The following is a 72,089-nucleotide window of genomic DNA, read 5'->3' as shown; positions in this document are numbered from 1 at the left end:
AGTAGGAAAAACTTTAAAGGCACACACTGCTGGAGTTTAGGTTTTGTCTTCGTCCCCTACTTTTAAGGTTGTCAACAACACTGAGATAAATTGAAAAGTCCCCTGTGTTATTTATTTAATGTACGCAAAAGTTAACAGGCAGCCAAAAGCAAAATTAGTGCAAGTCGGTCCCTCGTGAACGAGGAGAAGTACTTCAATAACTTCTTTCTCTTCCCCAGGTTACAATGGAAATGAGTGCATTGAGAACCCAACGAATTGAGATCCTCCAAGGACTGCAAGGTAGGGGTCTCCATAGCCATTAATAATAATAATAATAATAATAATAGATTTTACTGCCAGAAATTATACTGTTAAACTGCTGTCTAGACAGCAGTTTAACATTAGTTTTTAAATTCAAAGTTTACTCCTTTTACAAACAAATAGTGGGAAACTAGTTGATTCTTTTGTTTAGCATGTAGAAAACCTTGAATGTAAAGTGCACTGAAATTTACTGACCCTTCACAGTAATTTGTTTTCCAGTCTGTATGTACGGAGTTGGTGGAGGTCTGTTGACATTGACGGCCTGTTTGTGTTACAGAGTCATATGATGGTCCACGCCCTGAGCTGATGGCTAAGTTTGAAGCAACAGCACTGCCCTCCCCTTTCCAAGATACCTCTCTTCACTTGACCGGTCAGCCCTCCCCCACCATCCTCTTCCCATTCCCCCAGAGCTCCCCGCTTGCCTCCCTGTGCCCACCTGCAGCCCCAGCACTCCCCAGCAGCACACCGTCCACTCGCATCAAGCAGGATCCCGACGCTCTGGGCAGTCAGGCAGGAACCCCCCTCACCACAGCTTCATCAGACCTTCAGCCCAGGAACAGCAGCCTGTACACCACAGCACTGGAGTCCCCGCTCACCTCCACGCCAGTGCAAGGTGTGTACTGCACACCTGGGCTACATAAGCATTCTTTGGTAGCAGCATTGTGTAGTTGTTCCTGTACAAGTTAATGGAATGAATATGTAGGGTTTGGGGTTGACACACCTCAATGGTAAGCAAGACTGGGATGAACGTGGGTTTTTAATGTGTAAATATATTTTTTAAAATTTTAATTAATTTTGCATTGACAAGAAAACAAAAGTGTAATGTGTACCATGTTACAGTAAAATATGTCTCCGGAGTAAACTCGGTACCCCATCAAATTACCTATCTGTACATTAGAATGGGTATTTATTTCAGACAGGAATGGAAATAAGGCTCCATTTGCACATCTGTTTCACCCATTCCAGGTTTTAATAGTCAGAGTGTATAGGTAACAAGCCCAGGTGTGTCTTATTAAATTCATAGTAAAACCGAGAATGGCTCAAACTGCTATGTGCAAATGGAGCCTTACTTCCATTCCCGTCAGACCTCGTTTATGGTTTCCTTTCATGGTATCTTTTTTTGGTGCAGTCATTAATAAATGCTGTTAGTGTGTTATTGAACAAATACAAACATTGTAATTATCACCCAATCCATTTCAAGCAGTGTTTTTTCAAAGATTACATACAGCACTAATGGAAAGCACTCTCTACATTGCTTTCAGTGCGTGCTAAAGGTAGTCTTTGAGGTTGATGCAGTGCCATAAACCACATGATATGTAACTCAATATTGGAACAACAAAATCCAGAACCACTCGCAATGATTGCAAACATGATACTTAGCAAGGGGAAGTGGGAAAGAAAAAATTGTATTATGAAATTTGAAGCTACCGTTTAATAATAGTATTCGGTAGTGATGGAACTTAGTAAGGACTTTAGTTTGACAAAGGATTACAAAATCAACTGCACAACAGATTTTTTTTTTCCAGCTTCTTAAAAGCATGCTAAATGAAGATATAAAAAGGTTTGCTTGATTTTACAGTTCCTTTACTGCTGCAGATTATCATTCTCTTATTTTGTATTCCGTTTTATGAAGGCACAAAGCCCAGTTTATCAGTGTCTCCAGGGTTTGCTGGAGCAATGAGCCTGGCTGGACTAGAAGAGAGATTTGGGCAGGTCGGCAGTGACTCCCAGGAGAGTGTAAGCTTGTCTTCAGAGGCTTGCCGGACCAAACAAAGAGAGACCTGCTCCCACAGTCAGTCCCAGTCCTCCCACAGCATGAAGGTGCAGGACAACCCAGTAACCAGAAGCTCCTTCCTAGGCCAGGAGAGGCCCATTATCTGGGCCCAAAACCAGCTGCTGTCTTGCCAGACACTCCTGGAGGAAGAGGCCAAGCAGGAGGCTGAGGGACATGCGGAATCAACCGTGGCGGTGCCAGAGAACAAAGCTGGGAAGAGACTCAAGAAACTAAAGAAGAAGAAAGCTATACGGAAAGCCAACGATGGGCAAGAGAACAGCGACACAGAGCAGGACGTGGACTCGAGCAGGCCGGTCAGGAAGAGCAAGCCCAGGAAAGCTGCTAAAGGAGGGAAGGTGAGCACATCCACCCCCCAGAAGGGAGACAAGCCGGGCCAGGGCACTGACCCCTCCAATGCAGGTCTGGAGCAGGGCACTGGTGACAGCGACTCCGTCCTGGAGATGATCGAGCTCCCCAGCACACAGCTGGAGGTGGTGGCCATTGACTCCTCTGACTCCAGGGATGAGAAATGGGGCAGTCCCTCAAAGAGAGAGCTCCACACAGTCTCGGCATGCAACCACACAGAGGCCCAGAAGCTGGGCTGTGATGAAGTGAGCTCCACTAGCGAATTGGTGACCAGCAGCAAGAGCAGCACCAATGTGGTGTAAGTACTGTGTGTAAAAAGTTAGGACTGTCTCTCTTTTATTTATTTATTTATTTATTTATTTAGGTCAAAAAGGTGTCTACAGTAAATATGTCTGGTGGTGTGGGTATGTATATTGTGACGAATTCTCGCACTCTCACGGTTCGTTGCCCCTTTAAAATAGACCCAGGACACCAGAAATTGATTTTTAAAGTGCTTACGCGCACTTTTAATAAACACAAATGAAAATAAACTAAGCAAGCAAACACCTAGCTCCTTCTTGGAGCACTAACTATACAGTCAGGATTCCCTAACTACTATCCCGGACAGCTAAGCTGTTTACCGGTACCCAAACACAAAAACCCACACAGTTGAACACGGTACCTTACTACGTCTGCTCGGAACCAGAGCACACTTTCTGTTCCTTTCTCTCAGCAGCCTTGAACAAACTGACTGTCTCTCTTAAATACACTGCACCTGGCTCTAATTTACAATTACCACCAGGTGCAGGGGATTACTAAACCATAAAACAATGAAACAATTAGCCCAATAACACCCAAATGTGCATTCTCACATGTTTTAGCAGGGAAGGATTTTCACCCCCTCCCTGCTATCTCACAATATATATATATATATATATATATATATATATATATATATATATATATATATATATATATATATATAATTTTTTTTTTTTTTTTTTTCCCAGTAAGACCGAGTCTACTAAGGGATTGAAGAACTCTTCAGGTACTGTATCACATGCATAGGTTCTTCTGTCATTTAGGTTGTTAGGATTTTAACCAGTTTTATTGCTTGCAATTCTTAGTTTCTCTGATTTTTATTAAATATTTTATTGAAGTGCTTGTTTTGGATGAACTGTTTCAAGGGTCACACCGAAAATTGGTAAAAACAAATGTAAGTATCAAGATGGGACAGCAAACACTGAACTTTCATGGGCTATTCCACCTCTGCTATCACAAAAAACAATTTACCAGAAACCACAACAAGACAGAGTTGCTCTTATTACTGTTTGTATGAAAATTGTCCTCAATTTTGCCTGTAGCACAGAAGTGTCTAGCCTACCCCCGAGTGTATAATATGAGGAAGTCTCTACATTATAGACGACTCAGTGTCTCGGTATAGAAGAGCCCCTTTAAGAATTCCAGCATGTTTTCAGGGGCTGAGGGGCTTCAGTGGATTGTCACTGGAATTTGGAGCTTTGTGTTACCAGTGGGTCACATGTGTACCACAGACTTTACCTAAAATAGTACGTAGTGGGTTATGAGTACTGTTTATGGGCATCTGCAGCGCTCTTTTGTAACAGATCCCAAAGAGTTTTCTGTGATAGTTCTCTCTTCTCACTGTGGTATTAATTATCCTGCCAATGGGGTGTAATCGGTTGATCTAAACAGACCATTGTTTTTAATATTACTATTTAAGGCAAAAATACACTAAAGAGACTTGCACACACTGTTAGAGAGTTTGCTAAAATCTCCTTTATTAATGTATTCACAAATAGTGGTATGTAGATTTGCCACCGTTTAGATCAATTGAACAGACCCCATTGTTGTTGATTTGGTATACACAAGTGAACAGCTAACTTGCTAAAAGCAAAATCATGTATAAGGATAATTGCTTCACAAAAACTGGAATTTTTAATTGCTTTTAATGACAAAGACACACACACTTTTTATCTAGTATTCACAAACTACATGTTGATGAAGTCTGCAGTACAGCTGTAGGGATGTGCAGTATCCTGTGAGGTGAATGTTGAGATGTGTCTCTCCTTTCTTTAGAGGTCTCCTCGGAGCCTGGTGAGGAGGACGAGCCCACAGAGGGCTCCTTTGAAGGGCACCAGGCCGCTGTGAACTGTATGCAGATACACAACGGGCTGCTCTACACCTGCTCCGGGGACAAGACTGTGCGCGTTTTTGACCTAATAGTGAGTGTTAGTGGAGGATTAACCCCTGGCGGTCTATGTATTCAGTGCTTGTCAGACGCGTCAGGTCCAATTTATTTTCACACGGCTGAAAGAACACAGGACTAATGCCACATGTAATAGAGAAGGTACTGCTACTGCCTTTCAGTGTTCTTTCTTTAACTGCATATTATAGCTGCCATTCATCTCATGGGTGAGTAAACATCATTATCACAGAACCTCTTGATAGATGGCATTCTTCAGTTCGTTGGAAAGATGTTTTTCATGACAGTGCCGAGAATTAATTATTTAACTTGCTATGCATTCAGGTGTTAATAAGGTTAGCACACCCAAGCCATAAACCATTTCAGCTCACTCATCCACCTGGCTGTTGTATGACTATTGAAAGTTTGCATTAAATGGAAGTGGGGTTGTGGACTGGTTGTTGTAGTGAAACTGCTCCTCCAGCCTCCCCCTATGGAAACAAGCCGCATCTCCCCCTGAGCTCTCCTCCACACGTGCCAGCCTGAGCTTGTTTTCGTCCCCCTCTCTTAGACTCGGAAGTGTGTCGCCATATTTGAGGGCCACAGCACCAAAGTGAACTGCCTGCTGGTTAGCAAGAGTGCGGGGATCCCAGACAGGCTATACACAGGCTCCAGCGACCACACCATCCGCTGCTACTCCATCAAGGTAATGTTACGGGCCTCGTTAATGCACAGGGGCAGCAGGAATTCAGACGCTTACAGGCGGTTTCAATATCCAAGGTCTGTGCATAGAGAATACTGCATGGGGTAGTGTGTGATATGAAAATGTAATGCCTACCCGAGGGGTTAGGTGCAACATATATCCAAGTGAATTTATCCAAGCATCCCACCCAAGAGTGGGCATTACATTCTCATTTATCACACACTACCACATGCAGTATTTTTCATAATCTGTGATGAGCAATTTTTTCCCAGCTGAGAAGCTAGAGGTACGGTTGGAATTCCTTTCAGTTTGACATCTTGTGCTGGGGTCCCACTCTGTTACTGCTGTTAATGCTCAAGTGTTTCCCGTAACAACTGTCCGGTTATTATGGGAAATATAAACTGGATGAGCCCATTGAAAAAATTGCTCACCAGTTGTTATATTATCTAAGTGTACTTTCTCTTGACTCTGTAAGACAAACTTGTCTGACACAGCAAAAAGTGTACAAGAAATACACTCAACATTAGAGGTAGCCACTGAACACTTAAACATACATTTTAATTGTGTAAAAAAATAACATTTACCAGTGAAGTACATTGATTTAAAAAAAAAAGAAATAAAATTCATAGCCAAGAAACATATTTTGTTAACTGTAGCAATTTTAACTAGTCTAATAATATAACATGAAGAAATACACAGTACACCTGAAGGATATAATAAAATTATATTCTATAATGAGGTGAATGGTGTAGTTTAATGAAAGTTAACCTGTCTCCCTCCAGACCACAGAGTGTATTGAGCAGTTCTGCCAGCTGGACCGAGTCCTCTGCTTACACAGCCGCTGGAAGATCCTGTTCGTTGGGCTGGCCAATGGCAGTGTGGTCAGCTTCAGCTTGAAGGTGAGCACTGCCCTACTGCAAGCGGAGGGGTTCCACATTCATTCTGCCAGGTATTCACGTGATCAACACGTACATTCACAATAGTTTGTTCTTGAATTTCACTACTGATACTAGATTGTGCTCCAGGGTCTTTTCAGTTAATTTAAATAATGGTTGATCTTAATAGCTGTGCACTTTAAATGACTAAAATATACCCTCACAACTGCACTTCATTATTCTTGCAGACAGAAATGCCCTAAGAGATTCAGATGCACTGTTATATGTTTGATTTTCAGAACTGTAGTATGTTATCTCAGTGTCGGTATTGCGTGTTTATGCTAGCTGTGACTATTCACCCTTGAACTCCGGAGTAATGTAGGAGGGAACACTAAGGAGTTGTTGTATTGAAGTTTAAACTCAATATAATTGTGGAGCATTGCAGCCAGGTGAATATAGATACTATGGATATAGTTTGTCGAATATTGATACTAGGATATAGATAGTCAATGTAGTATTGATAACTGTTTTGCAATTTCCTTGTATTCTACAACTTGATAGATAAAAGCTTAGAATAACTAGTGAGCATTTTTTTTCTAATGGGCTCATCGACTTGGTATTACATTCTCATATTGCACACTATATAGTGTGTAGATGTTATCCATAACTATTAAACACTCCATAGTGCTGCATTTAGAAACACTGAAAGAATCTTCAATTCACTGACCAGTGTTTTGACTAGAAGACTTTGAAAGACTTCTTGTCAAAATGTTTGTTGTTAGATTTTAGTTTATTTTATTATTACTAAAGCCTCTAGTTGGCTCTATTGTGCTGAAAGCCTGGAATGCACTCCAGCAAATCCTTTCCTTGTGAACTGCATGATATTAAAACTCCTATCTCCTTTTATACCTCAGCTTGTTTCAGATCTTTGGGTTTGTGTTCAAAACATCCATAACTTAAAAACGTACAATCAGAAAACTAAGGTGTAAAACTAAATGTTTTAGCCTGCGCCTTCTTCAGTGTGCAAATAATGTTCTAAAACACTGAAATCCTCCCTTGCATGGCTTTACTTCTCTGTATTAAATCTATGAATGGTCTGCCCTGTGAGACGCTCCCTTTTCATCCCACGCTCTCTTGCTGTCCCCAGACAAACAAGCAGCTAGATGTGCTTGAATGCCACAATCCGCGGGCAGTGAGCTGCCTGGCCTCGGCTCAGGAGGGGGCGCGCAGGATCCTGCTAGTGGGCTCCTATGACTGCACCATCAGCGTGAGGGACGCCAAGAGTGGCTTGCTGCTGCGCACCCTGGAGGGGCACACCAAGACCGTGCTCTGCATGAAGGTCTGTCGGGACTTCCGAGCCCCTGGCCAAAAACTGCTTCCCAGATTAGGAAAAGGAGCTTGTTAATGCAGTTGAATAAAACTTCAACCTGTAATTTGCTTGTTGTCAAGGTGTCAACTTAATTCCCAAGTAGTATTTATTGCACCTCCAGTAGGCAATGCTGCCCCCCATGAATCAGCTGAAATTTTATACACATGCTTACAATGAGTTAAGTGTTTTATTCATCCCAAAAAATTGAACTTTTCCATTTATCCTTTATAATCACTACTATTCTAGTCACCAGGGGCTGGATATAAATGATATGGATTTTGTAATCCTCTTCCTTGTGATCAAGATTACATTGAAACATATTTCGTAATCATAATTATTTGTAGTCTGGGTAAATGTAATGCAGCAGTGATGTATTCTGAAAAACCAGATCAAAACAATCCAGATAAAATCACAACGTATAGGATGACAAAATCCAGATCACTTTTATCCAGATTCCAAGTTTTGACCAGCCCCTGGGCATGGCAGTTTACTCCAGCTTCTAATGAAACAGGATTAGCTGCACAATCGGCTTCATCCTCATTGATTTCCTGTTACTGTAGTAATTCAGTAATGTGGACTCAGACGCAGTACACTTTATCAATGCCACCTTCACGAATACCAGGGCAGTCATTGCACAAGTAAAGAACAACCTTTTGGCACACTGTTGATATAGATCTTCCTTTAAAACAAGTAACATCTTTCCACTGGATTACAGCTGCAAATGGACCGTGCTGACTGCTATATAGGTTTAACTATTAAACAGTTTTGTTTATTTTTTTCTGTAAGTGTTATTGTATATACTGTAATAAGTACATGTTGTCTTCCAGGTTGTGAATGACCTGGTGTTCAGTGGATCCAGTGACCAGTCTGTTCATGCGCACAACATCCATGTACGTGAACTTTTCATGCCGTTTCCATAGGTATACTTAGTAATGGTTATAGTGGCACTTTTGATTTTTATCAAAGTCGCTTGTCTTTTTATCAGCTCCTTATCTTAAGAATTCATTTTGAGCTCTTCCTATCCAGCTACAACCACATCCACCCGTATGCAAGAAAACTCCCTGCAACCACATGACCACTAACCGCAGAACCAATCCACCACACGACTCCAGTTCAGTGAAGAGTGTTCTCAAATCCAGTTGCAGTGATGTAGACATGTCCTGTCCTTGCCTTGTCTATACTGAAGCTAGTGCAGTGGTCAACAGCATGTACAGGTTAAGCCTCGTTCTCATTACTGTGTGTGTTGTTTTAAAATGTGTAAAGCACTTACATAATGCAATGTACTGTGTTTTCTTCTTTTATTAAATGTACAGTATAAGTAATCATTAAGAGGGTCTTTTAATCAGACACTACCTGAAAGTTTTAAATAGTTACTGGATTATAGCCAAATGCAATCTGTAGGAGGCTAGGAGAGTATAATAAAAGTTTGATGGAGATGGTGCATAATCAAGGTAATTATTGCGTTGTGTGTCAAATGGGCATGATTTATTTTTTCTCAATTTTTTGCTTATTTAATTTTGCATGCTTATTTTACAATTTATCAGGTTTTTTTAGTGCTTTGTATTTTAGAGGGTAGCTGGCAAAGACGAAACATCCATCATAAATTATTGTTGTACATTTAATAGATTTAGTTAAACTAAAGGAAGCTAAATGAGCTGAGAGGTGCGTCTAGCTTTCTTCATTTTGCTGCTTCCAGTTTTCTAATTCAAAGGCATTTCTCTTGAAATGCTTTGCAGAAATACATAGTTCATGGGCATCTCAAAACAGGACATTCCACTACATCTTATTACAGTAAACTACCGAATGACAAAAATTCTGAACGTATGGAAAACGACATTAAGCGTTGTATAATTTCTTCTATTTAAAACCTGATTTGATCGTTAGTGATTATGCACAGTTGACACTGTCTTGTATGGTAAGAGTGCCCTGTGTCTGGCTTCACACTTTCATTCCTACCCAAAGTGGTCCCCAGCAGACACTCTTCTACCCTAATGGTACATACAGCACGCTGCCTTCATATCACTGTAGTTGGGAATCCATGGTTACAAGACCCTGCTATTTGTGTTCTGTCTTATAATGAATACAATGTGCCACTGTAATGGTACTATGAGATGAATGGGAGCGAGATCAATGCTGTCTAATAACCCATTCTGTGGTATAAAGGGCTACCTTATAAAGGGGGAGCAGTAATGATTTGGACAGGTTTCCAAAGTCGAGCTGTATGTGGTGATGTTGTTTCCTGTATTGCTTGTCGTTGACAGACTGGAGAGTTGGTGCGCATCTACAAAGGGCACAGCCACGCCGTCACCGTGGTCAATATCCTGGGGAAGGTCATGGTGACAGCCTGCCTGGACAAACTGGTGCGGGTCTACGAACTACAGGTACAAACAAACAGATTCCACTGTCTGGAATGGAGCCCTGGGTCCATTCACATTGCTTTGCATACAGTGTTAACAGTTGATTTTACTTCTTTAAGGAGGATGTTGCCTTTTAAACCCTTGTCGTGATTTTCAAATATATGTTTTGCTTCCTAGACATGCAGATTTTGAGAATGTAATCTGTTACAAGGGCATAATTAGGTGCTACGGACAGTGTAGTAAACCTTGCCTACAGTGGTGCAATAATGATTTATTGCTTCATGTTATTTTTGTGTTTGCTCCTCAGTGAGTTAATCTACGATCCTCTTTTTTCTTTCAGTCTCATGACCGATTACAAGTTTACGGAGGGCACAAAGACATGGTCATGTGTATGACAATCCACAAAAGCATGGTGAGTGCTGTGCACTCCGCATTGCATAAAACTAAATGCAATTTGTTTCTCAAGAAACACTGCAGAATGAGATGTAATCCACTGTTTTCCTCACTTTGTGTTTATAGATTTACACCGGGTGCTATGATGGGAGTGTCCAAGCTGTGCGGTTAAATCTCATGCAGAACTACCGTTGCTGGGTAAGGTCTTAAGAGTTCTTAAAGCAATGCTTTTGCTCCCTCTGGACAGGCACACTATTTGTTTTTTGTGTCTGTTTATTACCCCATGATAAATTCCTTGTCAGCATTCATTACTGTTTCTGCACTTGCAATTTATTTGGCATGCTGAGTAAAGCCACAGACATGTTTCATCTTTGAGGCAGAATCTGAACAAACATGAGCAAAGTGGAATTTATGTAATTTATTTGATTAATATGAGTTTCAAATGATTTCAGAATAATTCTGTGGGTCTACAATTAATGTCAGACTAAAATAAAATGTTCATACTTGTCATGAACTTATGACATGAGGGTTGGTTTACCTCAGTAAGGGGAACTTATCTGACATCTTTAAAATAAAAGATGAGTTGACAAATATAACCCTAGCCAGTGTGTTAAGTGCAGCACAGAGACCAGGGCCACAGGACACAGTTGGAAATGAAAAGTAGGCAGAGGGAAGGAGACACTTTTACACAGTGCTGAGGCTGTGGAAGGGGTTACCACTCCGTGTTGCTGATGCACAATCATTGGGATCCTTTAAGAGCCGAATTGGGGACCAGTTAGCTGCTAAGGACCAGACGATCACTGATGGACTGAATGGCCTCCCCTCATTCATATATTTATTATGGTTTTATGCGGGTATCCAGATGTGTTTTTATTTTTTGCCATAGTTTAAGCCTTTGGCGTTTTACCATATGTGCATATTGTCCCAAATACCGGTGCAGATCCAAGTACCCCCTACACAACAATGAACCCCCTCTTTGTTTTCTCGGAGTGGCACGGCTGCTCCCTCATTTTCGGGGTAGCGGATCACCTGAAGCACCACCTCTTGACGGACCACACCAACGCCAACTTCCAGACACTGAAGTGCCGCTGGAGAAACTGCAACGCCTTCTTCACTGCCAGGAATGGGTCCAAGCAGGTGAGATACGGGGTCCAGAAAGAGGGCAGAGGATGGTCCAGAGAAAGAGAAGGGGAAGAGAGGAGAATCGGGGTGGAGAGAAAGAGAAGAGGGCAGGGAGAGAAGAGAACCAGGAGAGGAGTAGGGGGACTAGAGAGAGGGTTGCAGGGAGGACAGCCAGGGGGAGCAGGAAGACAGCCAGGTGGTCCAGAGAAGGGAGCAGTTAGGACAACCAGAGGGTCCAGAGAGGGGGAGTAGGGGGGGACAGCCAGAGGGTCCAGAGAAGGGGGGGGGGGATATCATCCCCCCTATCGGTCTCCAAGGGGGAGCCCCTCGTCCCCCCCTGTCGGGTCCCCAGGGGGGAGCCCCTCGGGACCCCCCTGTCGGTCTCCAGGTCTCTCCCCTCGTCCCCCCTGACGGTCCCCAGGTAAGAGGGGGGGGTGAGTGGGGATCAGGGAGATATTGGGAGGATCCTGTCCTTTTGCTGGTCCGTAGGTCATGCTTCCTTTTTACATAGGGAGGATCTTGGTTGCAGTGTGCTATACTTTTTGTGTTGCAGGGAATGAATATGCATGAACTCTTAGTAAGATTGCGCTGTGTTGCGGTTTTTAAAGAATGGCTGTTTTCCTGTGTCCTCAGGATACTCCCAAACACATGCAGAAACATGCTGAAGAAGACAGCAAGCTCGACCCATAAGGAAGGATTTCTCCTCCCATATTGGGAGGCATTGAAACATCCCAGGGGAAAAAAAACAAACCACAGCCCTCCTTCAATAGTGACGTGAGTGAGGATAAGGCAGAGATGACCAGCAAGCTGCCTTATTGCTCAAGGGAGAAGAGGAGGGGAGTACCTCATAGCCTGCGTCTGCATGGAGCACGGTCTGTCATTACTGTCCGCTCTCATAGAGACCACACCTCAGTGCTACATAAGGCTCTTTATTTCCCGTTTTAATCAGTGTTTTATTTAGAATATAAAACAAAAAAATAACAATAATAATTTAGTATCTCATTTTTTCCAGTTAATATCAGAGGGTTGGGGGGAAGGGAGAAAAAGCCAAGATATTTATTAAGGGGTAAGTGGATTATTTGAGTCGTCACAGTTCTGCTTATGACGGTACAAGCAGACGTTGGTGTACAATATAGCAGGAAAACTGAATCCATCTAATACTCATTTTTAAAGGTCATAAACCTGTATTTTAATATTTAGGCATTTTATTATGGTAAATATATAGGTGAAAATATGGGTGGGGGTGCGTGAATTAGTTCAGTTGAAATAGTTCATTTGAAAGTGAAGAGCACAAGTGAGTGTAGCCGTGTCAATCATTAAACAAGAGCTCCACTGGAACAGCAAATAGAAGCACTCAACAATGTACTGATGAGGACAATTACACCCTGCTGATTCAGGAGGATGGTGTTCTCTGCTAATCCATTTGTTTTTAATCTTTTGTATCATTTCTGTAACTGCTGACCATGCTGAAGGCCAAGCCTTTCACACATTAAGCTGTGTTCATTCATAGAACAGACAAAGGTGCAGAACAAACAACGGTATCTTGACTTTATGTGTGTAAGGGAAAGCTACAGTTACTGACACACTGAAAAAGAAGCATTTAACTCAGATTTATGGCAGTATGGCATGGTGGGATGGGGATACAGTCCTCAGAACTCATATAGTGATCTGGCAGTTTGGGCACTGTTTTATAGTTTAAAGAGTTTGCATCTGAAGGATTGTTGTGTTTGATGTGTAAGATGCTGGTTCTTGTTTAAGCTATCATCTTGGCACAAAGCTAAGTGCATCACAACAGCCTGTTGCACAGCCAAAGAGAGCAGCTTTGTTGCGGGTGGTAAATGGATCGTGAATACTGCATTGAGATTCTTATCTGCTCTTTGCAAATCGTGTCTGTTTACTTCTTCCAATGGTCTTTAGAAGGTTTTTCTAGATGTAGATGCTTCTGACAAGGATTTCTGAGGGATTTAAGAGCAGCATTAATCTAGATGAACCTAGGAGACACTAAAGAATCTCTTCCTCCCCTAGCTCTTCCAGTGTCAGTGAGATCATGCAAGCTTTTTACCACTCTGTCAATCTCAGGTGCACCAAGTTCAGTATATTTAACTTTTTTTTTGTGGTTTGTATACTTTTTTTTTCTTATTTAAAAATAAATAAATGCGTAATTTCATAAACTGGTTTTGAGTTTGCAAAAAACAAAATGGCAATGACAATTTCTCACAGTATATAAAATACAGAGTGTTTTTGTATTTTAAAGGAATGGGTTTATTGCAGTGATGGTACAGAGCAGGTGTGTGTTTTGTTTGTGTTCCACAATTGTACATGTGTTCTTGTTTGATTTGATTCTGGGGACATAGCTCCATTAGTACTGAAGTGCTAACTGTACTTGTGTTGGGTGTGAATCCATTATGTTGGCTTTCTTTAAATCCGTCATTTTAAGAGTGTGTTATTATTTTATTTGGTAGCTTTTTGAAGTAGTTTCTAGGTGTGGAAGAAATACTTTATAGCGCCAAATACAAAAACTAAATTCCAAAATCCAAACAGTCAGTCACATGTATACAGTGGTTCTCATTGAACATGAAAGATACTGACTGCCTGTTAAAAAAAAAAAAAAAAAAAAAAAAAAAAAACATTGGTCTTATTGTATAACTACATTTTATTTTAGTATTACTGGTTAACACAAAGAATGGAGGACATAAATATCTATATGAACCTTTTATCAACCATAGTTCATTTATCAAGATATTAAATGAGAAAGATGACACCTACTCTTGGTACAAAGATTGAACATTGAACAGTTCTATAAATTCTTCATTCTTCAGAACATCAATGTGCACACAAAACAATCCATTCTGAGCCAGAAGGTAACCATTGTGAACTCCGTCCATCCAGATTGTGAGTCTGTGGTTTGAAAAGAGTGGAAAAAAGTTTTACCAAAAAAAAGATAGCAGTAAGGCGTACAGGTGTTTGAGTTTTTTGTTCCAGTTTTGAGGGGTTTTGTACTTTTTTTTTCTTTTAAGTGATTTGTTAAGGACTGATATTTCTATACGGGATAGCTACTTGGTCAGGATCGGCAGGCTTGTTTTGTTTCAGAGTTTAAAGGTGCTACCATGATGAATGCCATACATTTGTAAGCTTTAGTGCTAGCCATGCCATACACATACACAATTTCCAGTAGTGGTGACCAAAAGAATTAGGTGGTCACTTTTAAATTGAGAAAAAAACACCTGTGAAATGTTTTCAATTGTCTGTTTGATTTTTGTCCGTATTGGTGATGCATAGGGACTTTCTTTTACAGCACAATCCTGTGTTTTTTTTTTTTTTTTTTTTTTTCTGTATGGAATTAAATCATTTGAAAACAGTACAATATATTCTCTTCTTGCCAGTCTGCTGTATTTTTAGAGGAATCGTTTAGTTTATCTCCTATTCAACAACATGCCTGTTTGAACTGTTGAACTGTTGAACTGACTCTACAATGATGTCTACCATCAAATCAAATGCCCATTAAACCCAAATAAACATCCCCACAAGACTAGAATTAGAACCCTCTCCAAAGATGAACCACGTTTTTAGTTTGAATGAGTTAGTGTTACTGTACAGCTGACTGGGCCACATTTAAGTTCCATATTTCCAATTACAGACTGGTGCAGCTAGCCTTTAGTTCTCAATTGAAGTTACAAAGCTGCAAACTTGTTGCTGAGATTTTGTAAAGAGAAATTGTATCGGCAATAAAACATTTAAAATTTTATTTGCTGTGTTGTGTTTTTCTTATGAAAAAGATGCCTTACTTTTTTATATTTGTAATTAAAGAACACTAACAACAAAGACCATTTAAAAATGAGAACAGTCTTATTAAGGTTTTAAAGGAGGCTGTGTGGTCCAGTGGTTAAAGAAAAGGTCTTGTAAACAGGAGGTCCCCAGTTGAAATCCCAGCTCACTCACTGACTCGCTCTGTGACCCAGAGCAAGTAGCTTAACCTCCTTGTGCTCCGGTGAGACGTTGTAAGTGGCTCTGCAGCTGATGCATAGCTCACACACCCTAGTCTCTGTAAGTCGCCTTGGATAAGGCACCTGCTAAATAAGCAAATAATAATAATACTAATACTAATTTACAATAGAAATGTGCAAATTAATGTCAAAGGACAAGGGCCTAAGATGGGAAATTTATCTACAAGGGACAGCCAAAAATGAACTATTTACTGTGGAAGCTGCTTCATATGCATTTGCACAAATGGCTTTTTCAACTTATTTTTTTCATGTGTATCATGTGTACTCCCATATTCAGTGCTGTAAGTGGTTTAGCATTATGAGATGTGAGCAATATTGAAAGAACAATACATGCAAAAAATATACAAGTAGGACGAAATCAAGTTTACCCTTTAAAATACCAAATAGATGTTAAATAATTTCATCAAATTACTAGTTTAATAATATAATGTTTAAAACTTCTGTATAAACAGTGATAGTGCAGCCGTGCTCCAGTAGTGTTTGAGTTAACCTGGCTGGCTTGTGTTGGTTAGAATCTAATATTTTTGGAGGTTGTTATAAAATAAATACATATAATTAATGGATTCCAGAACACCAGAGCAGAATAAATCCAATCAGTAAATGCACAAGTTTTATTTGATGAAAATGATTTAAAAAAAAAAAAAAAAATACAGTACACTCATTTTACCAATTTGTTTTTATGAAAAACCACAAATCATAATTCCAACCCAATATTTTTTTATTACACCAGGACACTTTCATTTGGGTGTTGGGTCTTGAGGTGTGATTGACAGTAATAATCCTGAAGTCAGGGGGCACCAGACCACCATATAAACAGAGTGCCTCCCATGTGAGTTCACTTTCATTAAATATGTTTGACAGTGTAAAGAGAACAGTACTTTCCAAGCAAGGATCTTCACGAAAAGCATGGGGATTGACAAGCTCAGAAAAAAGGGTAAGAAGAAACAAAAACTATATCTTTTTTTTAATGCAATGCTGTTTAGCTGCAAATTGGGGAGGGGCTGTACTTACAATCCTACTTCCCTGGGTGTACTTATTAAGTGATGTCATAACCAATAGGATCCATTCACAGAACAATCACTAATAAATCCAGTGCTATAAATGACCAAGACAAGCTTCAAACACAACTTGTATGTGAAAACCGTTGAAACATTGTTTGTGCAGAGCATCCTCCACATGGAAAAGAATGAGCGCAACAATCATCAAAATGGACATTTTTAACACCTGCCCTGGCACGCCTTTCTCAATAACATCTGGTTATCAACCCCAAATGGAGGAGACACCACCAGATTGGTACTTAAGCTGGAATGACCCTCCTGTGAAATTATTATATACATTCGAAACCCTGTTGGGCTTCCATACACATTTATACGGCTGCTTGTTATAAATTTATCTGACTTGCCTTCCAACATTGAGAGCTTGATCACTCCGTCACCATCCTTATCAAAGCCTGGAATGCTCCTGAAATAAGACGAGTCAGAAAAGCAACACAGAAAGGACAGCTGCTGGGGCAGACAGCTCACATTGATGCCAGCTAACTGGGTTAAAAGTCATAAGATTACAAGTTTCTCCGAGGCATTCAGCGATCGCACGTACCTTCCTAGGAGGGCCAATCACCCGAATGGAGCCTTGAGATTGTACCAGAGGTTCTCACGCAGGCTCCATTTGAGCCTATATACTCCATCAAGTTGAAGCACCTGTCCATGTAGATAGTCTTCTTCATGGCTATCATCTCCGCAAAGGGGATGAGTGAGCTGCAGGCGCTGTCTGTGCATAGCTCCTGTATGCATATTTGGGATGATGGTAGCAGAGTGTCACTGCATGCAAACCCTGATTTTCTTCCCAAGCTGGTTACAGCCTTCCACGTGAATCAGTCCATAGAATTGGAGTGCTTTCATCCTCCACTGTTTGCGATGGAAGAGGATAAGAAGTTGAACCTTCACTGCCCAGTTCGGGCATTGAGATGTTATGTGGATAGGACAAGAGCGCTGCGTCAATCTGACCAGCTCTTCGTCTGCCATTGAACACGGACCCTGGGACAGCCCCTCTTGAAGCAGCGGCTGTCGCATTGCATTGAAGACACGACTGCGTATGATAGTGCTGGCTTACCCCCACCTGGATGGATAGCCGCACATTCCATGAGAGGTGTGGTTACGTCATGGGCCCTCTTCCGAGGTGCCTCCATGGCTGAGATTTGTGATCTACCCTGCCAGGTTCTACCGCCTGAATGTGGTAGATCCCTCATTGCCCTCTGTGGGCACTAGGGTCCTCGAGGTTGCACGCTCACGCTGCTGACCTTGGTCAGCCAGGACTTAGCGTCCCTCATATGCTGCCGTTCTTTCTTCCCTTGCGACAGCTCTGGTACACGTTTCCCATAACAATGTTTGGTGGCCATCTTCAAATTGAAAGGGAACGTTAGTTTACCTACCGTAAACCTAGTTCCCTGAATGAGAAGATGGCTACCAACCATGAGTTCGCTTTGGTAGACATCGTGGTTTCATTGTGAAAGAGAATGAACCTCCCCTGCATGATGGTTAAGTACCCTCGGGAGGCAGGACCGAGGGGGTCACTGAGGGGAGAAGGCCTATCGGCAGCTTTGATAGAAAGAGCTCAGTGACACCTATCAATAGGCAGGAGTGTATCCCATAACAATGTTTGGTGGCCATCTTCTCTTTCAGGGAACCAGGTTTACGGTAGGTAAACTAACGTTTTCATTTAGGTTGCTAAAATCTAGTTTTCAGCATTGGAGGTGAAATAGTAGAAATGGACGACAAAAAAAAGCAAGTTATATTTCGGCTAATGATCGTTTCAAGATATTTCCCAAAGAAACTGTACATGCAGATTGAGGTAATTGTTTTGCATATCTTAACGTGTGGAGAAAATAAGATCGATTGCTATTTAGCTTCAGAATCACACATTAAACAAAAGCTACTACAGAGGCTGTAGTATACTACAATGTGTGTTTGTAACTGGTGAATAACGACTGGATTCTTGATCCTTAGGATTTGTCTGTGTCATCTTAGTCCCCTTCAACCTAACCTACCTATCTGTCAACTAAACCTATATTATAAATACAATATTCTGTGTTTGGAGAGAGTTTGGATGCTTTATATTGCTGTAGCAAGACGACCAATAAGAAATTCAATATTATCGTTTCTTTATAAATATATAGTATGTGCATGCAGGCTTTTTGTTAAGTATATTTCATATGCAGCGTTAGAATAAAAAAAAAAAAAGTTCTGTTTCTGTGTTTATTTGCTTCACAGCCATATTGTTTGTGGTCAATATGGTAGGGTGGCAAGAAGGAAGCCATTACTCAAGAAAGCCCACCTTGAATCCTGTTGAATGTATGCAAAAAAACACTCAGGAGATTCTGTAGCCATGTGGCAAAAAAACTTTTTGGTCTAAATGCAGAGTGTTATGTTTGGCGCAAACCCAACACAGCGCATCACCCAAAGAACACTATCCCTACATGGTGGCAGCATCGGCAACGAGGAAGCTGCGCAGCGACTTCTGGGATACCAGGTGGAGCGAAGCAGTAGGCAAGGGGAGTGGAGCAATCAGCAGGGGGAACCCAAGTGATGTCTGCCTCTTGCGCAGCTGGCCCGGTGTCCACGCTGCCAGGACAGGGGACCCCCCTCGGCAGTGCTTGAAGGGATGGTGGTTGTGGAGGCACGTCCTCCCCTTTGACTTCCGCCGGTAGCTCTGGAGACGGCAACGGCTCCTCCTCCCCCTCCTCCGGCTCAGGAGACAGCGGTGCTTCTCCTGTCAGGGCTGGAACCAACAGGGCTGCTCCTGCCTGCTCCCACTTTTGGAGCAGCAGCTCCAGCTTGGTCGTTCCTGCCTCCATTTCCTGTTTTGCTCTTTTTGAGCAGCGGTGTTTTTACTGATCTTATCGATCAATTCTCTTAAATCTATATCCATGTCTGGGTCTTTAGGGGCGCCCACACACGCTGCCACCAAATGTACACCAGGCTTCCTCTCCGCGGTTTGTTGCCCCTTTAAAAGCAGACCCAGACACACAGAAATTAAGTCTTAGCGCTTGCGCACACTTTTAATAATAATAATAATAATAATAATAATAATAATAAACACCTAGCTCCTATTCAGAGCACTAACTAAACACGATACCAGCCCTAGCCTTAGCTTTTTTTTTTTTTTTTTTTTTTTAAAAACGAAAAAGATGTGTGAATGTTGACCCGAGAAGTGCGACGTTGTCGGGACTTGTCTGACTGACCAGAGGAATTTGTGGAACGGGTGACCAAGATTACATGTTACTATCGGTCCACGTCCATAGCCAGGATTGACTGTAGTTTGTTAACTGACAATTAACACGTAACGTGTACAAAAAAAGAAATCGTTTTCTCCTTAAGGAATATTTAACCCTCTCCCTGCTCATATATATATATACTATATATATATATATATATATATATATATATATATATATATATATATATATATACACACACACACAACACACACACACAGAATAAACAAATAAACGCGCAACACTGACTGTACATGTAACGCCCGCGAAGAGACGAGAGCCTCAATCTAGCAAGTAAATTACAAACTAATCTACACACACACATAGTAAACACATTTTATTTTACGGTAGTACAATTCTGAAAGAAAATGCAAGATGAACTATATACAGAACAGCAGTCCTTCTGAAGTTCTTACAGGTTATTTTGTTGTTTTTACTTCAATTGTAATTCCCTTACAAATAAAAACAATGTGCTTACAATCTATGAGAAGATTTAGTTTTGGTTTCTCTTGGAGAAATGATAAACAAGCAAGTTACAGTGAGAAAAAAAAATACTGGGTATGATATATTGTAGTTTTTACAGAAATCAATATCCATTCTGAGGTCATTTTTGGTGTAGAAAAAACATCTATGTCCAGGGTTGCCAGATCTCTGTGAGAAAAAAAAAAATACTGGACTTGAAAAAGAAGCCCCAAAGATCCTCTGTGTATCATTTCCAGTAATATGAACATTACATTGTCTGTATCATGTTATTCACCTTATCTATGGCCTTAAAAAAGTACTGGGCTCCACGTGAAGTGCAGGATATGCCCTATAGCCTGGAGATCTCAGGTTCGAAACCATGTCACAGCCGACCGGGGGTTCCTAGGGGGCTACGCACAACTGGCTGAGAGCCGCCCGGGTAGGGAGGGCTTAGGTCCGCAGGAATCTACAGTTCACCGCACACCAGCGACTCCTGTAGTCGATAGGGAGTCTGGGATTCTGCAGCGGAGCTGCCAGATCTGTGTGGTCCTCCAGCACTAGAGGTCTGCTGGCTTTGCTGTGGATCCACAGTGTGAAAAATGATGGATTGGCAGGAGCACGTTTCGGAGGACGAGTGTTCCAGTCGCCATTTACAGAGTGGGGGGGGGGTGCGAGCGGTGAGCCGAGGATACAGATAATAATTGGGCAAACAAAATTAGGGAGAAAAACCACGGGGTAAAAAATTGTCAATGACTAAATAAAAAAAAAAATATTCCTGGGCAATATGTGATAACCTTCATAAAAATATTGGTATACTGAAAGTAAAATAGTATAGCATAATAATAGTAATAGTAAAACCATAATATTTTGACCCAGGCAAACCTGCAGTATACTACTTCTTTAATAAGGGAGATCAATGAAAAAAAAAAGAAAAAGATGCAGCATATTTAAATTATAGGCTACATTCTAATCTAGCTAGAAATTGCTTAACATTGTGTATCAATGACACAAGGTAATGATACAACGTACACAGTGCACTTATCAATTTTATATAATAATTAAAAAATATTATATATAGTTTTGTATTCTGTTACATTTTAGTGATGCCTTTCACTTGAGACACTGTGTTATGCGGGTCTACAGTACCTTGCTCTGAGCATGAAGCTCTTCATGCGACTCTGCATTGGCAAGCGAACCTTACTGAACAAAATGCTTCACTTTTCATTTCAGTAATTTTCAGATGTCATTTCAGAGAACAATGGAGCTGTCTTTGTTTTACAATGTGCTGATTAAACAGGACGAGCAAGCATACTAAGTTAGTCTTATACTTCAGAAGTTGCTGCAATCATTATTTTGTTTAGTCCAATTTAGCAGATGATCCACCTGTGGTGATTATCATCTGGCGCGCTGCATTCGGGATTAACAAGTGTACTAACTGTAGTCCAAGCAAGTAGACTAAACCTGCTTAATCCACTAGTTAGACACATCAAGTGGACTAACTGGTACGCTGCAATCGACCCCCTATGTCTTATAGAGAAAACAACGTTCAAATGAAGGAAGCTGGAATGTTGCCTACTTATTTAGAAAACATGCTTTTGAATTTTGTTGAACACTCATTCATGCTTGCGAGTACCGTAAAGACTGCAGGTAAATTGTTTGATTTAAGCCAATACTTTTGACTGCCACTCCACTCCATATAGTGCTGTGTAAAACTATATGAATGTGTATTACAAAAGAACGCTTTTAAAAAGTAAGGCTTAACTCTGCGCACATCACTCACCACAATCACTGATGAAGCGAATGCAGACGCTTTCCGAGGTACTACAACAATGGAAAACACCCAGCGATCATACAAGGTTCCGTTCCGTTCTTTCGGACTGAAACAAAACTATTCACTTTTCCAAGCACACTTTCTTGGTGCTGAAATAATAACTCACAAAATAAATCAAAAGTACAGCACGGTATCATAGTACATACCATTGTTATGTAACATAGACCGAGCCTGCAGATACTAAACTACCTGTATAATGCAGGAACGACTTACTTTAATAGACACATACAGCAGTATGATCTAACAACTGTTCAAACTGGGCATAGTAACAAATGACATTTAATAGAGATATTGTAAGGTCAGCAAGCAGGAAATAAAAATGTACATATAAAAGGATATATGGGAGATATTGAAATTGGAGATGGAATCTATAAAAAACCTAGGAGTTTTTGACTCAGAAATGTCTTAAAAGGCAATGGGGAAGCTATAAAGAAGGCTAATAAGATACTAACTTATATATTGTGAAAAGTCTTGAATATATTACAATGCATTCTAAAACCTCATCTTGAATATTGTGTATATATATTGCTATATATATATATATATATAATATTGTATAAGCTGGATATCCTTCAAGAAGCGGCTTGATGAGATTATACAAATTGATCAATAAGCTACTAACAACCAAACGAGCAAGATGGGCCTGGAATGGCCTCCTCTCGGTTTGTAAACTTTCCTTATGTTCTTATGAGATTCTTATGTTACTGTAAGCCAAACGAGCAAGATGTCCCTTACCGGTGGATGCAGACACATATATAATGCAGGATATACGTCTATATAATTGACATGACACCTACAGTATATCAACCATAGCTATCTATAATATATATCGTATATCTATATTATATAATGATATTATCTAAATATATATAATATTTTGGTCTAATAAGGTCCTGGATTATTATTCATTATTGTTGTTGATGTATATATTTTCTTATAAAATAGACGCTCTTATCCAGGATAACGGCTGATACTGAGAAAGAAAAAAAAAAGCGTATGGTAGTGTAACAGAAAACAAGAATGTCAAAAACTGTAAATGAATTAGAACAGGTAACACGTACTCATATTTGTGTGACACCTGTCACAATTATGGAGACAGAAGTAGAGAAATCATAACGTTAGTTTACCTACCGTAAACCTGGTTCCCTGAAAGAACATAAGAACATAAGAACATAAGAAAGTTTACAAACGAGAGGAGGCCATTCGGCCCATCTTGCTCGTTTGGTTGTTAGTAGCTTATTGATCCCAAAATCTCATCAAGCAGCTTCTTGAAGGATCCCAGGGTGTCAGCTTCAACAACATTACTGGGGAGTTGATTCCAGACCCTCACAATTCTCTGTGTAAAAAAGTGTCTCCTATTTTCTGTTCTGAATGCCCCTTTTTCTAAACTCCATTTGTGACCCCTGGTCCTTGTTTCTTTTTTCAGGCTGAAAAAGTCCCTTGGGTCGACACTGTCAATACCTTTTAGAATTTTGAATGCTTGAATTAGGTCTTAGAGAAGATGGTCACCAAAACATTGTTACGGGATATACACCTGCCTATTGGTAGGTGTCACTGAGCTCTTTCTATCAAAGCTGCTGATAGGCCCCCACCCTCGGTGACCCAAAGATGTCCACCAAAACATCATTATGGGAAACGAGTACAAGAGCCATCGCGAGGGAGAAAAGAACGGCAGCATATGAGGGACGCCTAGCCTCTGCTTGACCAAAGTCAGCAGTGCGAGCGTGCAACCTCAAGGACCCTAGTGCCCACAGAGTGCAATGAGGGATCTATCACATTCAAGCGATAGAACCTGGAAAAAGTTTGCGGGGTAGCCCAGCTAGCCGCATCACAACTCTCAGCCAGGGAGGCACCTCGAAAGAGGGCTCGTGATGTAGCCAATCGTGCTTGTGGAATGTGCGGCTACCCGCAAAGACGGGGGTAAGCCAGCACAATCATACGCAGTTGATACTGTGTCCGCAATCCAATGCGAAGTCCCTGCTTCGATAGGAGCTGTCCCAGGGTTCGTGTTCCATGGCCTATCAATGTCCGATCCGGGCAGAGAAGGTTCAACTTCCTATCCTCCTCCGAAGCAAACGGTGGAGGATGAAAGGACTCCAGTTCCACAGACTGATTCATGTGGAAGGCTGTAACCACCTTGGGGAGAAAAGCAGGGTCTGCATGCAGTGACACTCTGCTACCATCATCCCAAATAAGCTTGCAGTAGCTATGCACAGACAGCGCCTGCAGCTCACTAACCCGCTTTGTGGAGGTGATAGCCAAGAGGAAGGCTGTCTTCATGGACAGATGCTTCAACTCAATGGAGTACATAGGCTCAAACGGGGCCTGCGTGAGAGCCTCCAGTACAACCTCAAGGCTCCATTCGGGAAGAGTAGCCCTCCTAGGAGGGCACAACTGCCGAGGGCCTCGGAGAAACCGGAGACATTGAGTCAATGGAGGCATGGCAAGCAGAAATAGCCACTAGGTAAACCTTCAGTGTGGAAGGTGATCTACCAGCCTCAAGCAAATCTTGCAGAAACTGCAAGATGACAGGCAAGGGTCAGAAAATTGGATCTTGACCATTAGTACGGCACCAATCTTGAAAATATTTCCACTTATAGGCATAGAGTGACCTAGTGGAATGAGCCCTAGCATTCTGCAGAGTACCCACAACCGAGTCTGACAACCCTAAGGCTGACCAGCGGTCCCTTTCAGGGGCCAGACCCATAACTGGAGTCTGCCTGGTCCGGGTGCCAAAGTGCGCTGCTCGCCTGTCTGAGGAGATCTTGGCGAAGCGGGATTTCCCAGGTTGGGCCGTTCAATAGCTGGCACAGGGTTGAGAAACAGATTCTCCTGGGCCACCTTAGAGCACTAGGAGAACCAACGCCTTCTCTGACCAGACCTTTTCGAGAAAGGCCAGGAGTAATGGCAGAGGCGGGAGCACGTAAAGGAGCTCTCTGGGCCATATGTGGGCTAGGGCATCGACGCCGAGTGGACCACCATACAGCGAGGGAGGGCGTACCACAGGAGGCAGCGTGTCATCTCCGCCGAGGTGAAGAGATCGATCTGCACCTTACCAAACTGTTCCCAAATGCGCTCCACCACCTGAGGGTGGAGCCGCCACTCCGACGGATGCGGACCCTCCTTCGAGAGGAGGTCCGCTGCCCAATTCTCCATGCCTGGAACATGCATCGCCCGAAGGGACAGTAGGTTCCGTTGGGCCCAAATCAGGAGCCTGAAGGCTAGGCGATGCAACCTCGGGGACCGAAGGCCACCCTGGTGGTTGACATACGCCACCACTGATATGTTGTCCGTGCAGATCAGCACATGTCTGTTGCGCACCATGGGTAGGAAGTGCTGGAGGGCAAGGAACACCACCTGCAGCTCCAACATATTGATATGCAGAGACGTCCAATGGCCCGACCAGGGACCGCTGACTCCTCTGCCTTCGCAGACCCTGCCCCAACCCGAGTTGGAAGCATCCGTCGTCACCACCCTGCAGTTGTAGACCACCCCCATTCGGACTCCTTGGCGCAGACGAGAGGGAATCCTCCACAAGCTCAGGGTCGTCACACATGCGAGACACACTGTCAACTGACGGTGCCTGTCGCGTTTGGGAAGTAAGTGGAACACGTTGAGCCACACCTGTAGCAGGCGCATATGCAATAAACCCGGCTCGATGGCTGATACCGCTGCCGCCATCAGACCCAGTAGTTGCTGGCACAAAACAAGGGCCACCCTCGATCCCTGTCAAAACAGGGAGAGGTGGTGCTGGAGAGCTGCTACCCTGTTGTCCGACAGGTATGCGCGCATAATAGTGGAGTTCAGCCGGAGCCCCACTTACGTTATGCACTGCACTGGCATCAGCCAACTGTTGGCATCATTGATGGTGAGGACCAGCCTCGCTAGATGCTCCATCACCAGCGGCGTGTGGGCCACCGCTCCCTCTCACGACTGGGAACAGATCAACCAGTTGTCAAGGTAGTTCATCAGTCTGACCCCTTAAAGCCGCAAGGGGGTGAGGATAGCATCTATGCACTTTGAGAACGTATGGGGAGCCAGGGAGAGGCAGAATGGCAGCACAGAAAACTCATACACGCTGCCTTGAAATGTGAAGTGGAGATATTTCCTGTGCTGTGGACGAATGGGAATGTGAAAATACACGTCCTGCAAGTCCAATGTGGTAAACAGTTGCCCAGCCAGTCAAACTGGCGTATGTGATGATGAGTCAGCATTCGGAACCCCCTCTGTTTCAGAAACCGGTTGAGGAAATGCAGGTCCAGGATGGGACGAAAGCCACTGTCCTTCTTCGGCACCAGAAAGTATCTCGAGTAGAACCCCTCTACAAGAGAGGTGGGATCTACGAGACGAATGGCGGGCTCGTCCAGCAAGGCTGGCAAGCAAGGCTGACATCGCCTACGGATCCGTCACGTACGTAGTCATGATGCCGCAAAAATGAGGGGGTCCCAAGCAAAACTGAAGCGCGTAACCGTATTGTATGGTTGCGAGGACTCGCGCATCGGGGGTGCAAGCGCACCAGTAGTGCAGCTGTTGTGCCGTGAATTGGGTTTGAGGAAGCCAGCCCTCAGGGGCTCTGTTGGGGCAGCTGAGGCTGAGGCGGGGCTGGCCACAGCCAGCCCACCACGTTGCGGGAGGGTCCTGCCTCTCGCCTGAGATGAGGCCTGTAGACTATGTCTAATGTCACCTAGCGGGGCTGTGGGAACTGGCACCATCCTGGTGACTGTCTGCGTCGGGGTAGAGTGCCAGCGGCTCGACCTACCCTGCACCGGAGCGGGAGGAGGGAGCAACGCAGCTACCTGTCTCGACGCCTCATGTTCCTGAAGAGACCGCTGCAGGATCTCCTCCACTACTGGGCCAAAGGTATGGCCTGATGACATAGGCACATCCTAAAGCGCGGCCTTACCAGCATCAGGCACCCGCGTCTGCTGTTTGCACGCAACCACTAGGCCCACCAGCCTGTGGTCCAGGGCCTGCCTCTGCAGGCCGGAGATCTGGAGCAACATGTGCGACAACAACCGCAACTCTCTGGCCACTGGCTCTGGGAGCGGGGCGTCACGCAAAACACCATCCATGTACACAAACAGCATACTGGATGTATTAGCCAAGATGGTACTCTGGGCCCCTGCCACATAAGCCCTCCGGACGTGTGTCTCCATAACCCTGCACTGCAGGTTCAGAAACACAGGGTCTCTGGGCATACCTCCTACTGGTGGAGCATTGACCAAGGCTGCAATGGTGCAGTCTACGGGGGGGAACCCGGCTGGGCCCAGCTTCTCTGCCCCTCCAGTGAGGCCAGTGGAGAACCGTGTTTCAATTGAGCCGGCGCTATGGCTGGGTGGTTCCAGGAGGAGCGCACCTTCTCCATAAAATCAGGGAAAGCTGGAAAGCATTGAACTTGGGGAGCCATGTCATGCAGCCGAAAGACGAAGCGACATGGCTCTGCCTACGCTGTCCAGGGGACTTACAGGTATGCTGCCGCGCGCCCCATGAGCGCTGGCACCAACCCATGCTGGTGATCGAGGAAACCTCGGAACTAGGGGCTGCTTCAGAAGGGAACAGGCTCCGCCTCTACCTCCATATCCAGAGGGAAAGAGGACTCCCCCATGAGGTGGAGATAGAGAGCGCATCCTCGTCCGAACAAAGCATCCGATCGACCCACCGCCTTGCTCTCCCACGAAGAGGTCGGGGGCAGTACATGAGGGGGACGCAACACGGGGGCCCACGACCGGAGCTGGTGGGGCTTGTTGCCTCTTTAAAAGCTCCATGATCTGGCCAATCTGAGCTTTCATGTCCATAATATCCCACGCCTGTCGGGAGTTCTTCACCTGTTTATCCGTAGACGACGGGGAATGGCTGTGGGTGGACACAGATGCCTGCGCACAGGGAATCCCCCAGGAGGTTAGAAACAGAATTGTTAGAAACAGAATTGATTCTGGGAAAAGCTGCGAAGCCGGCTTTCAGCACTAAGTGCAGGGGAACTAACAGTAACTTACGCAGCGCTTTTTAAGAAGAAAAAAGGGCTCAATGCAACACAGAGAGGTCTTACTGTACCAATCTTGAGAAGCGAAAAGAGGGTGAGGCTCCCCTGCGTGACGGTTATGTACCCTCGGTAGAAGGGACCGAGGAGGTCACCGAGGGGAGGGGGCCTATCTGCAGCTTTGATAGAAAGAGCTCAGTGACACCTACCAATAGGCAGGCATGTATCCCATAACAATGTTTTGGTGTCCATCTTCGAATTGAAAGGGACACTCACTTCCTAGCAAACAGTACAGCATACATACATCTGTTTGAATTCCGTAGAATCTGTAATGGCACTTTAAATATTTAACTTATTAGCCATGCTAATGCCTGTAACAATGATAAACATTAGATACAAATGTAGGCATGTGTGCAAATTTCATATGCTTAAGCACAAAATTATTTGAATTGCTCGCAAGGCCAAATTTGAATGAAATGTGTTAATTTTGTAATAAGAGTTATGGGCTTGCAATGTGCAGAATGTTTCCGTTACATGTGTTTAGCTAAGTGCTGCAACTGCGTCCGGTTAAATGAAAGGGCAAACCAATGTACATTGTTATAGTCCACACAATCTTCCTGTCTGAAACAAGTCCAGTTCTAGATTAAAGATGAACCATGCTAGTCCAGCGGCAGGAATGAAGGCATACCAGTAGGTATAGCAGTAGGTCAGTAGTCTTCCAAATCTCATTCTGCAAACATTCTGAATCAGCTGGCTACCTAAGACTTTGGGGATGTATATTGCAACACAGTGCTGCTATAATTGTGGTCAGGTCCCATCATTAGTTGGAAATGAGAACAACTCTGTCTTGGGTTTTCTTTTTCCCACAACCACTTACACAACACAGATTTTGTTTTGTTTTTCTTATTGAATGCAGCATTAATCAATAATACTTCAAAATACAATATGTGAGGGAAACATGTACAGTGTGAAAAACAAAAGCAGGTACAAGTTCCTTCCTTATGGAAAATTAGACGGACCATGTTTGTCACACAGACTAGGGTGCTTCCGCACGGAGGTAATATAGCTTATACAACGGGCTTCAATGGGCATGCGCCAGTACATTTCAGAGCACATGTGAGGGTACACACGGAAGTCATGTTTTTTGACTCAGAAGAGATGTTTTAAAACAGTGATTTTGGATATAGCAGTGTGGCATTATGCAGATGTTTGGACGCAAAGGGATTATTATAAAATGGCCAAACATATTCGGAACAGCAAGGCGGGATAGTTTTTGTTTTAGTTTTCATGTAGTACTGATGTACCCTTTAACCTAAAGTAGTGCCAAAGATCACATTTTCAAATAAAACATGTTTGCTATAATAGGAGTTTCTTTCAAATGACAGCTAATGTGTTCATCAGGGCTGTTACTTTATTGTGCAATTTACAGGCGAGGTGGGGACAAGCACATGTGTTATCGTCCTTGTGTAATCAATCCACACTCATCCATGCTAGTTCATAGTGCATTTCTATTTGATCTTCAGTTCCCAGCTGTGGACAGTCTTCAATTTCAGTTTTTCCACAGTCAACATCGAAGTCTCCTCCTCAAAACGAAAGGTCTTTTTTTTCTCACATACACCTAAAAAACAAAGCCATTTAGAACAATATGCATCTGCTATTCCCAATCAACAGGTACAGAATGGAAACATGTTGGCTTTTCTGCCTGCAGTTAAAAGTCTGTTTTGTTGATTTATCTGCTGAGTACTGCTTGTTGGGTTTATGCCACTGCAGTGTGTTGCTAGGCAGAGTTCAGCAACTGGCCAGAGTTTTTTTCAATTCATTATGGGACTGTGGACTTCCACATGTAGGGATTCTAAACCAATCACAAACTAGATAACCGATTTTACTCCATGTTAAAACAATTCTATGACATCATCCTTTGCTCTTTTGATTAATTAATACTTTTCCAATTCAGAGAGTGGATTCAACAAAGAGAAGTGTAGATTCATCAGTGACTGATTCACTTTGAAAACCACCCTAGTATATAACATGTTTTTATAACACTTCTTACACACTGAAAATCCAGCCATTCAAGTGCACTTCTGTGACGTGTAGCTGTCAATATAAATATATATGTATGTATTTATTTATTTATTTAACATTATCAGTGATATCAGGTAATGGCATTTCGAATGGATACCAGTTGAAATGTTTTAAGTGAGATAAATGTGACGTGGTGAGCCAGTATGTTTAAATCTTTTAGTCCACAACAAATCAACCAATAGAACAAAAACCTAAGCAGAAAAAAAATGAAATCTGCCTAGCAACACACAGAATGACACTCATTTTGTTTGGTAAAAAAAAAAATGAATATGAGAAGAAAATGAGTACCAGTAGTTCAATTTGTTGTATTTTCTGTTATGTTTCTGAAACAGTGTACCTAAGAAAATATTCAAGATATAAACGTATTTCCAGGGGTGGAAAAAAGTATTCAGAGTGTTAGTTCGTAAAAGTACTGTTACTTGGTAAAAAAAAAAAAAGGCAATTCAGTAAAAGTCAAAAGTATCCTTCTGGAAAACTAGTTCAGTAAAAGTACAAAAGTATCATATCTTAAAAGTACTCAAGTATCAGAAGTAAAAAGTAACCACCCTTAAATTCTACCCATGGAAATCCGCCTAAAAAAAAAAAAAAACAGTCCTGCAGACCTCCGGTATGTATTCGCTTCTGATATTATTTGCATTTTCCTGCTTAATGGAAGAAATCTCAGTTCTTATTGTACACACACTCTGAATGCAGTATGTCAATGTCTACTTCCTAGTTTTCCTTACTGCATCTATTTAAAAGAAATGGATGCAGACTGACATTCAATAACTTTGTTTCAATGGATCACTAGCAACACATTCATGGTACCTGTCCTCTGACAGCACTTAACTTTATGAACAGCAGCATGATTACCAATAATACATTTTAAAAAGTTGTCTAACAGTCAATGCTGATGTTTAGCTGGCTGTACAAATATTCACTCAAATCATATTTAAAAAAAAATATATATATCTTTAACAAACACACAAAACAGTGTATGACCAGCTGCATGTCAGTATAATATTTAAATTAATTCAATACTGTATTAAATTGTTATTCACTGAAATAGCCTACACGGTTGGATTAAACCAGAGCTTGAACAGACCACTGATGATGATTGAGAAAACCGCATTACTCATGGAATACTGAGGGAAACGCTTAGCAATACAAACCAGTTCTTCACAAAATCAGGCGTTTGCTATTAGATTGGTTATTTTAAAAATCAATTCTAATAGCATTTGAGCCCTCAGGTTCTCGCCTTCAACATACTATGTCATCATCAAAGCAAGCATTACCACACTGAAGCCATCCTTCAGGCTCAAATGCTTAATTTAAATCTCAAATCAGAATCCTGGCCAGCACAAGAGTCAGTGAGCTGAAAGAACGAGTAACGAGATGCTTCTGGGAAATGTAGTGGAGTAAAAAATCAAAACGGTCTCTGGTTGGGCATCAACATGATATTTTCTAAACAAACTTCCTTCTGGGAAATGTAGTGGAGTAAAAGGTATGATATTTTCTAAACAAACTTCCACCCCTGCATGTTTCCATGCAAGCTTTAAAAAAAAAATTCTAAAAGAACATAAGAAAATATATAGACGTAAAATATAAAGCCAATCTATGCTCATCCGGTTTCTAGCAGCTGATTGATCGCAAAACATTGTCAGGTGGAGTTGTACCCTAACACTACAGGATCCCAGTGATTCAGCTCCGACAACATGATTAGTTATCCATTTTATGTCCTCATTTTTCCAAGTCTATCCTCATTTAATTTCCAGCTGTGTCCTCTGGTCCTGGTTCCCATGCTGCCCTCCAAGTATGGATTAGGGGGTTTCAACCTGGGGCACACTCATCCCTGGGGGTACTTCTAAGGGCCATAGCAGGTATGCAGGATGACTCAGAAATGCAAAAATAAAAATAAAAGAAAATAATGACCTTGGATTTTTTTTTTTTTAACGGTATTATACAGAAGCGCTAAACTACTGTGCATAAATATTACATTTTTGCTTAGCAGCTCAAGTGTTACAGTCTGACTATAGTTTTAAAATGATCATCTACCTGTACGCATGCATGATTTCAAATGAACGGATTTCCACTCTGACGTTAGGGTGGGTGAAGCGGGTGTCTGGTGATTCTGGTATGGAGAGCTCTGCGCTGTTTATGAAACTTTGCCTCGTCACATAACTGAATACAGTGAAGCACAATCTTTCTGCATTAGTATAATGCATTTTAGTAACATCAATAGCGACTGATTGAATTTGTTTTCGATGTGCATCCAGATTATCCTGTGTATCGTCTAAATGTCTTGCTTGCAAAAGAAAAACGAAGGAAACAAACAATAAATTATCTATAGAATATGCAAAGTGGCAGATCCCTTTGGATCATTTTTATGTTGGCTTAATAAAAAAAGTTAATTGCTAGCTGTTATAGTAAAATTGTAAAGGAGTACTTGTGCTGAAACCTCCAGAAGGAAGGGGTACAGTTTAAAAAAAAAAAAAAAAAAAAAAAAAAAAAAGGTTACAAACCACTGGGCTAGGATTAACTTTGTCAACTACTTTTAAGATTTTAAAGACTTCAAATCAAACCCCCGCTAATTGTTATTGTTCTACACAAGACTCAGGTCCCTCGTTACACTGCATCCTTTAAGCTCTGGGGTTAGTTTGGTTGTTCTTTGTGTTGCAGTATTCTTAGTGCAGCCTCGCCAGTACATTATACACCCTCTTATAACCTCCTTGCATTTGTACTCCACATGTGGCTATATTACTGGTTGCACATTCAACGCTCCCTAGATGTTTAACAATCGACTATATTATATTATATTATATTATATTGTATTATATTTTTTTCAACCGAAAATTGTACAAGTGCTATATTTTCCTGTACAACTACATTTACTGATACACTATTTCCAGTATTACACGTGTGATGGCTAAGAGTTATCACTTAACTCCACAGAGCTGTTCTTGTCAGACTGACTGATAGAGTGGTTTCATTCTCCATGGAAGGATAGTTTCTTACCTGAACCCTGCTGCACAATCACTGCGGACGGCTTGGCTTCCAGTCCCAGGAACACGACCCTCTCCACTGAACACACACACTGGAACTGCCCTTTCTCATCAGCACAGCTGCACAACACAATTAGAAATTGCACTCTCAAGATTGAATGTCACAACACACACTAGCAATAAACAGCCGGGTGGCAGGAAGGAGCTGTTACATTATTATTCTGAGAAGTTTCCTGCTTGTTTTTCACTGTTAAAATATGAATGCTGCTGTTGATTTCTTTGTGTATAACATTGTCACAATACGGAAGTGAGGCTTGGAAGAACGTCTTAGACAGTAATGTGTAGTCATGTGCACCCTATAACATTTTAAAACAGTATATTTGTACTGTAATTTTGCAGTTTTCCCTATGCATTTACCATAGTTTGCCATATTTCTAAATGTGCTTTACTGTACCTCTCTGTGCCTTACAATGTTTGCCTATGCTTGACCATGCTTTCACTGCTTTATTACACTTTGCTGTATTACTATAACAGATGTCATATTGTGCAGTTTGGACCACAAAGCAAAACTGAGCTGCTCAAACAGTGCAAAATAATGCATATTATAATAAAAGACACAATGCACACAATGTATTAGCTTACATTAAACCATAATAACAAAGAATGTCATGCGTTCTATGCACGTACTGCCATTTACACACAAGATACAACAGAATTTAGACAAATCCTTAATAGCAACTGGTTGAGTTCTCAGAAGTGATTTCTCAGAAGTGATAATCAGAGCAGGACAACGTCTTGTTGCGGAAGGTGAATCTCCTCAGTGTGAACTCCTGCTTTGTTCTATAGTTGAAGGAACGGCCGTCATCCTCATACAGCTCCCCGTCCGCACAGCCCTGACGGGAGCACAGAGAGTGAGAGAGACTGAACAGTGCAGTCTATTCTACTTCTCCTTTAGAGAAAACTAAAGTGTAAAAAAAGTGAGATGGGACACTCCCACTCCTTATACTGTAGTTTTAAAAGGTACAAATAATAGGGGGTACAAAACAAATTAAATGTACTCACTTTCTATAGTATTTGGGCATTTTGTTTCCGTTTTTTGTCCCATCCTTGAAACTCAGCAATGTTCATATATTTTCTAAAGGATTTACTAGGTGCTTCCAGTTAGCGCTTTTAATGTCATCAATGTGAGACTAAAAGTAACACTGAGGCTAATTTCATTATTAGCGCCAGCTAGCAAAATAAATAACTATATTAAGATCACTGTAAATACCACTCTACTCTTTTCTTTAAAACACCTAACAGTTTCAGTGGAAATCGAGCGTTTACACAAAAAGGTTTAAATGTTGAATCTACATAGAGTTATAGCTCTACTGCAGTTATAGCCTAAAGATACACCACCCCTCAATTATGTATATTTACTCTCAATTCGGATTTACTGGCTGAGACAGCTCTTCATTGTGTGGGGGTAAGAAACGGTTCCCATCTGTCGTCGGTACAGTATACTGTGTAGGAATTCAGAACCCCAGAGCCACTTGTTTTCCTTTCCTTCCAAATCTGCAGAGTCACAAACATTACCTCTGAATCCAGGGCCACAGTTAAATCAAAGGGGATGGAGCTCAGACAGGCCGTCGACCGGCCCGCTTTCGTCTTTCTGGGGACGATGGTGCCGCCTCGCTGGAAGACAGGGACCTAAACCAGGGAGGGGGAAAGAGCAAAGAAAATCAGAACCTATATTTATATATTTATGTTTTTACAGCGGCACTTGATCACAGCCCCACAGTGATGCTTTCACATAACTTACAAGCCCAACTTTGTAGGAAGTGCAGACAAAGGCAAGTGAAGCTCCGGAGAGGAATTAAATAAGCAGGATGCTAGTAAACTAACAAGAAGCAATTTAGTTGCTTACAGAAGCAGGTACCTTAATGAGATCAGAAGCTTCTTGCTAGTGTTCAACCTTGAAATAAAATGGTTATTTTTCGTTATATATTTAGCTGCAAATCTCTATTAGGCAGAGAAGCTTTGTAAATTCAATACTTACACTGTCCAGAGTCACAGGGACACTTGTGTTAGTGCCTCCCTCAAAGCGTCTGAATGTCCTGATGTCATACCAGAACTGCAACCACACAAGCAAGCCTGTCAGTGACACTCAAATAAGGACAGAGAGACAGACAGACAGACATGGAGTCTCCATATTTTGATACATTCAATAATTTGTTCTTAAATTTAAAAAAATAAAGAATTAAAAAAAGGCTTTATCAAGTTTCACCACAACAGGACAAACGGTTCTCTACAGGAGTAGAAATAAGACTCTTATTGCATAGCAGTTTCACAGTGTATAGGGAACAAGCTCAGGTGTGTTCTATTAAACTCCTATAAGAACATGGATCGTAGATTTCCTTTAGACACCAACATTAACAAACCACACGCAACATATAACACACAAATACACACAGGGGCAGGGCTCACTGCCACATATCCCCCCAGCCCACCCCCTTTGTGCATAGCACACATGGCCCCAATTGCCACCTCCCTCCATAAAATCCCAAAAGTCTCGCTCAAAGTCCCGGGCTAAGAACAGGGACTTTAAGGGGTTCATGGATGGCAATGTTGCCAGTATCCAGGCTGCTACTGGCAATGCTGTCAGTAGATGTGCTGACAGCTAGGAGAGTCTCTCCTACAGCGGTAACACTGGCAGAGGAAATGCTGCCAACAGTAAGCCTGTCAGCAGACTCCTTCAGCCGAGGCAATTCCAGCAGCGGAAAGGCTGCTGAGGTTGGGGGTCTCCAGACCTCACCCCCTTCTTCGTAGTCGGCAGCCCCCTCTTGTGGGGCTCCGGCCACAGTATGTCCTGCAGCGAAAATGACGCCATGAGAGCAGGTCTCCTGACCTCCCCCAAGATCTCCGGCAGCGAAACTGCTGCTGGGATTGGTGGTCACCAGACCTTCTTCCCCCTCTTCAAAACCAGTGGCTCCCTAGCTGACAGCGGAAAGGCTGTCAGCTTACCGACTGGTAGGAGAGCCATTAATGGCTTCCGGGCTGGCTCCCGGGAGGGGAGGTAGGCATCCTTGGGCGAAGTGAGGCAGGCATCCCCAGGCGATGACGTGAAGGAATCCTTGGGTGGTGTCGTGCAGGCTTCCCCGAGCGATGACGACCAGTTATGGTGCTGTGGTTGGCCACTGTGGCAGTGGCTGCTGCGGTGCTAGCCCTCTTCGTGGCCGCTGCGGCTGGACTGTTATCTGCCATGCTCCCCTCAGCAGACTATGCAGTGGCTGCTGAGGAATGCCAGCATTACGTCTTGGTGCTTATTCTGGTGAAGGGAGAGGCAGCTCCTGCTCCTCTCCACCTGGTGAGTCCCAGTTTCAGCTTTCTTGCAGAGGGCAGCAGGTTTTCCTCAAGGACTTCTCTGTACTTTGCTCTGTTCATTTTCCCTTCTATCCTGTCAAGTGCCCCAGTCCCTGCCGATGAAAAATATCCCCATAGCATGATGTTGCCACCACCATGCTTCACAGTAGGGATGTTGTTCTTTGGGTGATGCGCTGTGTTAGGTTTGGCCTCTTTCTAGTCTCTCTTCTCAGTCATTCAGTTTGGAGGGACGGCCTAATCTAGGCAGGGTCTTGGTGGTGTTATACATCTTCCACTTCTTAATAATTGTCTTGACCGTGCTCCAAGGGATATTCAAGGCCTTTGATATTTTTTTTATACCCATCCCCTAATCTGTGCCTTTCAACAACTTTATCTCAGAGTTCTTTTGAAAGCAAAAAACAATTTAACACAGGTGGAGGCCACTTAATTTGGTGTGTGATTTTGAAGGCGATTGGTTACGCCTGAGCTAATTTAGGATTACTATTACAAGGGGGGTGGATACTTATCCAACCAAGCTATTTCAGTTTTTATTTTTAATTAACTTACTACAAATTTCTAGAATATTTTTTTCACTTGGAAGTTGCGGGGTACGATGTGTAAATTTTTTATTTTTTTTTATGCATTTTAATTCCAGGCTATAAGGCAACAAAAGGTGAATTTTAAAAGGTGGTGTAGACTTTCTATAGGCACTGTAATATATATATATATATATATATATATATATATATATATATATATATATATATATATATATATATATATATATATAGGAATACTGAGGAAAATGTTTGCATTCATTACCAACAAAACTAGTGCTGCATAAAATCACAACAACAAATAGAAAAACTTGAAATGTTATTTTTCTGAAACACAGACATTTTTTTTTATAGTACTAGAACCCTCATTAACTGGGTACAGGATTTAGTAGACAGTAAGCCCTCTTCTTCGGATTTAACCAGGAATGGATCAAACTACTATGCAGTGGGAGTCTTATTTCCAACCCTGCTGTAGATATATGTTCAAATATAAATGTTATGGACAGAGTCAGATCTCTTAGGATTCTTACACACTCAGTAACTTGTGCCAAAGGGACATGTGGTTCTCAAGTGTGACGTACACACACAGACCCGCCTGCACTGCACCCCCAGGCTCAGCAATTGATACTCACCTCCCCTGAACCAGGAAATAAAACATTTACTTCCGTCACCCCAGCATCCGTCACAGGGCAAGCCAGCAACGCATTCCCTTTGTGAAAAACAAGACCACATTGGGTTATCAGCTACATAATGATGGAAGAATGATGCACATTACATGTAAAATGTTAGACACAGCGTTTATTCACCAATACAGTCTAGAAGGATAACACTGCTTATTTAATGGAAATGTGTTTGCTTAATCAAATAAAAACAAGATAAAGAATTTACTACCAGACATAAACATCAACAAATAAATAACAAAAACTCAGGGTAACAATTTGTTCCAATCACCATCACAAAATAAATATTTTGGACACCATCTTCCACAGCAGCTGTGCATGGCAGCCTTAATATTTATAAAAGATATGCCTTTTTTGCAACTCCCTCATAGAAAAAAATCATAGAAAAATGAAATAAATCATCATTTTCTATACTGCACAGTAACATGCCATAAGCAGGGTACTGTAAATAATGCAGGTATGAAATACAGTGCTGAAATTAATGAATTCTGCACACACACACACAGTTTCATTAAAATGACTACTGGCTAAAAAAATGAATATGTAGGGTTAAATCAATCATTTTGGAGACAACAGACTCTTCCCCAGCTCTCCTGATCTTGCTGATGAAGGGTTAAAAGGGTTCGCCTGCACTGCACAGTCTCTACAAAGAAAACAGTACCTATCATGTACTCGTCTTCCATCTCAAAGCACTGTATCTCTCCAGGGAACTCAACCCAGAGTGGCCTGGAATGAGAAGGGGATTTACTTGGGTGTGTATGTACTAATAGCTTCTGTTCGTCTGCTTTCCAGGGGCAGCAGCTCATAGTAGATAACTGACATGTGTCCTGGTCTCCACACTCAAGCAGACCCACAATTTGCAATGATAAAGGATGGAAAACAGCGCCCTCCAATTGGTTTCAAGAGGTACTGCAGCTTGAGATCCAATATGCTTTGCTAATTCATACAGTAGTAGTGATATACTTTGGCTGCCAAATCCTGTAGAAGAATGCCCCAGAATGGTACAGAAACACTCTCTCAGAAGTAAAATAAACCTAAATGATTAGGAGAAAGAAGAGAAACACTCCATTTATAAATTATGTTACATGAATGAATAAGAACATGGTTAATTTTGCCACCCGATATATTTAAAGCAGTGTTTGTTAAAATACTCAAATATTTGTTTCAGGGTGCATAAGGGGAGAGCAACTTGTAATAGCTTTGCATCTCAGCCTATTGAATTGAATGGAAAGACAACGGCTGGACGTGAACCACAAACCATACAGTTTAAATATGAACATCTGCCCATTCAACTGAAGAGCAAGCACTGCAGGTCGAGAGGTAAGTCTTATGCTGATGTCAGTATTATTAACTCAGTCCATGCAGACTCAGTGTACTGTGTGGTGCCCTGGCTGTGCTGTACCTGACAGATGCAGACTCAGTGTACTGTGTGGTGCCCTGGCTGTGCTGTACCTGACAGATGCAGACTCGGTGCTTTCTGTGTGGTGTCCTCGCTGTGCTGTACCTGAGAGATGCAGACTCAGTGCTCTGTGTGTGGTGTCCTGGCTGTGCTGTACCTGACAGATGCAGACTCAGTGCTCTGTGTGTGGTGTCCTGGCTGTGCTGTACCTGACAGACGCAGACTCAGTGCTCTGTGTGTGGTGCCCTGGCTGTGCTGTACCTGAGAGATGCAGACTCAGTGCTCTGTATGTGGTGGCCTGGCTGTGCTGTACCTGACGGGCGGCTCTGCGTGGCAGTGTGCACGGTGAAACAGGCTGTACCAGTAGGGCAGCAGCCGGTAGCGCTCGCGGATGGCGTCGCGGATGGCACGAGTGTTCTCTTCTCCAAAGAGCCAGGGCTCACGCCGCTTGGTCTGCATGGCAGAGTGTCCTCTGAAGAAGGGCTGCAGCGCCCCTGCCTGGTACCAGCGGACCAGCAACTCCGGCTCTGGGTCCTGGAAAAACCCTCCCACATCCGCTGAAAACACAGCAGACTTGCCTTACACACGCACACACATCCCTTAGAAAAGCACATCACAGTAAAAGAGGACACACAAAGTTTCTAATGTAAAAATAATCAATGAACGGAGAATCCACTCTGAACCATTGTGTTTTCTGTTTACACCACGTGTAAATCAACAGATTCAACATTGCCATTGCTGTGAGAGCTCTGCACTCAAAGCCTGGTGAAGCTGCTAGTGTGACAACAGTGAAATACGAAAGAACTCTTACTTATCCTTTTTTTTCTTGTGCTGTTTTCCTTGCAAGGTCTTAAGGGTTCTGAGACCAGACCATCTCTGACAAACGGGTTTGATTTTGATTTAAACATTGAAACACTATACCGTGGGTTTATAAAGTAGCCCTCGTTTGAGAAGAGGAAACTGTTACACCTTTAAGCCCTAGTCACCCCGCAGTTGCAATGAAATCATCTACAGATAAAATTGAAGCAATTATATTACTAGTATAGTAAATAATCCCATAAACACAAACATATTAAAGTGCTAAAGATTATTAATTTCTGCAGCAATTCTGTGTCTTTATATATATATTTTATTTTTATATTTATATATATATATATAAAAAATGCCTTTGTTATAAACCGTACTAAGAATGGTATCTCAACATACCTGTAGTTCGAATGCATTTAATTGGCTGGGATATGAAGTGTACAGTACCATGTACCTATTTTGAAAAATAATTCAGGCAACAGATTATCGTTATTCTTTTTCATATGTGACGAGGGTTTGCCCACTATAGATTTATTACCATGCCCTGTCTTTTTTCATGAGAGATGCTGGCCACTCACCTCCACAGAATGATATTCCAGTGATGCTGAGAGTGAGGAGCATTGGAATGGAGATTTTCAGGTAATCCCAGGAAGCCACATTGTCCCCTGTCCATACAGCACCTGGAAAACAGTAATACAAGCACTTCTTTACAATATTTTATAAGTGTACATGTCACATGGAGGGTGTCATCTTGTGCAGATTAGGCTGTTCAAACTGTGTGAAAATACATCTTATACAATAAGAGACATCCTCCACAGAACTTATTCATTTATTATAAATACCACAAATAAAGACTGTGCCCAGGAACATCTTTAATATTCACCAGGTCCTGAGTACCTCCTCAAACTGCTGACCCATTATGTCCCTACCCACAGGCTGAGGTCCTCCAACTTTGGCCTGCTTGCTATCCCCAAACAAAAGTGCTCTTTTAGCTTTATCGCTCCGACTCTTTGGAACTCTCTCCCACCGTCACTCACTTTAAATCAACTCTCAGACCCACCTCTTCTCTCTTGCTTTCCATGCTCTTTAAGCCTGATATGTTATTAGCTGCTGTGTTGCTGCTACTATTTCATGTATTATTTATGTATTACTATAATACTATTATGTATTACTATTTCATGTATTATCTTATAAAGCGCTCTGTGATGGTGGTCCACTATGAAAGGCGCTATATAAAATAGATTGATTGATTGATTAAATCTATCTATCTACTCTTGATGTCTGTCTGTCGCTGTGTGTGACAGGAGTGATTGCAGCATGTGTGCAGAGTGAAGAGCTCAGAGTGAGAGGGGTTTTCTCCCATTTTTTTTCTTTTTCACATTTCATCCTTTACTTCTTATGTTATAGGTTTTTAAAAAAGAAAAAGTTTTATTAGTTGGGTCTTTTATAATTTTCAGCCGTGATGGCCAAAGACAGGGGGGATCCCGAGGGGATCAGTTCCCAATTTTGATAATATAACACGGAGAAATGGCATAAAAACTGTAGTGGATGTGTCTGTCCCAGCTGAGAAATGTGTGGTAGAACTTGGAAAAGTAATTGGGTGTGAGAACATCAAGTCTGTGTCGCGTATGAATAAGGTTGTTGTTGTATTTCTGAGTAATGAAATAACAGTTTCGGAAATGTTTCAGCAAGGTCTGGTTATTGACGGAGTGTTAGTGTCTGTTCTGCCTCTTGCGGCTCCCACTAGGAAAATAACAATTTCCAATATTCAGCATTTTCTGAAAAATTAAAACTTAGAGAGAGAGCTAAGCTAATGTCAAGCATTACAATGATCACACTGTGTTGTAAATCCCTTGAGTTAAAGCATGTAGTGTCTTTCAGAAGACAGTTATATATGCTTCTGAATGACCCGACTGGAGAGCTAAATGTAGCTTTTAGGTATCGGGTGGGATGGGAGCGAATATATAGTGTTTGCTTCTTCTGAAACAATGAAATGTTTTAAATTTGGCCATAAAGGGCATATTGCGAAGAACTGCAAGATGACTGTAGGAGAAACTGAAAGCGAGGGGGAAGAAGCCATTGAGGTGAGAGAGAGCGCAGCTGAACCGGACAGCCAGGTTGATGGTCCTTCAGATCGCAGCGCTGTAGATAAAGAACGGAGAGAGAGACTGAAAAGGTCAAACCTGGTTTGGTTGAGTCTGGTGTTGTAGATGGGGAAAGTGAGTTGCAGGAATCGTTCAAAATAGACAGGAAGACGGAAGAAGCTGTGTTTGAGGCTGAGGCTGGAGAGATAACTTTGGTGGGGGTGGTAGTTGATGGACAGGGTAGTGAGGGGAGAGAACAAATTGAGGAAAGCACTGAACAGAATGAGGGTGCAGTTTTAGTGTTAGAGAAGCAGCTGGAAGTAGGCGAGTTTAAACTCCACAAAGGGAAAAGAAAGGCTAAAAATAAACAGTTTTGTAGCAAAACGCAGCCTCGTTTCTGAGGATGGAGTCAATCAGGCTGATGAATCAGTGAGTGAGCTATCTGTGAGAGTGGACTGCGCTCAAACACATTGCACAACGGTCAATGGTAGTGATTTTAGTGAAGACGGGGGCAGTGATACTGACTCATCGTTTAGCTCTGATCTGTAGGCTAGTCAGCAAACGAGAGGGGGGTATAGTGCTGAAAGTATCCGGGCATTTCAAAGCTCCACTAAAGGGAAAAGAGGGATTGAAGTTATTGAGTACTTCCCTGATTTAAATTGTTTTTAAATTCGGCACAGCAAATTAGACATAATGCAGCTGTACTGGGAATGGAGCAGAAAGAAAGAGATCTGTTAAAAAATGTAGTAAATAAAGTTTGTGCCTCTCTAACCAAGTAATGATGGATAAGTCTATACAAGCATTATTTATTTTTTATGTGTACATTTTTATTGGTGTTTGTAAATTCCAGTGTATCTCTCCTTTAAACCCTATAATGCAGACTCTTAATATAGGAACATTAAATATTAATGGGGGTATAGATTGTGCAAAGATAACAGATGATAACAATAAATCTGAATGGATTCAGAATTGGGAAGGGGAGCTTATTTTCAGTCATGGAATGAGTTTTAGTGCTGGAATTGCTATATTATTTGCAAATGGGTATGACTCCTCAATGTAAGTGAGATCATTAAAGGGCGCTTGTTAAAAGTGCAAGTATCTGTAGAGGGTAGAAATTTAGTAGTTGTTAATATTTGTGCACCAAATGATGGGAAAGGGTGCTGTTTTTTCAGACTCTCAACAGAGTTACTGCCCAGAGTCAGACAAAGTGGTTTTAATAGCTGTTGATTTTAACTGCACAGTTGACGACAAGTTAGATAGAAATGGCCCAGAGCCTCACCCCAGGTCAGTTAAGGAGCTGGTTACTGTTCTAACAGCACAGGATATGAAGGATGTGTGGAGAGTAATGAATCCTGATGTGAAGCAGTATAACTGGGCTAAGAGAAGTGATGGGAATATATGTTTAGCTCGACTAGATACATTTTATGTTTTTAAGCATTAATTAGATTGTTATTCTAAATGTACTATTCACCCCACAGGTCTATCTGATTATAGTGTGGTCAGTTTGAATATGAAGATCCCTATTGCATGTGTTTATTCATCTTATTGGCATTTTAATACTAAACTTTTAAAAGATAATCATTTTTTAAAATGTTTCAAATTCTTTTTGGGAATGGTGGAGGAGGCAGAAAAAGGCGTTTTTATCAATAAGACAATGGTGGGACGTGAATAAAATTCAGACCTGATTGTTTTGTCAACAGTACACTATGAATGCTACAAAGAGCACTAGTGAGGCAATGACAGAGTTGGAGGAGGAGATTAGTGAACTCCACAATGCACTGGAGACTACATACAGTGACAGGCTTTATCAAGACCTGAAGCTCAAAAAGAGGAGTTTGACTGATTTGTTGGACTTACAGGTACAGGGAGCACTGGTACGTTCAATGTTTTTAAAACTCTCTCAGATCAATGCTCCAACTCAAAATGTTTTTGCATTGGAAAAGAAAGTGGTCAGAGTAAAGCAATACACTGCCTTAGAAAAGCGAATGGTCAGTTGTTGTGTGAGTCTGAGGCTATCAGGGAGCATACTGCGGGTTTCTTTTCACAACTGTATATGGCAGGCTGTGGATGGATCTGAGGGTAACAAGCAGTTCCTCCAGGGGCTAACACAAGTTCCAGAAGGAGAGAAAGAGAAGCTGGAGATGACATTGCAAAAACTTTATAAAGCTCTGGAAAGGCTCAACATGAGCAAAACACCTGGAATCAATGGAGTACCTGTTGAGTTTTCTAAAACCTTCTGGTCTGAGTTGGGAAGTGACCTTTTGGAAGTGATGGAGGAATGCATTCTGGAAAATGAACTGCCACTGAGCTGCCGGCACGCAGTACTGACTCTGCTGCCTAAGAAAGGGGACTTATGTCTTATTAAAAACCGGAGACCTGTAAGTATTGTTTGCACTAACTACAAAATCTTGTCAAAGGCATTGACAAATAGACTAAGCAGAGGAATGAACACTACTGTACATTCAGACCAAATGTACTGTGTACCTGGCCGAACAATATTTGACAATATATTTTTAGTGCAGGATTTAATAGTTGCCTCCAAGCTCTTTGGTTTGGATTGCTCTCTCTTGATCAAGAGAAGGCTTTTTGACCGGGTGATCACCGGTATCCTTTTGATGTTATTAGCTCATTCGGATTTGGTCCCATTTTTTGGGGAAAAATTACGTTGCTCTGCAGTAGCATTTTTAGTGTACGTAAAATAAATGGTGTGTTATGTTCTCCTTTTAAAGTCCAAAGAGGAATTTGCCAGGGTTGTTCCATACCAGGAATGTTATATTCTCTTATTTGAACCTGATGGTAAAATGTGTTCAGACTGTAGTGATTTCATTTCTTGCTCTTGTACTTCTGCAATTTTTGTAATATTTTCTTAAAAGGCACATGGTATGTGTGTTGTTTTTGTTTTGCTATAATTTTTTAACACTGTGATTAGGTGTGGTGTTCGATGCACGGGGTGACATCTGTACAAAGGATAAGATGTACTGGATGTTGGCAAATACTGCACTGTGACTGGCTGATTTACATTAAGCGATTTATTATATAGCAACTCCCCACAACAGCTCATAAGAACTGAAGGTTGGTTGGCACCTTCCGATCCACCATCAAGCCAATCACCTCTCTTCGCCCAGGAGCTAGACAGCAGATATCGACAAGCTACCGGCCCTCTTGCTGGAGAGCCAGACCTACTGCAACGCTACCTGCAGAATCCCCAGCTTCGAGCAGCAACGTGGCACAACCACAAGCAAACCGTGCTCCCTTGCTTATTACTACAAAAGTACAACCCTTATAAAATGTATAAATCACACTCAGATTTAACCTTTCCTGCAATGTGATTTGCAATATACACATGTAAGAGAACAAGATTTGACACCGTTGTTTCTGAAACGGATTAAACGTTGCCGTTGCTGTGAGGATAACTCTTCAGATGCTACGGATTTCTGATTTCCCGTCTGAATCTGTAGGTTATCACTGCACTGCAGTCTCTTGGAAAATATTAACAATTTGATGTTGTGTGTTTTGTAAAAAGCTTTAAGAAAGATTTCAATTGAACAAGTAAAAGTGCTGCTCGGACAGCGGCACAGCAGGAATGCTCTATTTCCGTTCTATTTGCAGTCCAAAGGTAAACTTGTTTTACATCAGAAGTGAGCAATCTGAAAGTTCATTTTTTGAAGTGCTGTGAAAAGAACAGGTTATGGGAGAAACTGTGTAGGAATGTACAACAAGCTGTGGGTGTGTTCTTTACCATTCCCTTACCAAACCTCTGGGAGCCTGCGAAGAAGGAACGTGTGAGAACGAAGGGCCGCTCTGCACCTTTCGAGCGCTGGATCAAACCTTCCATGGTGGCCCATTGCTGGCGGGGGAGAAAGGGGGGAAGGGATAATCATTAACATACACTGTACATAGTGTCCCCACAGATACAAATACAAAAAACAGTACCATGGACATTACCAAGGCCTACATCAACAGCAGGTTCATTATAACAGAGAAGTGGTCCCAAAGAGAAAGGGGTTTAATTCAATTGTCTACCATGGACCTCGCTGCATCTCCTGTATGGATAGCATGGAATATTCTGTACATGCTAAATACTGGTTTACGAGGTTCCCCAGATATATGCAAAAATCTAAGTGCAACATAAAAATGAATGTACAGTATGTTATATACTGTACAGATAGACAGACAGCCTGATGCATCTCCAGCACCTGATAGTCTCAATACTTTGAGCTAAATAAAGTTAAAACCAAGTTTCATGAGTTTTGGATCAGAGGTTCTCCAGATAAATGCAAAACTGTGCAAGGTGTGACATACTGATGTAGGTCCGCCTCCACTATCTCCCCTTTGCAGAGGATTTCCTTCTGGGTGGTGATAATAAATGAGTGTGAAACTACCTTTGGAATCCTATTGGAATGTAATGAGGGGAGCGACGGTACCTGGTAGAATCCATACAGGTTGTGCAGCTCCCTGTGCTCCCATCCACCACAGTGCACTGCATCCTTCGGCATGGTCTGCTCAGGGCCGTCAAACACAGAGGGCTCATTCATATCATTCCAGACAAACAGGGTGCCTGTCGAACCCTAAGCAGAGGCACAGAGCAGGGCAATTACACTGTGTCTGCGCCTCCACTGCTGTTGAGGTGGCTGCTGCTGACAGAACACTGCATGTGTCCTATTCGACTGATCGAAACAGCGCAATCATTTAGGGCATTACATAGGACGCTTATTCATAATCTTACAGACAGACAGGCTAAAAATGTACTGTTGGATGTTTGATTTTGGGAACCCAGAACAAAGAAGGATTAGGGGAACTTGATTGAAGATTTTAAAATCTTCAGATTGATCTGACTAAGATAACCCTAGCCAATAATTTAAGCACATCACAGAAACCGACACCAGAGACACAGCAATTAACAGGAGACAGAATTTAAGGTTAGGGTTAGGGTTAAGGTATGCAATGGGTTACCTAGCTATGTCCTTGATGAATCACTGGGATCCTTTAAAACCAGACTTGACAAAGTTTTGTGATCAGTCAGCTAGTAGGAACCAGATGAGAATTGGTGGACCGAATGGCCCCGTTTAAATACATTTTGTTATGTACTCATGAATCTGACTTTCTGCATAGTTTCAGGTTGTTTTGTGAAAATGTACTCAGCTTATTACAGTAATGTATTCCAACGTGATGACCACAATGACACTGACAAATGATAACACTATGTAACACAATTTTTGTTCCTGGGTAGTAAGTGTTATTTCCTAATTGCTTATGCCTCAAAAGTATAGAACATGGCTATTATTCCCCACAAACTTTGCTGTGAAAATGTGTGTCTTTTCGTTCATTCGTAAATACAGTATAATTGTAAATCTCGAAAAACTACTCACTTCTAAATCTTTTGTAGACATCTTTGTATTACTTTAGTATAAATACATGTTAATTTGGATTCATATGTTGTTTTTTTCTGACTTTATGTGAACGAAAAGACACACATTTGCCCATTTTCCCATTGGAAATAGTGATATTTTGAAATATCACTGTCCTGGTCACAAAAGCAAAGTTTGTGGGGAATAATAGCCATTTTCTATACTTTTGAGGCATAAGCAATTAGGAAATAACACTTACTACCCAGGAACAAAAAAAAAAATAATTTTGTTGCACAGTGTAATAAAAGCACTCTGGTTGTTGGGTATCCAGTATATAATAAGCCCTCACTATGTGCAGTGGCTCGAAAACACTGTCCAGGCTGTTTGATGGTTAAGTCTGGAAATTGCCATTGCCGAAGTCCATTATCAGGGGTAAAATGAACAACAAATCCACCCAGTCATTCTGCATTGGTAGTAAATAGACAGCATTTGGGGTGCCACTGTAGTTGTTGCAGGGATACTCAGATTGAAAACATGAAAACATGAAAAACATGCAAGAAACATTCCACCCTCTCAGGCACCACTGTAAGAGTGGTCATCATCGCTCCACAAAAGTGTGCAGGGCCACCTGCTGACCAAACGCCGAAGTACACCCATCCACCAGCAGTGGAGTTTAATTGATATATACTGTCAGCCTTTTGAACCAGCTATTATTAATCCAGGCACACAATTGATGAAGAATAAAATCAGAATAATTGCTTGTGCCAGCACAGACTCCTCACAGATGAAATGGATGACAAGAAGACCCCTGTTTTAATTCCCCAGCTGACTTAACAGACAGGATGGGTGAAAAAAAATAAAAGTAGTGGTAAATACTGCAGGCTGTTCTGTAACACCAAGAGAAACCGCTACACAGTGACACAGGGATTCAGCATCCTCCACGGTTCAGACTCACCTTGTATTTATTCAAGGCAAACTGGCTGCTGTACCAGTCCCGCACATGCGGACTGGTGAAGTCCAGGTAGGAGCAAAGACCTGCACAAGGAAGAACAGAGACACTGAGAAACACAGCTGGACACTGTGCAATGCTGCTGTGGGAAAACAACACCAACAACAACAACACTTCAACAAAGCCATTCACCAAGAGCTATGCTTATAAGAGTGCCCCACAGTTAAAGCATAGCAAAGTGTAATAAACCAGAGTGAAAGCCTGGTTAAGCACAGTTAAGCATTATAAAGCATAGAGAGGGAATTTACTTTAAGGTTAGTATACTTGACTTGGTCCAATATGCACCAATTTCAACAATTTAAAGTTTTATTCAAAGCATGAAATGTCTATTTTGATAATTTCACTTTATTTGAATTTCCCGCCATTCCATTCAAATGAAAAAGACACACGACAGCATAGCCACTGTAGCAGACACGCTGTAAAACAGGTCAGAAAAGCATTGTTTCTTAGAAAAAACATTTTGATTGTTAGAACGCACAATGATGTCATCTAAAGGAGGATGTTTTTTCCACTTCACTGTACAAACTTTTCTTAGTAAAGCGACTGTTTAAAAACTATATAAGATTTACAGTAACGGTATACCATACCGTCACCGTGGTCAGTAATCTAGCAGGTAATCACAGCTGTGTCGTACATTAATGCTACATTTTAAAAGCACTAAAATAAACTCTAATTTAAAAGACAAATGTTTCGACAAAGTCTTCATCTATGTTTTCAACATGAAATTAGTTTTGGTTCTCATACTTGGCAGGCAAGTGTATCTCAGAAGAGTAAAAACATTAGCAAGCAGCGCTTTCATTTTACTAAACCCTTCTATGGAACTCCCGGTACCTGGCCAGCAGGACCCCTCAAACACCTGGCCCGCTCGGTTCCTCACGAAGAAGCCCTGCTCGCTGGCGTCTCTGTACACAGTGTAGTCCGGGTCAACCTTGATATGTGGATCACTGATAACCACCAACTGCCAGGGGAAAAAGCAGAACCTCATTAGTACAAACCCGGCAGCAATTTCAGGCACAGGATAAAGAGCTATAAATATTGGGCATGTTTTATCAAAGCAATACACTTTAACAATAGAAAACTCAAAAAAAAAATGTGAACAAGGGGAGTGGCATCTCTGATAGTTTGTACACATGAAGTAAAATGGATCTGTGTCACTGACGGTTAAAACGGTGTGGCAGGGGAACAGTGAATATGCAGTTGGCATCTCAAATGGTTTTATAAGCTGAAGCAATGACCAAACGACAAGTACATATACGCTCCCCAACAGGAATGCGTAACAGACGCTAAAGAAGCTACAGGAGCAAGCAGTTCAGTTATCGTATTATTTAAATGATTTTTCTAGTTTTACACTGTTAACATTCTTTTATTACTCGCTGAAAATGTGTAAACCTATTTTCGAGGTTAAAGAAGAAGTAGATTCAAATTGAAGAGGAAGTAGATTCAGATGTTCTTGTCTTTTTTACTTGCCTCTTACCTTTTTCTGATTGTTATCATTCATACAAACAAACAGTATTTGAGTAACTGCATCAGAAAGCACTCCGAGGGATTACTCTTCAAAATGTTTGTATGCAAATCTTTCCTGTTCTGCACTCCCATTCACTACTGTATATACAGCTGTGGCCAAACGTTTTGCATCACCCAATAGAATTTAAAATGTTGCTTCATAAAGTTGAATGAAACTTACTGAAAATGTGACATTTTGAAATCCAACATGAAATACTGAACTACTATTATGGCTTCTAGTAGACTTTTGTAATATCATTTTGTAGTTTCTTTGACTACATGGTGTTAAATAAAAGACCTCAATGATGCTCATATAGTTTTTTTTGTTTTTTTTTAATTATGCCTTAATTCTATAATTCTAGGTGATGCAAAACATTTGGCCAGAGCTGTTGGTCTCCAATGTGCATTCATTTTACAACATGGCATCTTGGACAACAGCAGGTGAAAGAAGGGTCTCAGTTTGCTTGCCTGGAAATGTGTCACACTTGCACTGCCTGGGTCATTTCACCTCTGCAGTGTCTTAGGGGTCAAGCATCTTACAGGATTGTAACAGGATGGCCTGTGTGGTGACGTCAGACCCAGAAGAAACACTCAGTACTGCCAGGTGAAATGTGAATTGCGCTGTTGGGCAGTTTAATCAATAAACAGAAAATAAAATGCTGAACAAACAAAAAACACTTTGTAAAATAAAACAGCACAGTAGCCAAAACGAACAGACAAACAAAATGTACTAACACTAAACAGACAGACAAACGAGTAGACGAACAAACACGGTGAGTTTAATTCCATTATTACTTTAGTTGTTACTATCAACTTCTCCACACCTGTTCTCCACTCACCGAACACACAACCATGAGTGAGTGAAAACATGTGGTTTTATGCAGCTGTACCAAGACTCGATTGCTAATCAATCATTCAATTGGAGTCTCGGTACAACTGCATGTGAATTTACTTAGTGCAATTCCCCGTGCTCACATATTACATTTTACCTGCACGTGAAGTGCTGTGCAATCCTCGTGCCTAAATACAAAATACATTTTAAATCACTTGTGTTCATAAGCCATATTATCTACAATACAACATTAACACACTACACGCAAACAACACAAATAAATAGCCCAGGGGCAGGGCACTTTGCCACAAGGCTGGGAAGCATTTTAGTCATTAGGGGAAGCAGCTGGTTGGTTACTGACATAAAAATGCCCTGAAAAGATGGGGGCAGTTTCATTGTCCAAGACTATGAACACCAGGTGTACAAAGAGAGATTTACTTAACCGAGAGGAGATCCAGAAATAATTTATTTTCATTTCAAAAGATTATTTGAAAACTACCCTTGAGACCTGCTTGGTGAATGGGTGTGCACTGAGACCTGCTTGGTGAATGGGTGTGCACTGAGACCTGCTTGGTGAATGGGTGTGCACTGAGACCTGCTTGGTGAATGGGTGTGCACTGAGACCTGCTTGGTAAATGGGTGTGCACTGAGACCTTCTTAGTGAATGGATGTGCATTGAGACCTTGCTCGGTGAATTGGTGTGCATTCAGACACTGAGACCTGCTTGGTGAATAGGTGTGCACTGAGACCTGCTTGGTGAATGGGTGTGCATTGAGACACTGAGACCTGCTTGGTGAATGGGTGTATATTGAGATCTGCCTGGTGAATGGGTGTGCACTGAGACCTGCCTAGTGAATGGGTATGCATTGAGACCTGCCTGGTGAATGGGCGTGCACTGAGACCTGCTTGGTGAATGGGTGTGCACTGAGACCTGCTTGGTGAATGGGTGTACACTGAGACCTGCTTGGTGAATGGGTGTACACTGAGACCTGCTTGGTGAATGGGTGTGCACTGAGACCTGCTTGGTGAATGGGTGTACACTGAGACCTGCTTGGTGAATGGGTGTACACTGAGACCTGCCTGGTGAATGGGTGTGCACTGACACATTGGAGACCTGCTTGGTGAATGGGTGCGCACCGAGACCTGCCTGGTGAATGGGTGTGCACCGAGACCTGCCTGGTGAATGGGTGTGCATTGAGACCTCCTTGGTGAATGGGTTTGAATTGAGACCCTGAGACCTGCTTAGTGAATAGGTATGCATTGAGACTTGCTTGGTGAATGGGTGTACATTGAGACCTGCTTGGTGAATGGGTGTACATTGAGACCTGCTTGGTGAATGGGTGTACATTGAGACCTGCTTGGTGAATGGGTGTGCACTGAGACCTGCCTGGTGAAAGGGTGTGCACTGAGACCTGCTTGGTGAATGGGTGTGCACTGAGACATTGGAGACCTGCTTGGTGAATGGATGTGCACTGACCTGCCTGGTGAATGGGTGTCCACTGAGACCTGCCTGGTGAATGGGTGTACATTGAGACCTGCTTGGTGAATTGGTGTGCATTGAGACACTGAGACCTGCTTAGTGAATAGATGTACATTGAGACCTTGCTTGGTGAATCAGTGTGCATTGACACCTTGCTTGGTGAATGGATGTGCATGGCCTGGACGGTTTACGGAATTAATATATCAGTTACAATCACTTTATAATTTCTTGCAAGCTGTAACTACGAGTGGGATGGCGGTGGTTACCCTGCGGTTCCTGTGCTGTAGATGGCGCTGCAGGCGGGCAGGGTCTGGGAATCTCTTGTTGTCCCAAGTGAAGTATCGCTTGCCGTCGGTGTGCTCAATGTCCAGCCAAATTACATCATAGGGGATGTCTCGCTGGTCAAAGCCGGCATCCACTGCCAGCACATCTGCTTCGTCCTCATAGTTCCAGCGGCTCTGGTGATACCCCAGAGAGAAGAGGGGGGGCAGCGCCTGGGAGCCTGCACCACAATGAGCCAGCATGTCACTCCAATGAACTGGCACCTCAGCCCATTGAACTGAATCGAAAGCAAGGGCTGGAAACGAACCGCAAACAATACGGTTCAAAGACAAACATCTTACCATTCAACTAGAGAGCAACCTCTGTAGTCAAGAGGCAAGTATGTGTTTTATGCCGATGTCAGTATTATTACCTCTAGGAGGTGATTCATAACATCATCATTACAATAGCAGGGTTCAGGCCCTGTTTATTTACCAATAAAATTCATGACTTTACAAAAGTACATGGAACTAAGAACACAGCTGTTGTAAATCTTACCTAATAAGATTTTACATTTTTGATATATGAAATGCACATGCCAGAAATACATATTTCTGAAGAATAGAAAAAATGACTTTGCCATTTACTCCCTTGCTGTACCTGTAAGTGCTGCAAACTGTTTGAAGATGTCGAGAGGAGATGGACCCAGCAAGATAAAGGCATCAATGACTCCGCTCTCTGACATCCAGTGCAGCTCAGTGGAGGGTACCACTCTTCTCTTCTTCTGAGGAGGCTCCTGGAGTGAGAAATGGGGAGAAAGGGGTTGACTATTAACTCAAACCTTCCATCGTCATGTAAGGAATAATACAGGGTGTGCTTGAAAGTGACAATATAATAGCCTCTCTCTGCTCTGTGTCCTGTACTGTGAGTAAAAGAGCCTCCCTCTGCTCTGTGTCCTGTACAGTGAGTAGAACAGCCTCCCTCTCCTGTGTCCTGTACAGTGACTAGAAGAGCCTCCCTCTGTTCTGTGTCCTGTACAGTGAGTAAAAGAGACTACCCCTGCTCTGTGTCCTCTACAGTATAAGAGCTTCCCTCTGCAGGGTGTGCTGGATCAGCAGCCCAGACAAGTGTTTACCTCAGTTTCAGCCTCACTGCCGATGTCAAGCAGGGTCTCGGAAGTGTTCAACCAGAAGATGCCGACAGTCCTACCCAATCTGTGTCCCAGGAGCAAGGGGACAGAGCCGTAGAGACCCAGCCTGCTGTGAATCTCATAGGCAAAGACGTCCAGGTTGTATAGGCGGTAAGGCTCCCCAGCACTGCTGAGCAACACAGACATTAGTCATTGTACAACTCTAGAGTAGAACACAGACATCACTGCTGCTAGAATCCTACAGTGCCAAGATTTAGGTTGTTTCTAGTTTATTACAGATATGCAGGTATACACATGTACATCTAGTTTCATACACAAAAGCACGAGCACTCTGAATGTAAAATCCCTTCCAGAACTGTAACTTCACATGAAAGAATGTGATTTGCAGAACAGCAATAACACTGAGGAAGAAGCAGATTTGAATTTTCAACAGACTGTACCATAGAGTTGGTAGAGAAGCCTCCCAATGAGAGCCTCCCTCTGCCTTGATCTACAAGAATCACGTTTAATGACTTGTTTTAAAGATCTCAGCCTGACCGGGTGTTTTTGAGCCGAAGCGTGTCTGCGTGTTCAGGAATTCCGTAAACATGCTCCACTCCATGGAGAGAGAAATCCAGGCCCACAGAACTGGGTCCTGAAAGACAGGACCTCATATAAAACACCACTCTCTCTCATTAAAGCAATCATAAGCTAAAAAAATCATTACAAATTCATTTTAAAGCATCATAACTGCTACTACTTTAGGTTAAAGAAAGCTCTCAGTTTTCATGCCTTATTCTCAGAATATGTTGCACTTTTTGCACAGTCTTCTGGGTCAAAGCATGTTATTGACTGAAAGCATGTCCATTAATAGGGGAAGAAGCTGGCTGGTTAATGACAGGAAAGAAGCCATCGACATCTGAAAGCATGGCTTGAAACAATGATTTCTTTAAACATGTGTAGTATCATATATCATGTTTACTTGAACTCTTTTTTCTTTCAAAACTAGACATTTTGGCCCAATATAACGAATTGAAGTGAACAGCAGGCAATTACTTAGTACAGCCTCTTTAAAACACCATGTTTATTCAACGGTGTTCAATACTAATAAGAACATATATCTTACCATTTGCTTTCACATCAAGGAAAGTTTTAAATTCCTCTTTCCACAGCCCTTGGGAATCTTCCCCCTGGAATAATAATACAAAATGTGAGTTAGTTTCCATATAAATGTTACTAATCTGAAATATTCAACATTGAGAACAGATACAGTAGGACCCCTTTATCCGAACTGGAGACATGCCCCCCAACAATTCCTACAGCACCAAACCTCCTGGGAATAAACTCTGCTACAATAGAATGGTAGTTCATCAATCCTTGAAGCTGTTTGGATGAGAGGTGTTCTACTGCATCATGGGAAGGGTCTACAGTGTGCAGTATTACCTCACCTCTGTCAACAGACGAGACCCTGTGAAAGAGCAAAGTGACACACTGTTGGCAAAGATACTTTCACAAATTCAGCCAATGCTATGCTTCTAGACATTAATATCAATTTCTTTCGGGGAAGGGAAGTTAAGATTCTTGTTGGCTCTTGTGATCACAACTCATGGAATTAACTAGTAAAATGAATCACTAAGAACAGCCTTGCCCTTCCTGTCTTTGTGAGCTGCTCACATCGTATGAGTTTAGCCAAGTGAGCGATTACAATCTTTTGGTGCCTCTTGATTATGGAACTTCACCCTGGTATTACCCGGAGTGCACATACTCAGAGAAACAAATTAGATTTAAACCAATCAAAAATAAATAAATAAATATATATATATATATATATATATATATATATATATATATATTTTTTTTTTTTTTTTTTAATGTTTACTTGATTGGGTCCTCAGCAACTGTATATCCTTGTTGCCATGGCGCCCTCCCCACATACCCCTGAGTGGGTGGAGTCTGCAGTGTCTCGAAGTACAGTCTCCCCTGTGCGTTCATGCTCACCAGCACCTCCCCTTCGCACTCAACCTCCAATAGGAACGGGTGACCCCTGACCTGGACCTGGAAATTGCCTTCCTCTGCACTCAGGGTGACAGTGCCGCCCCCTCTTGGCTCGGCTCTCAGTCTGCAGGGGCACACAGACAGGGGCACTATTACACTGGGGGGGGGGGGGGGGTGGAACAGGTTCATATGGGACATTTATTTTTTATCCATTTTTTAAATCGGCTTTTCTCAAGTCAAGACAATTGTACAATTTGTCACATGATGGGCCTGAGAAAGGACTGGCAGACAGCCGGAGTTTCAAAAGTCCAGTTTTATCACACACGTCTGAGAGGGGACTTGTTAGGGATCAACAAACCCTCAGTTTTTGGAAGTCATTTTTATTCCGTGACTGGATAAAAAAAAAAAAAAAAAAAAAAAACAGTTCAAGGTTCCTCAATTAATCGACTAGAGTCATGACAACTGTTACAAAAAAATAGGAGGCACTTTTTTACACAGAGAATTGTGAGGGTCTGGAATCAACTCCCCAGTAATGTTGTTGAAGCTGACACCCTGGGATCCTTCAAGAAGCTGCTTGATGAGATTCTGGGATCAATAAGCTACTAACAACCAAACGAGCAAGATGGGCCGAATGGCCTCCTCTTGTTTGTAAACTTTCCTATGTTCTTATGTTCTTACTCTGAAAATAAGGGGAGATGCTCAGGAAATATACTTTCCCTTGATAGTTCATTCAGTTGTTACAACGGGCACAAAAACAATAAACTCCACGCAACTCCTGTAACTACACCACAACAACTTCCACCGGAAACCTGCCATGCACAGGCATTATGGGAAATGAGGTCTATAAATCCACAGCCACACAGCGTTCTGACCACTGAGCTACCTGAACACACACCTCTGAGTAACCGGCTCTCCAATCAGAACATCCGGAACTTCATATCTGGCTCTGATAGGCTTCAGCTCGTTGATCTTTACCCTGACGGCCTTGCCCTTGATTCCACACACTTGGAGAAGCAGACAGGCCTGTGTTTGAAAAGACAGAATTCAAACACATTACAGTGCATGTCATTACTGTGGGAAGCACTAGAAATGTGTGTTCTGTTAAAAAAACAAAGCAGCTTGTTTCACTACAAAGTACACTGTGCATCCTTGCAGAATATACCGACAGCACACTGTGCATCCTTGTAGGATATACAGACAGCACACGGTGCATCTTTGTAGGATATACAGACAGCACACGGTGCATCTTTGTAGGATATACAGACAACACACTGTGCATCCTTGTAGGATATATAGACATACCAGCTTCTTCCGCACTAAAGTTCAAGGGCAGCTTGGTGTGGGTAAAACATAGCATGGTTATTTTTACTTGCATTTTCTTGTTGTTAAGACTCAACGTGTATCATTGCACACAAGTGGCTCAATAGAGCTCTCCAGCAGGACGTCTCTCTGAGTTCAGCTGCTACACTTGATTGTATCCATCTGTCTTCCTGCCCCTAATGGATGTAACAAATAACGCATTTGCTCTGTGTGTTGTTTTTTACTGATGTATTTCTGACTTCCACTAGAGGCAGAGTACTGCAGCTATGTCAGACCCATACAAAAGTTGCTGTTTCACGCAATGTAGTTTGGAGGCTGTGTGGTCAAAGATACCGGCTTGCAACCAGGAGGTACCTAGTTTAAATCCCAGCTCAGTCACTGACTCATTGTGTGACGCCGAGCAAGTCACTTAACCTCCTTGTGCTCGGGTGAGATGTTCTTGTAAGTGACTCTGCAGCTGATGCATAGTTCACATACCCTAGTCTCGTATCTTGTAAAGCACTTTGTGATGGTGGTCCACTATGAAAGGCGCTATATAAAAATAATTATATTATTAGCAGTACCAAACTACAAAAATATGTGAGTTCTTTGGAAATAATTGTTTCAAATTCTACGAAGCATTTTCTAAGACAGTCACTCCAATGACCCTTTTGGTCTTAATAATACATACTGGTACCTTTAAGAACAGTACATTCTGTTCTGTATATTATATTTTCAGTAAATGTTAGTAATACTTCCCTTTAAGAACAGTACGTTCTGTAGTAGCAACGGCCTCTTACTTTAATAAGCCTCACCCTGCTCTGCAGTGTATTCAGATCTGCACAGGAGCAGCACATCCTTTTGTGTTTTGTATGTTTTTCAAGTTAAATAATGGAATAACTTCCCATTTGTACTTGTATTAGTTTCCTTAGTTCACTGCAGTTTATTGTGGATGTGAAAGGGACTGTGTTCAACTTGTTTTTCCTTAATAAAAGGAAAACTTTATTTTTACTTTCTGTCCTGCACTGCAGAATCATCCTTAAATGAAGATCTGAGATTTCCATCCTTCACATCGCAATAGTCACATTTTGAATAGGTTGAGGACAAAAGCACAAAGAAGGTAAACCAACAAATTCCACCTGGGTGCATGTTACACTTGCAAGATAGTGAAACCCAGAGATATAAGCAAATCCTTGCATGCACGATATACACATGAGGAATCCCTGAAAGCACCCACTGGCTAGGAGGCTGACCTGTGTCTTGTGTTAGCACCCACTCTCCAGAAGGCTCTGTGTGTGTGTGTGTGTGTGTGCGCGTATGCAAGCACCCACTCGCTAGAAGGCTGACCTCTGTGTGTGTGTGTGTGTGCAAGCACCTACTCACAAGGAGGCTGATCTGTGTGTCTGTCTGTCTGTGTAAGCACCCACTCACTAGAAGCTGACCTCTGTGTGTGTGTGTGTAAGCACACACTCTTCAGGAGGCTGACCTCTGTGTGTGTAAGCACCTATTCACGAGGAGGCTGATCTGTGTCTATATGTCTGTCTGTCTGTGTAAGCATCCACTCACTAGAAGCTGACCTCTGTGAGTGTGTGTAAGCGCACACTCTTCAGAAGGCTGACCTCTGTGTGTGTGCGTGTGTGTGTGTGTGTGTGTGTATAAGCACCCACCCTTCAGGAGGCTGACCTCTGTGTGTGCGTGTGTGTGTGTGTGTGTGTGTGTATAAGCACCCACCCTTCAGGAGGCTGACCTCTGTGTGTGTGTTTGTGTGTGTGTGTGTGTATAAGCACCCACTCTTCAGGAGGCTGACCTCTGTGTGTGTGTGTGTGTGTGTGTGTGTGTGTGTGTGTGTATGTGTATAAGCACCCACTCTTCAGGAGGCTGACCTCTGTGTGTGTGTGCTGAAGCTGCAGCTCTGCATGGGTCTCCGATACCTCCAGGGTGTCCAGCAGAGCGTGGTACTGCACTGATCCAGCGAGCTGCTTCTGCCGTCTGGGAAACACAACATCGATTCACTGCAGGGCCCCGAGTCCTTGAAGGGGGGGGGGGGGGGGGGGGGGGGTTGTGTTGTAACTGAAGGAAACTAAAATTACATTAACAACATTAAAAAGCACTTTTCCACAATTTCTGTGAAATTATCTTGGACCTAACAAATAGTTCACTGTCATCAGGAGTAGTTCCCTCTGCCTTAAAATGGCTATAGTTAAACCTCTGCTTAAGAAACCAAACCTAGACCCTGCTGCTTTAAACAATTAGAGACCTCTTCAAATCTGCCATTTCCAGCTGATATTCTAGATAAAGTAATAGCAAACCAGCTGAATTCATTTCCTGAGAGTAACAAAAGTACATGACAAATGGCAGTGGGGTTTCCATTCTCCGCACAGTACAGCGACTACGCTCATCACGGGGGTGAAAGATGTTAAGTACAAACTCTAGCTGTGTATCTATGCTGCATTTGATACAGTGGAGCATACCGCTTTCATTGATCATCTCAGAGGTTGGGTTGGATTGTCTGGTATTGTCTTAAAATGGTTCAAGTCATATCTCACTAACAGACAGCAATTTGCTTCATTAGGAGACTATCTGGATTTTCCTCGGTTGCCTATAGCATTCCCCAAGGCTCTATACTGGGACCCATTCTTTTCACTTTGTACATGTTACTGCTGGGTGAGATAGTCCATAAACATGGTGTTAACTTTCACTGCTACACTGAAGACACACAGCTCTACATCTCTGTGAAACTTGATGATACCCTGGCTGTATCAGCCTTAGTTAGCTGAATGCTTTACTGATGTGAAGAGGTGGGTGTTCCAGTGTTTTACAGTTAAACTTTGATGAGACAGAGGTTCTGTTATTAGGTTCTCAGCAGCAACTAGAAGAAGTCACAACATCTCTAAACACAAATCTGGGCAATTCAACCACAAGGGGTCTTATTTGACTCTGATTTATTTTTTGAGTCGCATATTCGCAATGCGACCAAAGTTTCCATTTGCCATTTCTCTCTTGTCATGATTACTGCAATGCTCTATTTGCTTGCACCAGCTTATATAAAGGAGCTTCTAGTCACATATATACCTTCTTGTGATTTAAGATCATCTGATGCAGGCCTTGTGTGCATCCCACAAGTGTACTCAAAAAGGAAGGCCGACAGAGCTTTCAGTCTCTGTGCTCCCAGATCGTGGAACGCACTGCCACCTCATATCAGACGTGCTAAACCACTTGATGACCTTCAGTCAAAATTGAAAACTTACTTTTCTAGATAAGCTTTTTTAAACTGAATTTTAAACTGTGTTTCTCTTTAATCTCTATACAAATGTATTGTTCTTGGATGTTCTTTTGTTTGTCCTGTACAGCGCTTTGATATACTTTTTGCATGAAAGGTGTTATATAAACAAAGTATTGATTGAATGAGAGTATTGATTAATAACATTAACTCTGGATTACTTTGGGTAAACACACACACACACACATATATATATATATATATATATATATATATATATATATATATATACTTTATATAAACAAAATCCAATGAATGAATGGAGTTTCACTTAATGTACAAAAAGTAAATAACAACTTCCCATAGGTGACAAAGGTTACTTTTTCCAATTTGTAGAAAGACTAATTAATTAAATTTAATTTTTGACTGAAATCGCCTTGGTTGGATAAGTGTCCCACACCCCTGGCACTCGCAATCCTAAATTAGCTCAGGTGTAACCAACTGCCTTCAAAATCACACACCAAGTTAAGTGGTCTCCACCTGTGTTAAATTGTAGTGATTCACATGATTTCAGGATAAATTCAGTAGTTCCTGTAGGTTCCCTCTGCTGGGTAGTACATTTCAAAGCAAAGACTCAACCATGAGCACCAAGGCGCTTTCAAAAGAACTCCGGGACAAAGTTGTTGAAAGGCACAGATCAGGGGATGGGTATAAAAAAAAATATCAAAGGCCTTGAATATCCCTTGGAACATGGTCAAGACGACTATTAAGAAGTGGAAGGTGTATGGCACCACCAAGACCCTGCCTAGATCAGAGTCTTGCCCTCCAAACTGTATGATCAAGCAAGGAGTCGTCAGATGAGAGAGGCTACCAAGAGGCCAATGGCAACTTTGCAAGAGCTACAGGCTTTTATGACCAAGACTGGTCAAAGTGTGCATGTGACAACAATATCCCCAGCACTCCACAAATCTGGCCTGTATGGTAGGGTGGCAAGAAGGAAGCCATTACTCAAGAAAGCCCACCTTGAATCCCATTTGAATTATGCAAAAAAACACTTCCGTAGCCATGTGGCAAAAAGTTTTCTGGTCTGACGAAACTAAAATAGACATTTTTGGCCTAAATGTGAAGTGTTATGTTGGGCGCAAACCCAGCACAGTGCATCACCCAAAGAACACCATCGCTACTGTGAAGCATGGTGGTGGCAGCATCATGCTATGGGGATGTTTCTCATTGGCAGGGACTGGGGCACTTGTCAGGATAGAAGGGAAAATGAATGGAGCAAAGTACAGAGAAGTCCTTGAGGAAAACCTGCTGCCCTCTGCAAGAAAGCCAAAACTGGGACAGAAGTTCACCTTTCCACATGACAACGACCCAAAGCACACAGCCAAAGCTACACCGAAGTGGCTAAGGAACAAAAAGGTAAATGTCCTTGAGTGGCCCAGTCACAGCCCCGACCTAAATCAAATCGAAAATTTGAAGACTTGACTTGAAGATTGCTGTCCATCAACGCTCCCCAAGGAACTTGACAGAGCTTGAACAGTTTTGTAAAGAATGGTCAAATATTGGCAAATCTAGGTGTACAAAGTTGGTAGAGACCTATCCCAACAGACTCACAGCTGTAATTGCTGCCAAAGGTGCTTCCACCAAGTATTAACTCAGGGGGGTGGAGACTTATCCAATTATGATCTTTCAGTTTTATATTTTTAATATATAACTTTTTTCCCCCTTAACAGTGTGGAGTATGGTGTGTAGATAAGTGGAAAAAAATCCTCCTTTAAATACCTGAAACTCTGAGGCACTGACACAACAGAATGTAAAAAAAAGTTCAAGGGGGTGTAGACTTTCTATAGGCACTGTATAACCTGTGCCTTCATACTGTAATCCTAGAGTTCAACGACAATCTAACTGTATAATCTACCTGTGATTAAAAATATGCAGAGAACAATAGAGATCCCTATGCTCTTATATTGGGTACAATACGGCGGTGGGAGACTCAGAGGGCAGTGGGCTAACAGACACACACCACACATGAAGGATTACCTGTAAAAGGCAATCTGGTCACATTTCTTGAACTTGTCCTTGCCTTCATCCCCTGGGACCACACTGGAAATACAAAAATCAGCAGTCTATAGGAGGCTTAAAGCTCAGAAATACAAGGCACAACATGAACAGTACTGTTATCATTTTCTCATAAATCCACTCTTATGGAAATTAGATATATTGTAATATACTGGAGACATATGTTGAAATATGAATCAGTATGTTGGAAAATACATGCAGTGCTAAATATGTTTGCTTCAATTATATCAAACATATTCAGGAATATATTTTCAGTTTTGTAAACATATTAGAAAATGTTTATTGTCAAACACATCTTTAGCTTTACAAGAATATATGAAAATAAATGTAAAAATAATCTACATGTATTTGTCAATTTATTTGTATCTTAAATGTCAATAATTTGTATATTTTTTAAATATACTGTCATATAATGCAACGTATCACAATATATTTACCAAATATATAATATATTGCAATACATATTTCCACAAGGGCACTCTTACTGCTCTCTTGGCTTTATTTTCACTTTGACTCGGATAAAGTCAGTACAACCCAATGTCACAATCTATTTGGTTTGCTCGAAGTGCAGTACAATACACGACTTTGTTTTGTCTTTCTACCCGCTTCATGTGCAGCAGATATAAAGGGTCTGACGAGGTCCTATAACGTGCAAAACACGAAGTAATCGTATAGCTTTGTGCTAAAGCCCTTACGGTGCCACGGCAAAGGCACGGTAATATAAACCAAATTGAAAGTATGGTAGTAAGAATGTAAAGCATTTCAAAACATGGCAAATAGTGATAAATGCATGTTAACAGTATCGCATGCGAAAACTGCAAAGAACAACGAGCATTTACCATGGTAAACTTTTATAAAAGAAAAAATGCACCAGGGAGTGGGTAAAAGCCAGACGAATAAAAAACTCGCCAGAAGGGGTAGTAAAACTGCTCAGATTGTCAATCAATGTGTTACTCCCTGCCCACGCATGAGCATACCACCTGAAATCATCATTCTACGACTTCTAGTTTTTTTTGTTAACACAAACGCTGCCGGAAACACAACATAGTAATGTGTGAAATTGTAAAATAAACGTATTAGAAACATCTTTGTGGGTACTCCAGTTCTATGGGCAGAGCTCATTGTGTCCAGAGTCATTGTTTTGTAGGATGTATGATTTATGACGATCTGGGCAGTTTTACTGCCCCATCCAGCCAGTTTTGTCTCAGTCCAGCTTTTATCCACTAATGCATCATTCCAATTAAAAACACAGCCCGGAAAACAAAATGGGTTGGTTTTAAAATGGGTTGGAATTTATTTGTTTATTACTGTAAAAACCACAAGGCAAATCATATTGTTTTAAAATGTCGTGCTGCTTTTTTCACTTGAACATCCAGTATTTACAATGTATCCAATGTCTAATGTGTTCTTGTTTATTTTCTTTTACAAAAACGCAATCATATTTACTTTTATTTTCCATAATTATAAATCCAATGTGCCGTTTGTTCAATACAATTTAAAAAGATACTTTAAAAGTGTGAAGCGTTGGTCAACAAACAATACAAATCTGGATTAAGAAAAACTACACCTGTAACGTGTATATAATGCTAATACAGATACGTTACTTAAAACCAATGTACTGGGGCCGTGTACCTTTCTACTGTCGCTGTCGTTACACTCTGTATCTGCTCCATTGCTTCTCCAGTTTAAATACCTCCTATGTTTGCAAATTCTATTAAAGTAAATAGAAACGCGATCCTCCTTTCTGACTGAACAGTACACTGCATCAGAGAGCTGCATCCACCCCCTGTCCGTCCCTCGGGCTTCTGGGAATTGAAGTCCATTATGGAATGTAAACGAACCAAGTCTGTTTCAGAATAAGTATAAATGCATAAGGCTAAACCATATGGAATAAGCAGTCCTGTAAACACATTTTTAAAAATGATAAAATATACTGTGTACTTGATGTCCAGAATCTCCTGCAGAAAATCAATCAAAAGTTACACTAGTCTGACTCAGTATCCCCTGTCGTGGTCCAAGCAGGTACTGTCACTGTTGAATCTCATCCCGTCCCGACTGCCCCTCTAGTGGCGGGAGTACTAGATTGCACGAACCTGTGTTTGACAGTACCCATAATTGCATGCCTGTCTGTTGCTCGTGCTGTTGTGGAGATGCTGAACTTGACTGTGTGTCTGCAGGGCTTGTTAATATTTCTCCTTTCGCTTATCTGGCCTGGATTCGGGGTAGAAGAATCTATGTGGAGAATACCGGTCAGCCAGGTGAGTTTCGTTAAATCATGACGGGATTTGATTGTTTCATTTCGGACAGGGCGCTAGCACACGATGACATTCGCAGTTCCATACAAATCAGACTAGTTGTACTGTAGCGACATAAGCCACGTATTGTAATAAATGATGATACTAAAGTAATAAAAATGTGTATTGTGCAAAACTGACAGGTTCCGTTTTTTTTTTTTTTTTAAATGCCGATGTAAATAATCGAGGAATTCTATTTTAAGACTACATTTTTTACATTCACACTGTTCAACAGCTTTTCAGTCAGTATACCAAAAACCCCGGAGAAGTTAGGTTGATATTGGATATTGCGTAGATAGTCACACAAAACACTAATATTTCACCCAATGAAAGATGTTATGCTAAGGAGTAATTTAAGCCATGTCTCGTTGATTTGCGAGTAAGCAATCTCTATTTATGAACATGAAAAAATACGCATTCATATTCAGGTTACGTCACATAATGGTACACAGCTCCTACATAAAAACTCGCAAAAAACTGTTATTTCACCTCATGAAAGATGTCATGCTAAGGTGTAATTTAAGTCACGTCTCGTTGATTTGCGAGTTAGCAATCTAACACGGAAAATAAGTGTACATATTCACTATACATTGTACAGTAGGTTACGTCATATAAGTGTTTAAATTTAGCACACATGAATAAACACTTATCTGTAACAGTTTTTAAACGCGTCAAGGCGTTTACTTTATAAACATGTTTAGAATATAAACGCGTCAAGGTGTTTAAGCAATAAACACTTGAACAGTTTATTCGCTGTAACACGTTTACAGATCTACAGGTGTTTAAGATCTGAACATTTAAATGCAATGTTTTTTTTGTTTTTTTTACAATAATAAAAATAAATAAATTACTTAACATATTTATAGCATATTTACATTTTTAAAACAACACAATATTTCACAAAAAAAACATTTGCAATAATAATAAATATTACAAGTAATAAATATTTACATTATTTATATGAGGGAGTGGTTATAGATAGATTTTATTTAAAATATGAAATAGAATATATGTGTAACCACTCCTTCACATAAATAATTTAAATGCACAACTTAAAGTATACTACCTTATCATGAATTTCAGATTTAAGAAATAATTTACAAATATTTACAATTATTTAACTTGTTTACAGATATTTACAGTTATTTAAAAATTGTACTGTTGCAATACCTTCATTTAATCTATTAAACCCTTTTGCAAGAAATCTGTATTTATGTGATTTGCATCCAGTAAATGGGTCTCCCATTATATATTCCTGCAGGAATCCAAGCACCTGGGAGTATACTTTGGAGTACTGCAAGCGGAACGTATAGAACGTTCCCAGTAGAACAAGCATAGCATCTATTACAAAATATCGAAATACTGTCCCCCACTATTACGGCTTCTTGGAGGACATTCTTTGAAACACAAAGAACGAGATGTGGTGATTCTTCTTCTTTGGTTTTCAGGTAGTTGTCGAGTTCACTTGTAGATATGTCCTGAAAAATATAATTTTTATTTTTATTTTTTTTAAATTGTACTTTGCTTCATAAAAGCAAGTTTCTGTTAATTGTTAAATTTACTGGGTCATAGTTAGCATTATTGTTCAACTCAAGACTTTAATTTTACACATTGTATGAGTTTAATTGAATAATTGAAAGCAAGTCTGTGATTTCAAACATTTTGTACACAATAACCTGTTCTTTATATATTGAGAAAACGACAACTGTCTTATTTATTGTGAAAACAAAAAAATACCTTACAGTGCAGATCAACCATAGGGCAGAACAGCTAGAAACTAGGGAAAGGCCAACCATACAAACTAGGAATAGAAGTCAACATACATTTAATAATGCCTGAATGACATTAAGAGGACATTTTGTCTGATGCAGAGTCAGTGGGTGCGCCCCCACTCCAAAACAAAACCATAGGTTTTAAAATCTATTGTAGACAACTAAAAGTCCCCCTAAGGAATTGATATACACATCATTGTGATTTATTGTTGTTAGTATTATTACCTCATATACAGTGATGACTGAAACCGACTTCTTTCCCTTTCCTTTGTCGAATTTAGTCTGCTCTGCTATGAGCTCAATCACTGATACCATTCTGAGGTCTCCCTGAAAAGAAAAGTGTTTCAAAGTTAGGTAAAATAAGTAAGTGGGGGTAATGACCTTTGTACATTACCTACAATTATTGAGGCAGTGCCACATTTGTTATTTTCTGTAATGTTGCACACTCAATTTAAATGTTAAACAAAGTTAATTATTTGTATTTAGTATGTAGTCAGGCAAGTTCCAAGAAAATATAAACCTATTTTCTCCTGAAATAATATTTATATACATTTTAAGCGCTCACTTGTTTTTGTCTGAAGAGCTTATCTGTCCAGCACGTCGGCACAAAGTATTTGTTTTCAAAAGGAAAAAAAAAAAACAAAAGGAGAAAAGGCGTTAATTATTTTTTTTATCGTCTGCCTGAATATATAGTAAATACACATGACTCTGCTTTTTCTTGGCAACATTTAGATTCAATATGAAATATTATATATAAAAAATGTGGCCCTGCCTGAATAATTGTTGTAAACACTGTTCAGATGACGCACCCCAATGTGAGTTAGTGAAAATACCTTTTAAAATAACCTTTCTGCAGCTTTAAAAGTTATACTAAAGTTGAAAACATTAAATGAACTGACTAAGTGCTTTAACGGCCCTCATGTTCTGTAAGTAGGACAAAATGTTTGTGTCCTAATTAAGGAAAGTAGTGATACCTAAGTTGTGTATGTATAGGCTAAATACTATTATAGTGGCAAGGTTGAGGTCCTTGCCTGGGTCAGGTAAGTGGGAATACAGTGTATTTTGTGATTGTTTATTTCCTTACCTCTTTCTTGGCGCTAATCAGTGACTAGAAACAGTCATAACATGATCAGCCCTTTTGCTCAACGTTTCAAATCTTGTTTCTCCAAGGACCATTGCAAATTCACACATTACCTAGTAATAATAATAGGAAAACACATAAATAAAAAGTTGTAAAAAAAAAAATATATATATATAAAAAAAAAAAAAACCTTCAAAGCAGAGATGGTGAAAAAAACAAACTAGAATTTATAAACCCAGAACCTATGCTGATAGATGACACAGTTTAAAAAAAAAATAAATTGGTTCTTGATAAACAAGAAATATTTACTTAAGTAAAACAAATGTCATAATCAGTTTTTGTATATAATCATCTAAATAACTGTACTTCAGTTGGATTTTAGCAAATCACAATCACAATACCCCAACACTAGACATTCACAACCACAAATTTAATATTTCTTTATTTTAGTCAGTGATATTTACTGTTTGGCGAAACTGAGGAAGGAAACAAAATCAGAACAATGTATCACGCTCCCAAATGATAGGTACTACATTTTAGAAAAATAATAACATTTAAGAAATAATGCAGTTAGAAAACTGTATACAAATCTGTCACTGCAGATGAATTGTACTATGCCCTCTATAACTTTACAATATGTAAGTAAATAAACACATACTTACAAATTTTCCCCATTCAAAGCAAGTGTAAAGTTTGACACTTTAATCCCATCTTACCCATGGTTCATTCCCTTCATGCTTAATGCATGGGTATTTGCTGTTTTTTCCAATTGCCTTATATTCTGAGCTATCACATAGGCTAGGAAAATTGGCCAGGTAATAATTAGCTGCCTCATCCACCATTTTATACCATATTCCTCTTGAATTGCCAGCCAGAAGATTCACCAGATCAGAAAATAATAACAAAAACATTCAGTCTGATATTCATTGACAAAGAGTAGAAACTTTATAATGTGCAAAAAAAAAAAAACAGAATTGATGAACAAGGGAAAAATAACATAAACAGGTACTCTGATTTGCAAAAGACTCCATGTATGCTGTGGAGTCAACGGATATGATTTCATTTGCTTTTTCAGAATTAGTGTTCTGCTCATTTTTTCTTCTGGTGAGCGTTCTGTGGGTATCTGTGGGATCTCCTTCCATTAGTATAATTAATGCTTCAGATTGCATCTCGAACAAGATTTCATCATCATTGATCTCAGTTCCGTCAGTTTCCAGGACCAGTGTATGGCCCTTTTTTGGAAGGTCAAGTTTTTGTGACCCTGAGAAGGTTATCAATAATTGATCATTTAAATTTATACATAAGAAAATAATAAATATGATAAACAAGAGGGAGCCAGTTCATTTTCACTTCATTTTTAATCCTTTCAGCTGCAATATTGCAGTGTTAGCTCCTTGTTCCATTTTGTGCCACCAGCAGATTTAACTACAAAATAAGGATTTATCCCAGCACTGCCTTAAATGTTATGTAACAGACTGTAAAGTATAAGTATATGGATACTTGAATTCAAAATCAGTTAATTACACCACACCTCCATCAATAGCAAGAATACAGATCAAGTGGAAGATTATTTGGAATTATAGAACCTTATATCAATAACATTTTATCTACTCACCTTTTTCAAGAACTTCTTTGACTGTTGTTCCAGTCACCATTTTTTTTTTGTTTACGCTGACGATCCCACACTTTAAAACCACCCATTCATTTGTCAATGTGCAATGTAAAGAAAACAAAAAGTGCCCCAATTGTCTTATTCTTATATCAGTTCACAAGTTTGTGAATACTAATTAATTACAGTTAGCCTACGATTGTAAATATAAATAGAAAGGGCTCATTTGCACTCCAGTCCTGTGTAGGTTTTAACATCATAGAGGCCTGTTACGTTTAACACATATCCAAGTATATGCTGGTTGTAGTATTCAACCTCAGTCTTTGCAATAATAAAGATCTCCTGATTGCTAATGATAATGTCTTTTATTATACCAAACAATGGCACATCATCAAAATAGCCTAAGCAAAGGCACGAATTGATCTGATATTTGTGGCCTTCAGTTATTATGTACATCTATACACATTTTAATTTTTTGTTGGAATACGAACTTGAATAACGTTAGATCAGTTAACAATTTAAAAGCAGGGAATATGGTTGGGCATTATAGCAGCAGTCAGCAAATGTGTATGGCCATATAGGCTAGCTGTCATTAAGTCAGTTTCTTAGGAAGTGACGAAATCACTTTTCTAGCGTAGGGGAATGTCTGTTGCCAGGGGAGACGTTAAGAAAGTGAGATGCTCAGAGCTTTTCTTCTGTTCACTCACTTTGCATTTAGTTAATTGATAAATATAATGTATTAACATGTCTATTTATGAAAGCATTCTTACTTTACAGCATTTTTTCACACCTGCCTAAAACTTTTGCACAGTGCTGTGTATGTCTGTGTGTGTATATATCTATCTATATATATATATATATATATATATATATATATATATATATATATATATATATATATATATATATACAGTGCCTTGCAAAAGTATTCAGACCCCTGACCAATTCTGTCATATTACTGAATTACAAATGGTACATTGACATTTCGTTATATTTGATATTTTATTTTTAAACACTGAAACTCAGAATCAATTATTGTAAGGTGACATTGGTTTTATGTTGGGATATATTTTTAAGAAAAATAAAAAACTGAAATATCTTGCTTGCATAAGTATTCAACCCCTGTGCTGTGGAAGCTCCCAGTTTGCACCGATGAAAGAAATTGCCCTAACGAAGACACAATTACCTTACCAATTACCTCCACCATTAAAGTTGCTGTCACATGTTCTGGACAAAAACCCCACTGTTGAAGGATCATTGGTAAGGCTGTGAATCTGAAGGAAAATGAAGACCAAAGAGCATTCTACGGAAGTTAGAGATAAAGTAATACAAATGCATAGATTAGGGAAAGGGTACAAAATAATATCCAAGTGTTTGGATATCCCAGTGAGCAGTTGGATCAATAATCAGGAAGTTTGAAGCTGCATCACACCACCCAGGCACTGCCAAGAAAAGACCGTCCCTCCAAACTCAATGCCCAAACAAGAAGGAGACTTGTGAGAGAAGCCACAGAGAGGCCAACAATCACTTTGATGGAGCTACAGAGTTCAGTGGCTGGGAGTGGAGTAATGGTGCACCAGTCAACCATATCAAGAGTTCTGCATAACACTGGCCTGTATGGGAGGGTGTCAAGAAAGAAGCCGTTACTCAAAAAGTACCGTCTGAAAGCACGGCTGGAGTTTGCCAGAAAGCATGAGAGTGACCCAGCTGCGATGTGGGAAAAGTTTTTGTGGTCAGATGAGACCAAGATAGAGCTTTTTGGCCAAAACTCAAAGCGCTATGTGTGGCGCAAACTTAACACTGCCCGTGCCTCAAGGCACACCATCCCTACAGTGAAGTATGGTGGTGGCAGCATCATCCTGTGGGGATGCTTCTCATCAGCAGGGACTGGGCATCTTGTTACAATTGAAGGAAGAATAGATGGAGCAAAATACAGGAAAATACTGCAAGAGAATCTGCTTCAGTCCGCTAAAAAACTGAAGCTTGGGAGGAAATTCACCTTTCAGCAGAACAATGATGCCAAGCACAAGGCCAAAGTGGCTCGAGAACAAAAAGTTGAATGTCCTACAGAGGCCCAGTCAAAGTCCTGATCTCAATCCCATTGAGAATCTGTGGCACTATTTGAAAATTGCGGTCCACAAGCGTCGTCCAACCAACCTGAACAACCTGGAGCAAATCTGCCAAGAAGAATGGGCCAAAATCACTCCGACACTATGTGCAAAGCTGGTACATACTTACCCCAGAAGACTTAAAGCTGTTATTGCAGCGAAAGGTGGCTCTACCAAATATTAATGTGTGGGGGTTGAATACTTATGCAAGCAAGATATTTCAGTTTTTTATTTTTCTTAAAAATATTTCCCAACATAAAACCAGTGTCACCTTACAGTAATTGATTTTGAGTTTAAGTGTTTTAAAATAAAATATCAAACAGAACGAAATTTCAATGTACCATTTGTAATTCAGTAATATGAAAGAATTGGTCAGGGGTCTGAATACTTTTGCAAGGCACTGTGTGTGTATATATATATATATATATATATATATATATATATATATATATATATATATATATATATATATATTATATATACACACACACTACCGGTCAAAAGTTTTAGAACACCTCAATTTTTCCAGTTTTTATTGAAATTTACGCAGTTTAATGTCTCAATGTACCCTGAAATTAAAGCATAGAACAAATAAACAATTGGTGATAAAAAAGAAATCATGGAATTGTTTTGTTTAACAAAATTTAATCTAAATTTTTGACTAATCAAAGTAGCCACCTTTTGCATATATAACAGCCGAACGCACTCGTGACATTCTTTCTACAATGGAAATCAAATGTTGTTTGGAAAGTTCTTCCCAACACTGTTGCAGAAGTTCCAACAAATGTGTTGCACTTGTAGGTTGCTTTGCTTTCACCCTTCTGTCCAGTTCATCCCAAACCAGCTTGATGTGGTTTAAGTCTGGAGACTGTGCTGGCCATTCCATGATTTGAAGCCTACCGTCTTGTTCTTTTCTTCTAAGGTAGTTCTGACATGGAGGTATGTTTTGGGTCATTATCTTGCTGTAGGATGAACCCCTGACCAACTAGGCGTATACCAGAGGGTATTGCATGGCGCTGCAAAATGCTGTGGTAGTCATTTTGGTTCAGGGTGCCACTCACTCTGTGCAAGTCGCCGACTCTGGATCCAGCAAAAGAGCCCCAGGCCATCACGCTTCCTTCTCCATGTTTGACAGTTGGTGTCACACACCGGA

At 41.1% G+C, this 72,089-nt stretch overlaps 2 protein-coding genes across 3 annotated transcripts in view; one reads left to right on the top strand and one right to left on the bottom strand.

Annotated features, from left to right (window-relative positions):
• The window catches only part of znf106a (zinc finger protein 106a), a 38,768-nt gene extending 23,582 nt beyond the window's left edge, over positions 1–15,186 (top strand). Inside the window, 14 exon segments of the mRNA XM_041275644.1 lie at positions 219–279; positions 578–913; positions 1,934–2,742; positions 3,440–3,467; positions 4,517–4,662; positions 5,194–5,328; positions 6,108–6,224; positions 7,348–7,539; positions 8,397–8,459; positions 9,831–9,950; positions 10,267–10,338; positions 10,446–10,517; positions 11,310–11,456; positions 12,075–15,186. Coding sequence (XP_041131578.1) covers positions 219–279; positions 578–913; positions 1,934–2,742; positions 3,440–3,467; positions 4,517–4,662; positions 5,194–5,328; positions 6,108–6,224; positions 7,348–7,539; positions 8,397–8,459; positions 9,831–9,950; positions 10,267–10,338; positions 10,446–10,517; positions 11,310–11,456; positions 12,075–12,131 — 2,355 coding nt within the window. The 3' untranslated portion in view covers positions 12,132–15,186.
• A 13,732-nt stretch (positions 15,187–28,918) lies between these two features.
• ganc (glucosidase, alpha; neutral C) lies at positions 28,919–63,888 on the bottom strand. Of its 2 annotated transcripts, none has more exons than XM_041276840.1 (24): positions 63,705–63,888; positions 62,034–62,096; positions 58,657–58,762; positions 56,370–56,497; positions 55,416–55,598; positions 54,923–54,947; positions 54,606–54,669; positions 54,038–54,134; positions 53,486–53,669; positions 53,011–53,146; positions 52,356–52,666; positions 49,106–49,232; positions 48,221–48,300; positions 46,342–46,485; positions 45,668–45,764; positions 40,412–40,513; positions 39,340–39,583; positions 38,289–38,353; positions 37,580–37,656; positions 35,087–35,161; positions 34,624–34,737; positions 33,834–33,941; positions 33,062–33,173; positions 28,919–29,603 (listed from the first exon to the last, which is right to left on the bottom strand). In XM_041276840.1, the coding sequence occupies exons 1-24, from the start codon at positions 63,743–63,745 to the stop codon at positions 29,494–29,496; spliced, it is 2,793 nt and encodes a 930-aa protein (XP_041132774.1). In that variant the 5' UTR covers positions 63,746–63,888; the 3' UTR covers positions 28,919–29,493. The 2 variants fall into 2 exon arrangements, with proteins under 2 accessions (XP_041132774.1, XP_041132775.1); XM_041276841.1 differs by having other exon boundaries at positions 28,921–29,603; positions 33,062–33,170; positions 33,831–33,941; positions 52,356–52,591; positions 63,705–63,886.
• Positions 63,889–72,089: the final 8,201 nt, after the last annotated feature.

This window comes from Polyodon spathula, chromosome 17, assembly GCF_017654505.1.
Source record: "Polyodon spathula isolate WHYD16114869_AA chromosome 17, ASM1765450v1, whole genome shotgun sequence".
Lineage (NCBI taxonomy): Eukaryota > Metazoa > Chordata > Actinopteri > Acipenseriformes > Polyodontidae > Polyodon > Polyodon spathula.
The sequence above is the reverse complement of the archived record's forward strand: the minus strand, read 5'-3'. Positions and strand labels throughout refer to the sequence as shown.

What these genes read in the sequence shown, in the direction of transcription:
- ganc (XM_041276840.1), bottom strand. Translation starts at nt 63,745, where the DNA reads ATGGAGCAGATACAGAGTGTAACGACAGCGACAGTAGAAAG. An exon ending in CTTCGGCTCAAAAACACCCG is followed by an intron (nt 53,670 to 54,037) that starts GTCAGGCTGAGA and finishes TGTGTTGCTCAG; the next exon opens with CAGTGCTGGGGAGCCTTACC. An exon ending in TCCCTGTGACTCTGGACAGT is followed by an intron (nt 34,738 to 35,086) that starts GTAAGTATTGAA and finishes TCCCTGGTTTAG; the next exon opens with GTCCCTGTCTTCCAGCGAGG.